This window comes from Platichthys flesus, chromosome 17 (genome assembly GCF_949316205.1).
Source record: "Platichthys flesus chromosome 17, fPlaFle2.1, whole genome shotgun sequence".
Lineage (NCBI taxonomy): Eukaryota > Metazoa > Chordata > Actinopteri > Pleuronectiformes > Pleuronectidae > Platichthys > Platichthys flesus.
In genome coordinates, this window is record NC_084961.1 from 13,905,842 (window position 1) to 13,977,930 (window position 72,089).

Below are 72,089 nucleotides of genomic sequence, written 5' to 3' on the forward strand. Positions count from 1 at the left end.
GAGATCGCTCCCCTCACTTCTGCGTAGAGAGATTACAATGGGAGCATCCTTTTCAGTCTGGGACTACGAACAATTCTTCCAGGCTGAATATCATTATGAAGCTATTGTGATGGCCGTGTAGACCCTCTTGGAAATATATTTATTTAATATAATGGAATAACCTGCATGAGCCAGCAAAGTTGAAGTGCAAGCAGATCTTTTTTTCAATGCCAACCTGGTAATTGGTTTGGCCGTGCATCAAAACTATCTCCAACACTTCATCATTTGACGGGAAGGCTACACTGCATCAAGTGCTATTACAACTCAACAATAATGTAAACTCAACAATAATGTAAAAGCTAGACAATTTCAAGATTTGCCCAGAAGGGAGGTTTGAAGGTTGGTAAGCTGGGAATTTGGTTTAAAAAAATATATATATTTCAACATTACAGTTTTCAGGTCAGATGCATTCAAAAGGAGGCTGCAGCGTAACATCCGTTCTGCTGAGAAGGTGATCGGCTGCAATATGCCATCTCTACAGGACCTTTTCCTAGAGTTTGCCTCTAGGACCCTGAGGCGTGCAGGTAAGATTGTGGCTGATCCCTCCCACCCGGGTCACAGACTCTTTGAGGTTCTTCCCAAGGGCAGAAAAAGTGAGTAAATAAGAAGTAAATAGTGAGTAAATATATATTGTTCCTTTGTATTGCTTTTCTTATGTGTGTTGTATTTATTTTGTTTTTGTGTTTCTATGTTCATTGTATGCACCAATAACCAGAGAAAATTCCTTGTAGGCATAAACCAACTTGGCAATAAATACTTTCTTATTCTGATGATTCTGATGATTCTGATTCTGATTCTGATGAACACAGAATTCCGCTGCGAAAATCACCGTTAGCTCTGGAATGTCGTCTTTCCAAGTCGACATCTTCATTGGTGTCTTCTATGGTACATTTTTCTGTTCAGACGCATTTCACTACAAACCTATACACAGTACATCTTGGTCGGCGTCTTGTACGTGTGCGACGCTGCTTCCTCCTCCTGAGATATTTATGTTCTTTCCGTAGGTTTTGTTTATCTGTCATGTGTTAGAAACGTCATCAACTCCCCCCACACACACAAACAGACAGACACAAACAGGCCTCGTGGAGAAAGTTCAGAGGATCTCCGGAGTTAAGGGCAGTCCCAAAGCAGCTTAGGTGTATTAATTCTTCTCTCCCCTCTTTGACAACCACCTTTCATCTCTTTTCCATTTTTCTCTACTCACCCTGAGAGGTTGAGGCAAATGGCCGCCCACATCGAGTCTAGTTCTGCCTGAGGTTTTTTCTCTCCGCATTTGCCAAGGAGCTTGCTTGTTGTGGGAACTGACCTTATAGTGCATTGAGATAATGTATAATATTCGCTGCTATACAAATACAATTGAATTGAGTATACAGCCCCTCCCTTATCCATTCGGTGCATGCATTCAGCTCAAGTCTCCTGTCTGTACTCTCACATCAGGGTGGAAGAGTTGGAGCCACCAAAAACCTTGACTGTTGTTTTGGGATCCATTCTCTCATTATTGCCGGCAGAAACAACACTCATCCGCGTGATGTATGTGCCCTTTCATTCTCTGGCTTCTGACACAGGAGTTCACAAAAAACAAAAACGCACTTGAAGGCAGCACCACCACAAGGCATTTTGCAGGGTGAAAAATAGCTACACTCAGCCAGCATTATTTGACAATGATGAAATGTGAGTCTTACATTTTCTTCCAGGTGTGTGAGACACTGTGCAAAAACTGTAACAGGGTGACGGAAGCTTAACTCCCCGGCATTAGGGAGTGTGCCCAGCCACTTGGTGTGTTTCTCTGGTAGTGCACACGAGTGGGTCTTTGTGTGCAATGCGTGCGTTTTGTGAACAAAGTGTGCGACCGTGGGTGGGTGTGTGTGTGTTTGTGTGTGTGCGTACAGAAGCCCTTTATCAGATTCTGGCTGAGTGGAGCACAAGGGGATCGATAGAGCTTTGGCTTGAAACAGCGAGACAGTACCTGGATCTCAGCCGACCCCCACCTTTCCTCTCATTGATCTTCATTACCTCCACAGACGGGAGCTGGAGCAAGAAGGGAGCTGGACGCAGTGGCCCATGCACACAGGAACACACACTTCCCCCCACTCATGTTCAAGCATGCACGCACAGAATGTCCAGTCACAGTAATCCCTGTGACTTTGTGGAGCCCTAAGTTAATCGTGGAAAGACGCACAACCACTCACCTTTACAGGCGAAATTAAAAAAGAGAGTGCACATTGGCAGCTTTGGCAACAAAGGAGGACAGCTTTACTTTTTTAGTTGACACCCTGGTTTCAAACATGCATTGAACTCAGGAGAACCTCTGGACGTTCTCCTCACTCCTGCCAGACCCTCAGTAAAACTCAGCAGAATGTGCGAATGAGCGGATGTGAAAAAACAACAGGAGATGATGGTTTGATGAGGAAGGAATGACGTAACAATGACAGAAACAACGATAATACAAATATCTCAGAATGACAAAAGCAGTGCCAAAAGTATAAGATGTCGACGAATATGTTGAGAAAGCTTTCGATGATAAGATCTGCTCGTTGCTCCACCTGTCGCCTGAACACTCCCTGCTGCGTTGTTTGTGTGATATTCGGATTCATAGGAAGTTCAAACAACGGCTTTAGAATGATGGTCCGTTTGATTTATGAGCACTGCAGGACAGTTGAGATAAAAAAGGCTACTTCACTGATTTAGTATTGCACTTCAGTAAAGTTGAGGACAACAAGATATATATTTTATAATAATATATTTTCAAAAAGGGAATGCTCCACATCTGGGTAGCACTTTAGATGTGGTTCCTAAAGAGCACATACCATAATGCAACTCCCCTGATAGAAGACATTAAACACCTGTTTCCACACGATGTTCACTGACATAGAAAAAGTAAAATAAAGAAAACTATAGTAAAAAAAACCAAGGGGAGAAATTGAAACATTTTATTACTTTTTAAATTAGTTTCACTCCGTTCACATTCAACTATTACAACTGATTGTCAGATAATTGGAAGAGAAACAAAAGAGAATGTAAAAACAAATGATATGGAAAGAAAATTAGGAACATACAATTCCTCAACCCACACACTCTAATCCAAAACCTCATGTTACTCAACAAAAAGACATTTAACCGTCTATAAAATAACAATACATTGGAATCATTCAAATGATTTGATGGCATGGATTTACATGTTGGATTGATGCGAATCAGCAGCTGCCTTCACAATGGCACTTACCTCATCATGAGCGTTTATTGATGCCATCGACTTTTCATTTCACACTAAAACACTAAAAGAGGACTCCCAGTGGTGAATACATAAACTATGAGGCGGGCGTTTATCTTACATTAATAGTTTTCTTGGCTGCAGTGAGCCCAGAAAAAAAAGTTATCTTTTCTACACTTAGAGCAAATGATTGTAGCTGGAAGAAATATTGCAACGTTTAAAGTGACACTCTTTTTCAATAAGTCCAGTTAATAGTCTGCCCATATTCGGACAAATCTACTTCCCATAAGTCACCATGCCCATGTACACATGCAATTTCTGTTGCACATTCTAGAGAAGAGATGCGAGGGCAGATTTTCAATTTAAACGAAAGAATCCCAAAGGGCAATTTGCAGAGGCGTATATAGGATATTGAAACACACATACATCTTCAAATTCTCATAATGGCTCAGTTTTCCTGATATTATAAAATGTCACAAATAAAACAATGTGATACCAATCTGATCGAGAAGAAAATTCAGAGGCTGGATCCTTTGGAGGACCTGGAAGGATATGGCCGCCAAATTGAGACCCTTTGATAGTCACATGTGCAGGATAACTCTCACAACGTTATGATTTTATTTAGTGTGTCAGCATCCACACTTTTGTTATCCTGTTGCTTTTTTAAATTGTCTTCTTCTGATCCTTTTCGCCCACAAACATGTTATATAATATTGTATAGGTTTTATTTCCAGTGTGAATGCGGTTTTAATTTGATCAAGTTTTCTTTTACTGGCATTTGTTCAGTCTCTACTGCATAGTTTAACCAATTGTCAACATTCCACTATCAAAACGTTCAGCTCGGACATTATTTTTTTACTCCTCATACTTTTTGAAATATGTGTGAAATAGTGTACTTTGAACTGCTCTGTTCCTTGATGAATCAAAGCATTTGAACACGTTCTACTTCAACTTACAAAAATGGACGGAGCCCTCTGTCCTTATGGTCTGCATTGATTCCATTTGCTTTCGTGATGTCTTCTGATAGCTTAACAGATGTGAATGAAAAAGACCCCATGGCGTACCACTGAATATGGTGTGGGGGGGGGGGATCTCTTATCTCAAAATGTGCATCTCATGGGCATCTCAAAATGCCCATGTTTTTTTGCCTCTTTCTTAAGAGGAACACAATCACAACCCATATTGGCTGACAGCACACAACACTATTGGATGCTGGAAGCAAATATTCGATGCAGTAGCAGATGTACATCAATCTGCTCTCTATTGCCCTTTATTACTCACTGTGGTGTAATCAGTGGATTCTGTGCTGTGTCTCTCAGATCCCATCCATCTTCACGGCCTCGTCCCTTCCTCTGTTGTGCTCCCCTTGCTCCGTGACTCATATTGTAGCACATGAATTAACACTGCCGCTCTTCGTCCCTCTCCTGTATCTACCACAGCAACTGTACTGTCTTGGTGTCCCCCCCCTTGTGTCCGTCCCCAAAAGTCTCAACTCCCCGACCGTAGCTCATCTCCTCTCAGCGCAATATATCCAATCTTCACGACCTCTAAATGTCACCGTGTCAAAGGCTGAACACACATCGTAGATACTCAGTGTGAAGGGGGTGATTACACAGTTTACAGTCAGATAATGGGCTGATTATCCATCCATTATCTATACTGCTGATCCGGTTGAGGGTCACGGAGGTGTGGGACTGTAGCCAATCAGAGCTGACAGAGTGCGAGCGAAGGGAACAAGGTGAACAAGTCGCCGGCGTATCGCAGGGCCGACATACAGAGACACACAATCCATCACGGTCATATTCACACCCACTGGTCTCCTATTAACCTTGTCTTTGGACAGTGTGAGGAAGCTGGAGAAAACAGAGAAAACCAATGCAAGCACATGGAGAACATGCAGATTCTCCACAGAAAGACTCAGGCTGAAACTGGCGTGATCTTCATCACCATCTTCCTCACCTTCTTCATCATAATTTGTGATGGAAATCTGTTTGCGGGCATGTGAAGCATTTTGCTAGCTTGACCTTTCTACTTACTAAACCTACTGAACTGAAACTTACTAGCTTGATCGCTATCTGGCTAGTTGAGTGGAATATATGGTTACTGCAAATCGACCAGTCAGACATTTCCACTGGATTCTATGAAGGCAAAGAAAGGTCAACCCACTTTCTTCCTATTAGTTTCAATGAAAACAGGAGTGATGTAGATATATGACACACTTATCTTACTAATCATAGGACTTTATACATACATATTAAGTTAGAACTATCCTGGGTTGTGCATCCCCTAGATTAATCTACACCCCCACCACCACCTCTTCCTGTTAATGGCTCTTTGAATGTCCCTAATTGGTGGAGAATTAATCGTTACTCAAAATGAGTACACTACTTTTACAAAATGAAATGCAAAATGAATTTGAAGTAATCAGGGAGTTATCGGAGGCTTTTGGTATGTACGGACATATGTTTGTTAAGGACTTCTCTAAATCTTGCCTTTATAATGTCACAACTAAGACGTATTGCCACATGTAAAAATATTATTTACTGAGGATAAACAGAAGCACATTTCCTTCAATTAATCAGGTTATAGAAAATAGAAAATGAAACCAATGGCTCTTAAGGGAACGGCTGGTATAAATAGAATCTTAATTACTAAGCAGGAAGGAATTTCCCGACTGACACTTGCAGCTGCGGCTCTGTTTCAAGAAAACAAACTGCTAACAGAGGCCGACAACATTGTTCAGTTTGTCATGGAAAAGTAGGACACACAATTCGAAGAAAACTGTTCTTATGTGTTCTGATGAAAACGGTGGACTTAATTAGTTGGATATTAAACAATTTAATTTAAGATTAGAAACCTTACATCCATTGGAATACAGTATCTTCATATACTGTCTAACGTGGGTGGTTTATAATTTGTTCCTGTTCATAAGTCTTGATAAAGTCCCAGTTATGATTTCATCACCAGACTTTATTGTCAAGCTTTCTTATCTACGAAACCAATTTTTTCACCTCATAATTATTTCATATAGAATACAATACAGTGTTACTAGATCAGATATTTAATAAGAATGGTGTTCTCCTCACTTATGGAGAGTTTCCATCAGAATATAGTATCCTGGTATCAGCAGGGGATTATGCAGAAGTCTTTGGTGCAGTACCCCCTGGAGTCTGTAAACTGTTAAAATCTCTGCCAAGGATTTATGTCCAACAATTGCCCTTGTAATCTCCCATACACTCTGCCATAAGCAAAACTTATTTTTCCAGTCATTCTCGTGATAACAACAAATCTATAAAGGCTCTGTTCCAAAGAGACATTACCCCGCTAGCCTTGTGATTTATATTGGAAACACTTTGTAGATGAGATGAAAAGAAGGCCTGGGCTTCAACCTAATCACCGATACAAATTAAGGAACGCATTCATAAATTTTAACACAGTTAAAAACAATGTGAAATAAACATTTAAATAAACCCTGATTTGAATGGTTGTTTCTGTTAGGAATGACCTCGGATGGCATCTACTGTAGAAATATTGTTTAGTCTCTTAAAAAATAGTATACAAAGTATATTTTTTACATTTATATACTATTATTATATATTTAATGTACTGATGATGCCCAAGCCCAACAAAACTACTGGGTTATTTGTAAGAAAGTGAGCTATTATAAATAACAAAAGAAAAGGTAGGTCATTTATATGTAAGCTTCAGTTCTTTTATTAACTTCTTAACACTGTGGCAATTTTTTGTTGTTACGAGAAAGGGATGATAGTTGTCAACGCTGTTTATTAGTTAATGTTTGTTTGAACATGCACACTTTTTCATGCCTCCGCGTTGGCGCCACCCAGTGGACTCAAGGATGACCTGATTAGAATTCGGAGGGCAAAGGTCACTGTAACCTCACAAAGCCCTTTTTCTGCCACATGAACACATATTCTTAGGAATCGTTTCAATTAGGCACAAATGTTTTCTCAGACTCATGGACCAATATTAGATGGAGGTGGGCAGAGGCCAATGGTCAAGGTCATGCTGCCCTCACAAAACCAGTTTTGATGCCTCTGGAACTTGATATCTTAGATCTGCCTTTAGGAATTTCCTCACATTTTTAGTTGTCACCAGGACTCAAAGATGAACTGATTTTAGAGGTCAAAGTTCCCAGGGACCTAAAATGTGTCTTTAAAAAGTAGTATGCAGACTGTAAGTGCAGTGGTTGGCAGCGGCATACAACCTGAGGCAGAGTGCTAATTTAAGTTTTTACTTTATTCATTGTAAGACATCATTTCCAGTTTGCAGAATAATCTGTTTGGATGAATATTTGATGATATTTTAATCCACGCCTCTCATAAAGAGACAGACTGATCACACCAGGCCTCGGAAATAAAGGTCAAACAAAAAGAGAATAATTAAAACCTTTAGGAGAAACTCTGTCTAAGGAGTTTTATCTGTTCATATCGAAAGGATGAAATCATTTACAGAACCTTCAGAGTGGGTTCCCTTTTCTAATTTGTTATTTCCACAAACAACAACAGCAGACATTGCATGCTAACACATTCTAGTCAGGCTCTGCTGTTCTATTAAGCTGCTGAAGGTTTTGTCTGTTTAAACAGAGGGGCATAATTACTTTATTCAATTTGATTACTGAACACAATGTCCTTGACAATGGCAAGAACAGAAAAAAGCTAACAAAGGCAATTTTTTTACTTACGGAAATTGCTTGAAATAACCATGTAATCCTTTAAAGATTTGTAAATACTGGGCATCCAAGGCAGTTTAGAGCCGACAAAAGCAAACGCGTCTCTCCTCACTTGTCTCCAAGAAGCCAGGCATTTAATGCACGTCAGAAAAAGTGAGTTAAAAAAGGGATAAAAAAAAAAGCAAGGGAAGAGAAGGAGTGCATGAATGGTGGTATATTGAATAACCAAAGCTCTCAGGTGCCATTCTCCCCCTGTGACTTACGTTAATTCAATTCCCATCCCCTAGTCCGATCAAGCCTCGGCTGGAAGGAGACGCATCAAAGCCCGGCCGGAAAAACACTAAATGATTGTAACTTAATTGTTGCTTGGCCGCCATTGATTGTTTGCCCGGAAAGATGTTGGAAGAGAGACAAGACACTTATTTTCTCCACCTCTCCCAACCCCTGGTAATCACTTTTGGGATGGATGCGTTTTTGTGCATTTTGCACCTATTAGGATGAAGGAGCTTCTGTGCACGGAGCTTTCATCTGTACTGGTAAGGTACGTACATTGAAAGCACTAACGGCACTTGAGGTAATTTCAGATAAGGGGATGAAATTAGATGAAAAACAGAGCTTGGTCACACACATCAGAATTCTAACTACCACTTTATTGACGGCAGGCTGTTGAGCCATGATGCAGACCAAAGTGAAAATCTATTTTACTTTCTGATATTTATATTTTTTTGTGGAGTGTGACAGCTTTCAAACCTCAGCATATTTATCCAGGACTTGTCTTATTGCTGTCTAAAAGCATTTATCAAACTGGAATGTTACTGAACAGAGCACAGACCCTCCAAGAGGGGAAGTTGTCTGATACCTACATTATTTATTTTTCAAAAAATAAATCAGGAATTCCCCCAATCATCTGAATCAGAACCAAAATGATTGGGTTCATTACAGGGCCAGTCCCCTCCATCAATTTTAATTGAAATTGGTTTAGTAGTTTTTTCATAATCCTTCTAGCAAATAGACACAAACATTTTAACAGTTTTAAAGAAAGGAAACAGTTTATGGCTTCCTCCTTAGCTCATACCCCAAAGTTTTTTGCACAACCCTGCTGACAGACAAAAAAAAAGTAATGAAAAACAAACACGGACGTAATAAACATGGCAAGAAGAGGCCAATAAAAGATTCTATTGAGTTGCATTATGGGAAATGTAGGACGTTTATTTTTTTTTACTTTGACAAAGTGCATATTACAGCTAAAAGCATCTTCTCTAAAGCTGTTGTGAGCTAAATATTGATGAAAGCAGACAGACAAGAAACACACCGTGGACAAACTGAATCTCCAACCACAAGCTTGAGCCTCTCTTAAAGGAAGGTCCTCTAAAGCAAAATATTGTACCTGGCACCTTCGGTAAAGAAACACGACAAATGAGACGAAGGACACGAGACAAATGTTGTGCATGGTTTGTCACCTTTAATAAGATGTGTGGCACAGATGGAAAAAAAAAAAAATGGATTGACCCGAGAACGATCGACCAAAAAATGCAGAATTGCAGAAGAGAAGCGAAATGTCAGTGCAACGGGAGGGGAACAGAGCACCACTTCAGTGTCAGCCACAGATGACAAAATAGCACCAATTATTGGTGAGATGTCTCAGAGAGGCATCATGCCTGATGCTGATGACATGAGAGAGCAGCTCCATCAGGCCCAGAGGAGGCAGGGAGGGCCTGATGGAGAGCTCATCAGTCATAGAAATCAGTGAAATTGAAAAATTAGAGTAGGAATTAAGAGGAATTGCATGAGGTGGATTTTAAATTAAAAGAACAATTTTCCACCCTGAAAGATAGTATTAACTGTTAACTGCTGAATAAAGGTGGAGGACTTTTAGACTCTTCATCCAAGAGGAATGGTTTTATTTGAGAATCACTTGGGAAGCTTATCTCAAGTTGTATTACATTTCAGAGGAGGACAGTACCAATTGAAACAATGATAGTTTACAGGACATATTCGTTAAATAACTCCACATGTGATTTGTTAAATCAGTGACTCCCAAGAAGGTGTAAAAATGAAAAAAGTTAAATGTTATCGTCAGGTTCTGTTGACAGCTGTGTGTGTTTTATTGGGAATAAATCGTCCCATCGGTTGTCCATCATAAAGTTCTGTGGCCCGATGATTTCCAATTGGGTTGAAAGCTCCGGTCCTTTGTTTACTTGTTTACGTTCCCTACATGCCTCTTTGTTACACCCATAGCATCTTGCTGATTATCATTTAGAGCCAAACAGAATCACAGCTGAAATCTCATCACAAAACAAAAAATTGAGACGAAACACACGACTGTACTGTATGTGTTCATTAGCAGCAAAGTTTTAGAAGTCGTTGCAAGGTTCCCCCGCGATTTATTGCCAGATTTGTTCGGACGCCTGTGTGAGCAACGTTCACTCAAATTAAAGCTTGAAGATTTCTCATGGTGCCGTATCACATCGAGGGTAATGAGAGCACTGTATGGAGCCAAAACGTTCAGGAGTTATACAGAACACAAAGTGCCAACAAAGAATCTGGCTCCATATGAGCCTCCGACTTTGGTTTTTGAACATCCGCACTGGATTAATAGATATGTCAGGCTGTCTCTTCTCGGCGACATCCATCTTATTCAAAGCAGTAAAAAGGTCAATATCATGACTCAAGTCGCTGACATGTTTAATAGTCCCCCGAACGGGCTGCAGTGAGTCATGAACAATGTGCTCCGTCTGAAACGCGTCGTGAATGGGGATCACGGATGCGCTTTTAACTCCAGAACATGTCGGCTCGATTAGAAAAGCGAGCAGCGCAACTCCTTTCTCTGTGAATTCCTCCTCCGACTTCGCGGCGACTCCTCGTGACCCTCAGCGATCAGATTAAATTTCACACCGCGGCCCACTCTCTCCCGTTCCCACACGCCATTAGTGGTACAGCCTTTGTGGAGCGCTATAATCACCTAACTCCGCAGAGCACGCCGTTACAATCGCCATTGGTAATTAGAAGGCCTGGCTCTGACTGACAGAACCTGATTAACAGCAGTGTGTGTGTGTGTGTGTGTGTGTGTGTGTGTGTGAACATGTCATTTCTGCTGCTGAGAACTGCAGGCAGGGTGAAGAACGGTTGCTTTTCTCCTTCCCGCTCTGATCTTTAAAGATGCAGCAGAACAAAACTCCAGTTATTTAGCACCTCCGCTTCTTTGCTGTGTCATCACCATCAAGTCCTTTGTCAAGCGTTATCCATTTTCCAGACGCTGAGACATAACAAGAGGTTATTTTAGAATTTGAAGAGCTTACAGACGGAAGCAGCATCAGCAAAATCTGCGAGCTGTCTTCACTGTGGCGGTTGGAAAATGGCTCAGGATATTTGGGTCGTTTAACGAGAGTCTGCTGAGGTACAGTCTTGGCTCCGGACTCATTAGAAACCTGTCCAAAAATAATAATACACATGAATTAATACAAAATAAGCATCTTCAGAGATTAAAGCCACAATATAATGATTATTTGAATTAGCCACAAAAGCCACACAAAATGTCACATAACACCTTCTAAAAGGATACTTTTTTTTTTTTACAATTGTTTTAGCTTTAGCGGAGGATTCGAAAACAGGAACTGAGAGATGATGTTAAATGAAGATCAGTGCTGTAGTTAGAAAACGAATTAATTTTAATTTGAAAGGAAAGGGGACTAAGCTAGCTTAACTGCTAGTTTAACTGCACAGCTTGATAAGTAATGCTTGTAATGGATTATCCATGTCGTGTTCTACACTGGTAGCCGAGGTTCATTTCTTTGAGTGTCTACGTCATTATTTCCAAACTACTCCAAACTTACCGTCCAAACATAAAACCGGCCAGAAGCATTTCCAAACTTTTCCGTTTTAGCGACCCAAAACTCCAGAGTAGTGTGGACGCCAGGTTCATCCAAAGTGGTAGAGTTGATGCTTTTGCAAACTAAATCGTGGTATTATGGATGAAGCCTCAGTTGCTATTTAGTAAGTTGTTACTAATTCTTCTCTTCCAACTAAGATTTGTTTTGTCCTGCTCCTCCATTTTAGAGATTGGAAATCATTGGCCAATTCAGCAAGAGGCTTTTGAATGGATTACAAACATTCATGTTCCCCAGAGGCTGGACCCTAATGATTTTGGCGATGCCATTGGGTTCGACACTTTTGTTTGTTTTGTGAAATCTACTAATCCAACAAGGTGATGGCTGAAGCTGATAAGTGGATGTTTGCAGAATGACGATGAGTATGTTGTCTCGTAGACTGGAAGAAGAAACTCCCAAAAGAGTGGCAAGCAATCTGCACAGGATCTACCCATAATCCCACTTGTTGTGCATGCAGTCCCATTACTTGGCATCATCCCACGTTGCATTGTTATGCAGGCGCAGGCTGAAGGCAAGATAATTGAAGATCATTTCTGAATATCATCATGCATTATTTATAATAGGAGGTTACATAACAATAGATGTTCAAATAAGGAGGTGTAATTCATTTTTTCACTGACCTGAAACATAAAATCACAGAGACAATTCAAGTTTGCCGAACATACATTTACAAGGTCAACAATTATTTTGCGAACATCCAATTAATAATCCTCCAATTATTGATAGACAATAGACATCACGGACTGCTTAGTCACAAAACCAAATTTTCTGCTCCAGCAGACAACACAACAACGTAGCATAGTTTTACATGCAGCTCACTGCTCCTCCAAACACCACAATCACTGCCAGGCCCACATACAAAAAAGAACAGATGCTCTCTGGAATAACTAATCCTGAACCTGCTCAAAGAAGCAGAAGCTCTTCGATCACAGCACAGAACTTTTCTCCAAAATGCATCCCACATATCGTTGAACGTGTGTTATTGTACTCGCAGCAGGAGATTGTTTTTGCAATGAGAGAGGGCACCAATCCACATCAACTGAGTCCGCACAGGCGAAAGAAATTAAGAGGAGGAGACTTTATAGGGATTCAGTTGTCTCCTCAATCCATTTCCTCAAACACTTATCTGTTTATTTTATATGTGAGACTTCAAAGGGGCACAGAGGAGCAGAGGCACAGAGCAAAAGAAAATCAAGTTTTAATAAATTATTTAGAAAAAAAAACTAACTTATAAACCTCACAAAACTATGTATGGAGGAAGACTAGAAATTAGCAGCTGAGGATGGAGGAGAACTGAAGGGAAAAGGTGAAAGGTCGGAAAATACGAAAGCACCTCAAGGTAAGAAAACAACAATTTGTACAATTTAGAGCAAACAAACAAGGTAAACATCACAAGGACTATTTTATATTCAACTTTTGTCAATAGATGCCTTTCACCTAAACCTTACACCCTGAGCCTTTAGGTCTGTGAGGGTTCAGGGCTTGAGTCTTTATTGGGGGGGGGGAGACCAGGACTCAGCCACTGTGAATATCCAGAAACATAACAAAATCCGCCTCCATTCGCTGAGGATAGTTTGTGATAATTTTTTTAATGTGTTGCAGAGAAGCAAATAACAGCACAAAAATGTTTTGACTTGTTTGCAACTCTCATTTTATGGGTTTAACAAGTGTCTGCAGGCCACAGTCATGATGCAATGCTAAAAAGTATAAGAGAATTGTCCCAAGAAAAAGACTTCAATGGTAAAGAGCAGCACTGGTTGTGTCTGAGCTCAACTTCTTAAATTACACTTGGACAGTTTGGATGATGCAGAAAAACTTTGCTTTGCTTTTCGTAGTTTCAAACTGTTTGCTTTAACTTTACTTTGAGAGAAAAGCGGCTGATGCAACTTTAGAGACTGGCGTGGTTGCATTTAGGCTCCTGGAGCAACATCCTCCATAAAATACACCAGAATGCATGTACACAGTATGTTTACAGTAACGTACTGTGCTGATATCTGGTGGTTCAAACATTTAGAGGCTTTTGTTTTAACCAGAAACACAATCAATTCATCCTGGTGGTAGGCCAGGTAAATATAGTCAGGTAGAACACATTACGTGTAACTAAAGGTGATGTGATGACTATAATCAGTCAGTATTGTGTTATTCTCCCCAAAATGCTCAAATCCCACCTGACAGTTCGATGAACCTTTGTTTTTAAAGACCCAGAGAGACGAGAAAGAAAACTTTGTTTTCTTCAATTTGATTCACCATGAATTGTTTCCCCGTGCAGATACTAAACCAATCACTTGGTTTTATTTCACACATCACTAATGGGGTTTTGCCACTCATTTAGTAGCCTCAGCGTTATGGAGATATGTCTGCACACGCTCAGCCAATCAGGCGCTCGACATAAATCAGCACAGAGGCAGTTTTGTGTTCTCCCCATCTCTGGCGACAGTTTGACAAACCCATCCTTCCTGTCTGCAGACCAGCATCCTGTGAAGTCTGTGTAATGGACAGAGAAAGACACGGGGGAGAGAGAGAGCGAAAGGAGGCGGTGACCTCCTCCAGGGGACATCCTGACATCATTCACGGTGGCGGCGGAGACATGATGCTGTCACAACACGCAGCAAGGGAGGAGGTGCTGGCTCGGTGTCACCCGCCCTGACACGCCATTGGGAGTGACCCGCGCCGGAGCAATGGCTGTGACAGTAACAGGATGGGTGGTGGGGGGGCCGGGCCGGAGATGGAAAGGGGAGAAGGTGGAGCGGCGAATGGTGGGGGGGGGGGGGGGGGGGGGGTTGTTGAGGAGTATCAGAGAGACAAGACACAGGACTACAGCCAGGAAGACTGTGTCAGCAGTGTGTGGATGTTCGGTGTCAAACTCAGCTCTGATCTGACATGTGAAACGCTCTGCATGACACCATATTTTCTACAAATGCTTTTGTGCTGTTTGTTGTGTTAGAGAAAGAAGCCTGAGAGGTTTAGTGGCATTTACGATTTTCAGATTTTCTTATAGGCTCATTCTCTTTGATTCCCCACTTGTTTTTTTATTGCACACAAAAATGGGCCTTTGCAACTCACTTAGTATCTTCAGCATCAAGAGGATAGTTTTAAGCTCAACCAATCAGTCCGCGCCAGGTTAATCTTTTGGGGTCTCTGCCCTGTAAAGATAGGAGTAACAAGAATCTAGAATTGCCGGCAGGTTACTGGAGAAACTATCTGGGGCCCCGAGATGTAATCCACCATTTGAAGAGATCCGGTTAGATTGTGCTCTCCAGAGTCAGAGTGGGGGACAGCGGTGTCGATCTGGCCTCCTGCTTGTTTTGTTTCTTGTTTCTGTGACATCTATACTTTCACAAGGGTTTTTTGCAGGAAGGTCGCTTCACCTGAAATGGTTTCTGCTGCTCAGGAAGAAAACATCCGGTGATAAATCCCTCTTCACCATCCAAGCACGGTAAGAACCCTCGTGAACCCTCATTATTCTGCAGCCCTCTCTCGCCCCGAGTCTGCCCCTGTGACTCACAAGAGTGTGCGGCCTCCTGTACCCTTCAGCTTTCTTCGGATACCTGCTGGTGAAACGGTGTCTGAATCCCATTCTCCTTTCAGGGTAGAGAAAAACCACCTAGTCTCCAAAAGTTTCAGAATTCATTTAAAAAAACGGATCCTTTCTGTATTCATACAGGTGAGTCAGAGAATGAGCAGTGTAGCCATTCAGGAAATTTAAAGTCTTGGCAATGTGTGGGAGCTGATTTCGTTACTTCGGGTTCATCTCAGGTCAAGAATGAATCAGCTCTCTTTTTCCTCTGCCACCACATTATAGGGAGTTTGAGCAGTGGTGGTGTTAAGCTCTGCTGCAGCGACTGGAAATACTTCTCTGTACTGTTGTTCGTCAGCTTGACCTCGCTGGGTAAAGCTCTCATCTCCACGGTGGCACACAGGTTTTATGTTTGCCGCTAATCTGAAGTAATGCGTAATTTAGTGTATTATTTTGTGTGAAATATGTTTTACGCTGGACAGGGGAACATTATACGTTATCAGTAGCTTCACAGTTTATCACCAAACTTAAATAGTTTTGCTAGCAAGAACTTAATCTGGAATTTAAGTATACTTATTTTGTAAGAAATGATATTAGCTTGCATTGTTAAGCATGTCACCATAACTCCTTACCTACACCGCCACAGTAGAAATGTAGATCCATTTCAGGTTGGCACAGCGGACCTTTAAAACATTCATGTGATAAGTCGGATCCACACACGCGCGGAGGTGCAATGACCTAACGACTCCATATGCAGAACTCCAGGCACTGCACAATTTGAGTTTAACAAAATAATAATTAAAAAGTATATGTAAGACCCATATGTTTCCAGACAGTGTCCAGGGAGGAGATTGGTTGGGGAGCAGGCTGTGCACGACTTTTAATGGACGAGTGCAGACGATTCCGAGCAGACGTAGTTAGAGTGCAGACGGACAGGTCTTCCAAGAGCAAACGAGATGTGAAGTAAGTTTAGTCAAAGAGTGAATACTACGAGACCAAATGATGTTCTGGCAGAGAAAGTGGTTATCGAGCAGCCCTGAAATGCGCGAGACAGTTGTGGAGGAGATCGCACGATGTGGAACAGGTGTGTGGGAGAACTTGAGACATTAGCATGAAGCTGAGGTCATGCTCAGCCAGCACATACACACTATTGTTGTACAAGGCAAATACAAGCCATGCTACCCCCATGAGCTTACCACAGAACCACAGAGTATTTGCATTATCATTATGCTCTGACATTCCCCTTTCACCTAGTTGGGAAGCCGTCGATGAGACAGGAACTTGGGAACTCATTCACCAAAATGTTCATAATCTTTTTCTAACTCGTGGTAGTGCTCACGTGAATGTTTCCCAATAGGGACGTACTTTTACTCACAATGGCAGCAGCACATGATTGCACCGGGTGTCCATATTCCAAACAGGTATAGTCATCTGTCATCTGTTGATCATCTGTTGGTATGTGAAATGTCCAGATGTAGTCTTTATGGCTGTACTGGAAGAACCTCTACTGTTGTTCCATCATTGGAGAGATAGTATAACTAAGAGACGTTTGAGGGGACAATATCATTCAAGTCCAACCATCGTCTTCTGCTAATGTGGCTCCACCAGTTCATTTTACCTCTGTCAGAGCGACCAACCAACATTTCCCTGGTGCTAAACATCTGCACAATGATGATGACAAATGAGTGCAGACATACAACACATTGCAAAAACAGTAGGGAAAACCAGTTAGCTAGATTAGAGGGAGATCTCAAAAATAAAACCATTCATTTCATGTGGCACAGTTGTGCTAAAAAAACAAACATGTTCACGTGTTATGTTTCGCTCAGAGCTTCTTAACACTTGGTGGGTATGGATGGCCTCACTCGGATAGGCTGAGCACGTTCAGCAGTGTGGAAGGGAGTATTAAGACAAATCTACAAGTGGTCATGCAGCTATAGCTTTGATATGCAAACACAATTTCTTAAATCCCACCAAATATATAAATAATAAATGTGTCGGTCGATGCAATTGAATAACGCAGAAAAGCTTTGTGTCCACTCAATTAAAACCAGTGATGACGCCCAATTCTGCTGCTCTGTCTTGGATTCTGCCTTTCCTTTCTTTCACAGAGGATGCTGCGGCTGCTTTTTTAACAGGCGTGATGAGATCCTCCGTTTTTCTGTCTACTAAACATTTCTCCTCTTGGCCTCTCTGCTCCACAGAAATAAACTGCAGCGACATGATGGAGCATTAGCATTCCCTAGAGGCCAATGGAGGTCATTACATACCCTTTATAGAGGGGCATTCATCTGTCTGCCTGTGTGACCCCCCCTGCATGTCTGCTTTGTCTCAATGCAACACAGTATGATATTGAGCCAGGTGCAGTCTTTTTGAGAGACTCGCTGGTGTCATGTTAAAGCTGGAACCTAATGAGGAAACCTGCTTTGTGGCTTGTTGGGAAGTCAGGTTTTGACTTTGTCACACCCTCACTGAAGTTACTGTTTGGCTCATTTAATCTGTTTCACATGGTAACAGCAATGCATCAAGAACATTCATCTATGTGTTCTTAATGTACCCAGGTATATATCTTTTTTATGGTATATATTTAGAAAGAGTCTCTGTCAGCACATCACTTGGAAACTAAAGAAATGAAATCCAACAACCAAACAATGAAAAACAATCCAGGAGGTCTGGGGCTTTTTCTGAGAAATCCCTCCCTCCAGTGGTATGTCATTGTTTGCCATGATCTATTTCTCTGAACAGTTGTCATGTGAATTTTAGTTTTGATTTCGTTGTGAGTGTGCAGGGGTGTGGGTGTTTGGCTCAGGCAGGAGATGGCAGATTTTGGAATTTAATTTTGTGCTACTAGGGGAACTTTTGATGTTTATCCAATAGGGAAATTTGGACTGCATTTTCTTTTACTTTTGATTCAAAACTATTCAGATTCTTATCACACTTTCATTTTGAATGGCTAAGAAGGGGCACCCAAAATCCCCAGTTTTAATTTTTTGGGGATGTAAAGTCAAAGGTGCTTAGGGCCAGTAAAAGCAAGCTAATGAAGCAGATACTGGGATAAGTGGGATCCAAATGTTAAATGCCTGAAACCAGCAGGTTCATGCGCTCAGACTCACAAACTAGACTTTGCTGATTGGCATCAGTTACACATCATAAACAACACCAAGCAAATCTCTTATCTCTCATATTACAGATCCTATCTGCCTTTTCCCCGAAATGCCTCCAGTCTAACTATCATTTTTCCATCGCCGTGTCCAGTTTCTCTGTAAAGATGTTTCTTCTTTTTCACGCTATGCAGGATCTCTGCAACATGTCACATGTCTTCCCTTGAAACACCCTGCAGCAATGTTTGCCAATGCTACACAAGTGGGAATTACCCGTGTGTGAGAGCATGTGTGTGTGTATGTAAGTGTAAGCTCCACCCTCCCCCCCGGTCGGTTCACGCCTCAGCCTTGAAATACTCAGGTAACTCTCGCAAGTCACTTAGCATCGCCTGGACAGGGCCTGCCACGACACAACTCAGGTGGCCGTCCGGAAGCATCTTTTTACAAGGCTTCCTTCTGACACAGGTAGGATGATTCATCTTTGTCTATAATTGTACATGCATTTAGGCATTATTAGATGATATAACTTAAATTTTGTGTAAGTGAATTTCAGCTTGATTTCACACGAGAAGCATCCCAAATATACTGTGAGAAAAATGAGGGGGGGGGGCCTGAGCGCTGGCTGACACACAAAGGAAAGAGACTTGCTAAAACAGATAACTTGGAGGGATGCGAACAAAGCCAAACACGGATTGCCTGCGCTTTACTCCTCTGGTAGCAGTGTGCAACCTTGAAAATGGGGGGAGGGGAAGTCTGGGTCGAAGGAAAAAAGGCAACGTGAGCGAGAGACAGAAGAAGAATGAAAAGCAGTGCTGGGAAAAGGCAGAAAGAAAAAAAGAGACCCCACTCAAGACAAATCCAACCTCACCTTGTTAGCGAGGAGCATTGACTCATACAGACGCTGATGACTTGGTCAATAGAGAAGCGTTGCAACTCACTCAACCTGTTGAGTGAGTCAGTGTCAAGCATCACTCGGTCAGATGAGCTGGCTCTATATGGGTGCAAATAAAGCTGTGGACATATTGATGATATTCACTCAAGATCAAACAATTCATTCGAGGATGCCTCACACCTCACCTGTTTGCATGATCTTGAGAAACTTGAGGATTGTTGACTTGCCAACAACTCTGTCAGACTCCAGCTGCAAGAGGATGCACTGTAGAGCTGTATTTGCATGGAATTGAATATGTAAATTGTCATCAGAGACCTTACATAACCTGAAGAGAAATCGGGATACTACCCCTGCGTCACGACAAGAGGAAAGACAAACACTCCGCTAAAGAGGAGGCAGACGAGCGCGGCTGTTGTTGCTGCAGACGGCAACATGGCAATCTAGATCAAATGCGAAAAAACAAATAGTGGTCCACCTGTGCCATATCCCCAATACAGGATATATTGTTGTCTCTGAGGTAATCTCCCCCATCTGAGATTGTGTATGTGTAGGCACGATCAGATGCTTGCATGTTTGTGCAAAAGCAAAAATAAACATGCCATGAGCATTATGTAAGACTATGTGTGTTTGTTTCTTGACATGCAATTTGCAAATGTAACTATCGTAGGCTCCTATTTTTTCTTAAAGAAATGACAAACCGGAGGATTGAAGCTGAGAATGGCAGCAACAGCCTCGTCTAATGGTAAAACTGCAGAGCCTGGCAGCCTCAGATGCTCAGGCTGACTCACATTTAAAGATTAATATCACCGGCTGTATTATCCACATAAAAGTGGAGGCAACATTGGCCGTGATTAAAAGTCTGTCATTGGCTTTCGGTTGCCTCTGTCGTGATTGGGGGGGCACTTATTGAGCCAACTCTTCTTATGCTGTGTAATTTAATAGTAAGGGATGCTGGATGAGAGAGAAAATAGCAGCTGATTTGACAGCTCAGCGTGTCTACAGTGATGCCGCAACGCTCAAGGAAAGAGTTTCTGAATTCAAATGCTCGGGATTAGACGAGGCGGAATAGAAATGGAACAGTGGACAGCGAGGCTGTTATACAACTAGTTCCCTGTCAGGCCGTGAGCATTCATTAGAATGAGATGTAAATTCAGAAGAGAAGGAGGTTTAAAGTCAATAGTTTAAGTGAGATGGCCGTAAGATATGAGGAAGAAATCTGTCACAAGAGTTTCATTTTTACAACCTCCTTCATTGTCAGAAACTCTTTACCCATCAATCCCCGACACTGGATATGCTGCTTAAAAACCGCCAACATAAAGGATGCATGGAAGTACGTAGGCTGTGACGGTTGTGCTGAATCTCTTTTCATATGTAAAAGCAGCATAAATGAGGTGGTTTCTGACCACGGTGTCATTTTGTCTACAGTTGAAATGGGTATGAACAAAGTTTCAATGCTGTGGATCAGCTGTTCTCTGGGTTTTCTCTCAGCTGGGGGCCCTAGGCGATTGTTTACTTTGCTTACGCTGTTGCCAGGCCCCTGCCCTTATGCAGCATGTCCGATCCTCCATTACAGCTCTTACTTAAAATGATTTAATCCACATGATGGTATTTTGACCTAACATCCTCTTCCCAATTGCAATGTCCTCCCTTAACAGTGCTCTGTGGGCGGTTGAAGGGCGTGTGGGATTACAAAATGAAACAATGTGGTCGCCTGATCATCGGCCACGCCGCTCAATTAGCTGACTGATCGAGTTGACAGTATTTGTTTGTCTTTTTAGCGAACGGGAGGCTCCGAAGATGACTCACTCATCAATGTATAATCAGTCCATTTTGAAAAGGTGGCTCCGTGTAAACAGAAACCAGTTTTGTCTGGGAATGAGTTTGTGTGTACGGTGTCCTGTTTCCTCGCTGGTGATAACATATTAACATTGCTTTTGTTTGTGATATTTATTTGGCTTCTTAGGGAGGAGCATTAACACAATAGGGACCAGGATGCAATGCATGCAATATGACTATTATGGCAGCATTGATTTAAATGAAAAAAATGTTAAGCAACAGAAATACATCAAGCTATGAATGTATATAAATGTATCTACTTTGTCACTCTCACATTATTCAAGATCATCTCATCAAGGACCTCATCCCACCATTTCTAGCTGAAGAGCGTCGTGCTCCGCCCCGACAGCAGCCTCAGCCATGAACTGGTCTGGTCTGGAGGCCCTCCTCAGCGGGGTCAACAAATACTCCACCGTGTTCGGCCGCGTCTGGCTGTCCATGGTCTTCGTTTTCAGGGTGATGGTGTTTGTGGTGGCCGCGCAGCGCGTGTGGGGTGATGATAACAAGGACTTTGTATGTAACACGGCCCAGCCGGGCTGCACCAATGTGTGCTACGACTCCATCTTCCCCATCTCCCACATCCGCCTGTGGGCCCTGCAGCTTATTTTTGTCACCTGCCCATCGCTGATGGTGGTCGGCCACGTGAAGTATCGGGAGAAGAAGGACACGCAGTTCACCAACACGCACAAGGGCACCCATCTCTATGCCAACCCTGGGAAGAAACGTGGAGGGCTGTGGTGGACCTACATGGTAAGAACAAAACCAGTGAACGTTGTTTTCTTTGGTCTTAAGTTGGTTAATGTTTGATGATGTGACTCTCAGTTTTACCTTAATTCATCTTCCTCATAGGTGAGTCTGATTTTCAAAGCAGGCTTCGACGCCGGCTTCCTCTACATCCTGTACTATGTCTACGATGGTTACGACATGCCCCGCCTGTCCAAGTGCTCCCTGGAGCCGTGTCCCAACACGGTGGACTGCTACATATCCCGCCCCACCGAGAAGAAGATCTTCACCATCTTCATGGTGGTCTCCTCTGCCATCTGCATCTTAATGTGCATCTGCGAGATGATTTACCTCATTTGCAAACGCTTTCAGAAGCTCCTCAGGAGGAAGGCGGAGTCTGACAGGAGGATGTTCGTCCAGAATAACGAGATGGTGCCGCTGGCAGCACCCAGGTCAGTGTTCATGTCCGGATCATCAATCAGAGTGGATCCTACGGTATCTATCCAGAACCTTAGTAACGTCAAGGCTGAGGAGTCAATTGAGAAAAAATGATGCCAGGCTGCTAACTTGGTAGCGACCAGGTTGGAGAACTGACTAAAGTTATCAAAAAGCTAGAACACTTAAAGAACCGAAGCTCAACACCAAAAAGATTCTGCCCCAATTCAGGCAGCGCCTTGTAAATATGATCACGTCTAATGACTTTGTTCAAGAGCACAGACCTGGTGCATACAAATGAAGTCCTCAAAAACAGAGGATTACAAGGAAGTTAGAGGGTTTAAGAGAATTCCTTTCTGTTTTTTTTATTAGTTTGTGTGTCTGTGATTGAGTGTGCGGATGTGTGTATACGTCTTTTTGTGTATTACTATTAGCCAGTGGCAAACTTAAAATAAAATGTAATTTCTAATGTGGGGCAGTTACACACTGCGCCCTAATGAATAAATCAACATAAAGCACACAAAGCTCTGTTGTAGGGGTAACATAGTAATCTGAAGAGATAACTTTAGAAGTTTTTGTCCTATGATATGTACTATACAGAAAATGCTCTTTATTATGCTCTTCACGACTCCACGGCTCTTCACGACTTCAAAAAGTGAAGTAAGATTAAAGATAATGTGTTCCTTTAACATTTTTGTATTTATTGTTGTTATCTATAAAGTTATTTAAAAAAATGTAAAAGAGTGTATCATTTGAAAAATATACATGAATCAATAAGTAGCTGCATGTGTGTGACCTCACTGATATAGGCCTGCCTACGCTGTTCATATATTTATACAGTTTGTATGTATTTATCTATACATTACATACCTTTGAAATATCATCTATTCTGTGAAGATTACATCATGAGAAAAGAAAAGAGCCATTAAATAAGAAGAGGCTGGCATATAGAAAAAAACAACTGGTTACATATTTGAACAATACATACATATACAACACCTTTAAATTATTTATGTGTATATTTTAGGATTATCTTAATATGCATCAATCCAAATGGGATTAAAATAAATCCCTAAAATATTCATTATCAAGTCCAAACTCAAGCAGACGACTCCTGGCAAACCCTGTAATAACTATAGGGTCAAACAGTGAGTTAACTTGTCGGTATCTAAAAAAAAACATGTTATTACTCACAACAGAGAATAGCACAGTTTGAGTACAAAATAAATGTGTACAAAAATAAAAATGAAATGATGAAAGAATGTTCAGTGTCTCTCTCTCTCTCGATATATATGTATATATAGATATATAACTATATATACACACATATTTACATATACACGCACACACACATACATAAACACATATTAATTATATATATATCCATATATTTACACACACACATATATCTAAACACAAACATATTGAATATAATATTGAATTTGTAACAAGCTGTATATTTTTTGTAAATGGGTGAAAACATTGAAATGTAAAATAATACACTTATAATAACTGATAATTAAGACTAAATTAAAATATTAAAAAAATAAAATAATACAAGCTGAAATAGTTCCCCCGGCTTTTTGTTCCGGAGACGGTAGAATTAAATCAGGTATCGGGTACACTCATGTATTGTCGTCATCGTTTTTCCGTCTCCACCATCCAATCAGGAACATGGGACGCGGGTGCGGTTTTGACAGACGCCTAAATGGACCAATGGTGAGGCTGAGCCGGGCGGTTCAGTTTCCGGCTTCAGTGTGCTGCCGCTGAGGAAGTGAAGTCAGATCAACATGAGTTTCCACTACGGACAGGTACAGAAATACTGCCTTTGTGTTTGATATGTGTTTATTACAACAACGTCCAAACATTGTTGAACAACTTTACTCTCTGTTTTATTGTTTTACATCTCGTTTATGTGAGTTAGAAACACGAGTGAAGCGTTAGCTCCCGTGTTGTCTTTGCTAGCAGCGGCATTGGTTTGTCATTACTCTTTCACTTTGGAACAGTAAAGTCAGACGCTTGAGCTAAGTTAAGCTAACAAATGCTCCATGTAAAGAGTAACCACCACTAGTTTAACTATGTTACTGTCGCTAGTGCGGAAGTTAAGTCAGCAAGGTGAAAGTCAAAGTAGCCACAGTGCTATGTTGTTATCCTGTATGTAACCCACAGCTGGATTAGTGGCACTGACACATCTGTCAGCGGCATCGAAGTGTAAATGTTCCACATTTGCCCAAAACCTCTACTTTGAATTGATATCAAGTAATTCAATGTCTAAAGCCAGATGAGAAAACTTCAACAGGAGTTGAATGTGTGTACATAGACAACAGTAGACATGTCCAGCTCCTGAACATACATGACATGAACGACAGAGAATCTTGCCAGTTAACATTCCCAGAGATCTCCGTGGTGTATTGATGTGTTGTCTGAGCCACAGTCCAAAGAACAAATATAGGATATGTTAAAGGTTTACTGGAAAGAAAAGTAGTAAATCCACAGATGTTTGAATTTTTTTGCCACAATATTTGCTTTAAAATGAAAAATGAAGTGGTTCATCAATGTTTTAAACAGCAGGCGATTATCTCTCTAGCAATTAACCAATTCATGAATCTAGTAATTTCAAGCCAGCTTCTGTATATACTGGGTAGAGTCATCATGTTTTTACATACATGTATAAATTAAATCTAAACCTTCACATTAACTGTAGCTGATAAATCCACACATTTATTTCCCTGGGTAATGTGAGGCTGAATGAGTAATACACTGCAGACAATGGAACATACTCATGTAAAGTGCGCGTTTCTTCAAAACTCTTAAAGTTCAGCTTGAGTGAATGTTCTTGAATTAGTCTTTTTATTGTTTCCTTAAAAAAAAATACAGCAACCTCAATTTTAGCAGGTATGGTGTACATATAATGGATGTCAAAGTATTCCAAAAACGGAAGATACAAGCTAAAGAATACATGTAAACATAGTGTACAGACACGTTGTTATGAGTAAGTAAATGTACACAACAAATCTGCGTGAAGTTGCTCTTGAATGAGGTATGTAAAGGTTACAACCATAATATTTAGGAAACAGTATTTTGCCACTACTCCCAGTACTTTAACCAGAGCACATACCAACTGTCTGCACAGCTGGGCTTTGACTGTGTTTTTGGCTTCAAGATCATCAAGCTTAACACAAATTTAATTAGTTAGAACATTTTCCAAATTTCAAAGAAGACTTCCACTTTATTATTAATCTTATGATTTAGGTGTTCATTAGAGACTGTTTCTGTGACTTTGTAAAGCCATTATCAATAATTTGGAGGTTCTTGCTTCTTCCAGTGATCTAGAATGACCCACTCATCAGTGGTTATGGAAACTTTTACCCTCTTCAGATATTTAGCCCTCACACCTTTTGATATCTTTTGGAATATACCATTGGGTACGTCTATACACCTGAAAACATCTCTATATCTGTGATACACTGGTAATATATTGCTTCTACCTGCTAATGCTACTGCACTCATATATAGTTTTGGTGACCTTTCTCTGTCATTTAAGGGCTATCCAGGAGGGGGCAACCCACCCCCAAGTGCTCCATACGGTGGGGGTAGCGGTCCCTATGGGTCTCCCCACTCATCTCCATACGGCGGTGCTCCAAGTGCACCAGGAGGTCATTACGGTGGCGCTGGAGTCCCAGGTCATGGAGGGCAATATGGGCATGGACAAGGCGGTGCCCCCACTGGGCATTATGGGGGTTACGGGGGACAGCATCAGCCCCAGCAGCATCATGGAGCACCTTACGGCCACCATGCTCCTGCAGGTAACTATCGCCTGACACTGGGGTTTTGTAAGCATCCTCTGCTTCCTCCGCCTGTGGGAGTTGAACAAGCATATTCTAAACGTGAGGAGGCTGCAGATAGCCGCTCATTCCCCCTCCTCTTCGATGCTTCTTCTCTTGTTTTGGTCCTCCCTCGCTCTCTGGTGAGATGATGGGTAGAAAATGACTTGCGTTCCCAGAGAGTCGTGTAGAGACAGGGCTCAGTTTGTGCCCCTCAGCAGGATTACACAGCTGGAGTGATGACTCCAGTAATACTCAGTGAGGGCTAAACAGAGTAAGAGACAGGTGTGTGTGTGTGTGTGTGTGTGTGTGTGTGTGTGTGTGTGTGTGTGTGTGTGTGTGTGTGTGTGTGTGTGTGTGTGTGTGTGTGTGTGTGTGTGTGTGTGTGTGTGTGTGTGTGTGTGTGTGTGTGTGTGTGTGTGTGTGTGTGTGTGTGTGTGTGTGTGTGTGTGTGTGTGTGTGTGTGTGTGTGTGTGTGTGTGTGTGTGTGTGTGTGTGTGTGTGTGTGTGTGTGTGTGTGTGTGTGCGCGCGTACACACTGTTTCCTGTAGCAGGTAAGTGGTAGTCAGAACCTGAACGCTGCTGTTGCCATCACTCCCCACTGTGACAGAATCTATCAGGGTCTGGCCTGAAGTGTCACCTGCCCCTCTCTAACAATTCATTTTTCTGACAACAAGCCCTCTCTCCACTCTGCCCCTCGTCTTGCACCATATTTTCTTACACTCCCTTTTCTCCATGTACTCAGGTAATGGCCTCTTGCTCCCACACTCCCCCTCCCTCTCAGATGACTTGTTCACAACCTTTCAGACCACCTCTACACTGAACATGTTTAACTAAGGTTGGGGGAGGTATTCTTCAACAGAATGTCAACAGGTTAGATGACTATAAGGATTCATTATCCCAGAGTTCAGCACAGTAAAAGATCACAAACTTGTCAACCCCTGACCCCCACAGTAAAGATGCAAGAGACTTGGGACCCCTCATTACTCCTCGAAGGGGTTGAAACATACAAAGATATTATTCTAGCTCAGTGGTTCTCAACCTTTTTTCAGTGACGTACCCCCTTCGAAGAAAAAATTCTGCCGAGTACCCCCTAACCAGCGCAAAGCATTTATGGTTGATGGAAAGATGTAATGTGATTTATTAAGCCTTGTAACTAGACACATTCAAATTTAAAACTCCATCAATGTCCATAACATTGCTCATTTGTAGTGGTCTCTCTTGAACTATTACGAAATAAAAAGATAAAAAATAACTAAAGACTTTTATTATTATCTCAATATAAATAAAGATTTGTGCACCTCAAAATAATTATCAACTTAAAGTGACCTCTTTTGGGATCATAATAAAGATATGTTCTCAAACTGAACTCATGAACTTAATTATAGCTAAACACTTCTTTCCAAAAAATAAATCATTAACTTAGTTTTAAATAAAAGATTAGCTCAAAACATATTTTTTTATTATTCATCATCTTAAAATATCTTCTTTAAGGATCGAAAAGAATACTGACAGGTAGCTTGTTTCCGTTTGCTTTTGGGAGGCTTTTCGCATCGTGTCTTGAGATGACCTGAATTCCGAAAGTTTCCTCTTAAAAAACTCAGGTGGCTTACCGACATGACTTTCATGTTTTGTCTGGAGATACCGCTGAAGATGTGGTGGCTTAATGCCACTGCTGGCTAATCTCTCCCCACAGAAAAAACATTAAGTATAAATAACCCAATCTATGTTATTGTTAATATTATTGAAGTGTCTTTCTGTTATTTTATTGTGACATATTTGCTCGCTTTAGGGTCATACAATTTCATTTCCGCTTTTGTATTACATGCTTTTATTTTGAAAGGGTACCAGTAGAGACGCGGACTTATTGTTATGAATCATTAACTTCACAACGTAAAACTTTTCCATTTTAGCGCCCCTCCGAAGAGGCACTAGCTCTCACGGTGTTGTTTAGGGAAGGCTCTCTGCTCTGGTTTCGCCATCTTTGGTACTTGTCCCTCCGTGTTTCAGCAGCATTGCTGCTGCACTTCAACTCGACTCCATTGTTGAAGTTTTCAAGGCAGGTGATGACAGGTGATGACAGGTGGCGTGTGCCAGGTTGGGTCAAACCATCGGTATGGGGGAGACTCTGTTTTTTTAGGATAATTAAATTGAAAAGCCTACTGAATATAAAATATAGTTCATGAACTTACACTTATATTTTATTGAATATTTGTTAAATAACAATTTTTCAAGGATTTTTGAATGGATGCTAATTTTAAATATATTAAAAAAAAATCTCAAGTACCCCCTGGAGTACCTTCAAGTACCCCCAGGGGTACGCGTACCCCCATTTGAGAATCACTGTTCTAGCTTATTCGGCTGATTACATATTTTTTATTAACATTCTTTTTAGATCTATAGTTACAATGATGGCTAAAATAGGACATTTCTGGAGATCTCCTCGTAATCCCCCCTTGCCAGTACCTCATGACTCATCAGTGAGTCCCGACCCCGTATCTATAGATTCTTCCAGTATATTGTTAATACCTTCTTACTTTTGATAACTCAGGACTCTTGTGTAGTATATTCTATGTAAGATTCATTCTAGGTAAACTACTTCATACTATAAGCAAAGTCAAGCACAGATGTATAATTTGTCATGATCAGGTTTCTGCTTATTTGAGTCAGTACAGCTTCAACTGTCAGACAGCAGAAGTGCTTCTTCATTCTTGATAAATAAACAATTTTTCTTTTTCATTGAAAAGAGGCAGATGCTTAATTTCTAAGGATGTTCACTGTCTTTTGTTCTTCCTTGACTAATTCTTCTTTTCTGCCACATATCCGCTTCTCCTCAAAGCCAAAGAGAGAGAGAGAGAGAGAGTATGATTGTAGAAAATAAAAGGATGGAAAACAGGAAAGAAAATAAATAGATATATTTGAAAGTGATGGAAACAAGATGCAAAAAAAAAAAAAACAATCTTCAAACAGCGGGCATATTCATTCTTCTTCCTCTTATTGTTCCTCTATGTAGGTAACATGCCTCCTGGCATTAACCCAGAGGCATACCAGTGGTTCCAGACGGTTGACACGGACCGCAGCGGCTTCATCAACCCAAAGGAGCTGAAGCAGGCGCTGGTCAACTCCAACTGGTCTGCTTTTAATGACGAGACCTGCCTCATGATGATCAGTAAGTTGAGCAGCTGCAGTGAAAGGAAATGCTCAGTGGCGTGTGGGGCAGAACTTTGTTGATGAAATTGTTTTGACAAGGATTCTTCAGTGACACACTATCACTGTAAAATACAATAGAGAAATCAAAACAAACACAGCAATGGGGAAGATGCGGAATCTGCCGATAAAGGGGATAAAAATATTGGGCTGGTTTGAAATATGAGCAGCCACCGAAATTTCCCAAGCTTATCGACAGGAATCTCCTCATGAGTCAGACTTAAAAAAATGCGTGAGTCATGTTTGTCTTGTTGAATGTTTTGTTTTGCAACTAACCTGCATTCCAATTGCATTTCAAAAGGCAGTGACTGAGGTGTACGATTACTGCAATATGAGAGGTGTGACTTCTGTGTATTCCATCTAAATAGCACAGGAAAAAGATCCAAGGTGATCTCTGATGGGCTTGCTGGAAACATGTTGGAAATTGGTTCACGTTTGTGTTTTTAAAATAATGTACAACATTTACTGAAGGAACCAATGTTTGATTGAACTTGCTGTGATTTTTTTATTTCCTCTCAGACATGTTTGACAAGACCCGGTCAGGTCGAATTGACCTGTTTGGCTTCTCAGCGCTGTGGGAATTCATGCAGCGGTGGAGGGTGTTGTTTCAGCAGTATGACAGAGACCGCTCAGGCAGCATCAGTGGCACGGAGCTACACCAAGGTATCCCAGCTACTGTGTGTTAAAAGTCTGTTGTCTGTATAATTATCCAAACAAAAAACGTCAAATCTGTGGTTTTAATCTCATACAAAAAAACTCGGCTGGCATGTACTAGCCACACATAATTTCACACACTCATAGATTTCAGTCCCCTAAGTATGCTAAAAATCGTTTTCATCAAGACCCATGAATTATTCTGTTGGAAATCTGGAAAAAAAAAAGAAGTGACAACGAAGTCCCCGCACTGCCTCTTTTTCCGGGGCTGCACCAATATATAGTGGGTTCTTTCTTGACCCATTATCCATCCTTCCCAAAATCCGTTCATTAGTTCTTTTGTAATGTTGCTTACTTACCAACAAACAAACAAAATAAATTGGTCAGAGGTGAATTAGGACCCCCTCCCCCCCAAAGCCCAAAAAACTAAAATTCCACTTGTTCTCTCCTCAGCCCTCGCTCAGATGGGCTACAACCTCAGTCCCCAGTTTTCCGAGACGCTGGTGCAGCGCTTCACCCTGCGGGGCACGCGACCTGGCATCCAGCTGGACCGCTTCATCCAGGTGTGCACCCAGCTGCAGAGCATGACGCAGGTCTTCAGGGAGAGGGACACGACCATGACGGGCAACGTCCGACTCAACTACGAGGATTTCCTCTCCGGGGCCATCACCAGGCTCATGTGAGCCATCGTCAGTCCCACTGCTCTGTGGAGTTCACATCATCATTCCATGTTCAAGTCCCATTCTGCTCAGTGTTCTCACATAAGTGCCCTCACACTTCTATATATCTGCAGTCGAAACAGCCTGTGCACATCTTTCAATGGCTTGTTGCTGTAAACGGATAAAGCTTATAAAGAAATTATTACATATCTTAACTTTGACTAGGGGTCCGACTGAAGGTCCTCTGAACGTGTCCATCTCACCATAGAGGACTTGGGTGACAGTGGCAGTCTCTTGTTTACTAGAACCAACATTTGGTCAAAAGTATGAATAGTTTGAAATCAGAGAGAGCACTTGTATAAAAATGTTTAATTTACTGAATGTTTACCCAACATATCTCTTCAGGACTGAATCAATGTATCAGATGTTATTTCTTTTATTGCTACAGTAGAATACATGCATTTAGGTGTATGACAGTGACTATGCTAGACTACAGGTTGATATTCTATGAAATTGCCTTCATGCAGCATTAACAGGTTCTTTGCCGTAGAAAAAAAAACTTGTGTTTTAAAAATCCTATTCACTATACCCCGGAGTCCAGAGGGTACAAATATTACTTAGAAGCACCACATTTCTATAAATTAACTTTACAAATTATTCCAACCTCCTTTAGTGGACTTTCAGAAAGTGGACTGTCAGAAAATAACCTATTACAATTTTTGCTAAATTGCTCTTCTGTAAGCCAGTATCAACGATATATATTTAATTTATATATATCTTTGACCAAAGTTTCAAAGATTAAAATCTCTGGAAAAAAAAAAGGGTTTGCCAACTTCACTAAAATGATTGCGGGTCCAGTAACTCTTTATACACTCCACTGTGTTATATGCAGCATTCAAATCATTGAACGATGAAAATGCCATAGTGAAAATGCCAAAATTGTTCTAAATGCCAGAAACAAATAAATTCCTTTGTATCTATCTGATGTATTTTTGTTTTCTTACTTAAACACAGGTCCTTGCCAGGGCTGTCACTTTTTCTAAAAATCAAGTTCGAATGAATTTGACATGACTTACAATTTTTTTGATATATATACACACACACACACAGTATAAATGATGTTGCTCTACTTGTCTGTGATGAAAATCCAATAATTGAGACCACTGATTTGCGTGACACAAAGTTGACAAACAGCCTTACATAACATTGTTACATTGCCGTCTACTGTGTGGAACCCAAACCTTTCCCCCACGCTGCTTCTCAGTTGCTCTCCTGCCTTGACTGTCGCCTCAGGACAACTTTGCCTGCCACCTTCCTCCATATTCTGAGCAAAACAACGTAACATTTCTGACTCATTATACATGATAGCTCAAGAGGGCATGCAATAGGTCACTCTGATATTGATCGCCCTCTGCTGGATCAAGAGGCAAACTACTTCAGACGCTCTGATTCCCTAAACTATTTAATTCTTTAATTCCCCCCTTAATGTAATAGTCCCCCCACGAATGTTCAACTTGGAATACCAAGTGACAGCCCTACTCCCTACATTTGAAGAGTTTTCCTCTTGTTCTATATAGAGCTAATGCTTGTGGTTGTAAATCTGTATCTAAAGGTTTGATGGTATAAATGCAGCTGTACCGTTCTAATACGGACACCACCACCCTGAATATTAGCAATTTTAAGTTACTGAGAGCTTTACTGATTTAGTTATGCTCCACAAAGTGACGGAACAATATCGGAGTGGTTGATGAGAAAATGACCTTGAGAGTTGTTTGTTTTTAATCCCAGCAAACGTGTTTTCTTTGTGATTTTGAACAGCAGTCATTGGCTGATCTTCAACCTTAAAAAGCCCAGAATTGGCTGCTTGTTTCTCTCCTTGTTGGGCAGATTGGCTCCACAAAAGAGCAAACAATTAAAAAGAAAGAAAGAATAGGCCTCTGTCTTCTCCTCCCACATCTGGCGCTTCTCTTCCTCACCATCTGTTACACCGCTTGATCACAGTCTGTGTCAAAAGTCCTCCTGCTTCTCCTTGCCTCTCTCTAAATCACAGGCAATCAATCAAATCCTCCCGCGCATCCTTTTCGGTCACATCGCGCATCCATCTCCTCCTTTACTGCTCGCCTTCCATCTTAATCTGGAGCTAAACTTAGCTGTCCCTGGTCCTTAAGCACTCCTTGAGTCATATTCTCCCTGCCAGGCACCAGCGTCACCTGAAGGTGGATGTGTTAAGGCGTCGGGACCGCCTGCAGTGAGACAGAGTTTGGGGACTGTAAAGTGTGGCGGAGAGTGCACCATGCTTGACGCTTGGAGCCCACACAGAGCCGTGCCGCAGCCTCTTTTGGCTTACATGATTCAGCGGTGATTTAACTTAAGTCCTGACTGTCATTTCCTGTGTAATGAGGAATTTTTCCACCACTGGCCATGCCTGACATCTGTAATTAACTTGGGCAAATAGAGCAGGTCTACGGGGCCTCAGTTTGCGAGGATGTGACACTCCACTCTGTCAGTTTGTCATTCGGATTGATAAGGCGGCGGTATTTTTTTTTTTGCATGGGAATCTTATTTCATGGCTCCGCTCTAAATCGTATGTACTAATAAAAAGCAGCTGATGAAATAATCCTGGCACTGCGGAAGGTTGGTAGTAAAGCAGAACTGGCACTACTGATGTTGTTTTCCTCCGGGGGATGAGACCATTTCACTTTATCTGACAGGACTGATCAAATGCCAGTTCTGGCAACTACAAGATGGACAAGCACAGGGGGGGGGAATCATTTCTGGAGCATGAGGCATAATCACCCACACAGATTCCTGTTAATCCAAACCATTTCAGCAGTCACTTTAAGTAGCAGCAACAGGAGAATTTTGGAAATAAGACTATTTTTCACTCTCCTGCTTGTGCACAAATGACCAATGAGTCAGAACTGTTCATCGCTCCGTGACGGGCTGCGTTCAGCTCACTGAAGATCCGCCTTCTAGTAGCCTTCATGCAAAATTGTCAGCACCATCAATCCTGCCGAGCTTTGCCGAATCATTACCTAGAAACTACTGTGGAATATTTTTTTCCACAGTGAAACGGACACAGTCGCTCTGCCTCCCTCATAAAACAGTTAAACAAAAGCAAAGCCTTCTTGAAAAAAAAAAATGTCTTCCTACAGAATACCAAGCTTCTCAATGTGACTCTGCCTTTATGTGCCGAAATAAATAGATAAAATAAAAATCCGATCCTGACAGTTGAGGGGTTTGTCATCCATGCGGGGGGGGGCTCACGCCTTGTCAACATGTTACACAATGGTGGCGACAGATCCGTCAGCCTTTCATGAGTGCTCCTCGAGAGGAAGATACCATACCAGCCGAGTGTTTGAAAGCAGTGAGAGATGAGATTGTTATGACTCTGTCAGTGATTATATGTACGTGTTATGTAAGAACGCAACGGTTCTGGACCAGAGGTTCTCAAAATGTTGCCGCCTAGGACCCCCGACAAGATGTATGTCCCTTAGAATAATATGGTGTCTTTTACCTTGTTAGTGGAAGACCGAGGTTTAACTTTAGTCACATTTTCTCTTACACTGAGTCTAAATGTCATGTTTATTTATAAAAATTTTTTTCAAAATGCGATTTATTTGCCGCATTAACCATCAATACCCACAATAACACTTGTACAGAACTAATAGAATGTGTGAGTAGTAGATGGCATTTGTCACGTTAAAGCACTTCTGTGTTTTGACCACTAGATGGCGATGAAGCACCGGGACAAATTCAACTGAAACCCTCTTGGTTGCAGCCTATCGACGCTCCTAAGCCAATGAGGTGGAAGCAGGAAGTGGTCAGGCGGAAGTTGCGTTGGTCTTCTGCAGCATCACCAACGTGCTAAAGGTGAGTGGAGACTAATGAATTAACAAGAAGTCATTTAACTTTAGATAAACTCCGTGTGTCATCGGGGAAACGCAGCCACTGGAGGTATTGGTGTCACTACTCAGATCAAAACGTCAACGTAACACACGTATTGTAGCACATTCAAGTTAGCTTATCTAAAGGTAGCACTGTAAAGGTCGCCGGTTCCAAGCTGTTTAGATGAAATACTTTGTATTCCCTCGGAATCGAACACAGGGAGACAGGCCTTTGTGAAGTGTGTCAGCTTCGATCTTTTCACAGGATGTGTCACTTGTGTTCCCTGACGTTTTATCTGGTTAATTCATCCAGTTTGACCGACGCTAAACCAAACCACCTTGGGAAAACTCACCATTTATTTTTCTCTGCGTGTGCACAAAGTCAGGAATAGGTGATCGAACATGAATTCATACCTTTCTATGAATCGTGAAGAAGTGGGTTGTAATTCGGCATGCATGTTACACAAGAGAACACAGATCATCATTAAGTTTTAACCTTTGATTGATTCATGTCATTGCCAGTGCCACAACATGACCTAACATTAAATGTTTATACAACTACAATGACATTCAGTATAGGTGCTCACCTCTAAGATTCCTTAAGACCCAACCTTCCATCTATTAAACCACATTTAGATTCACTAGATCCAGATTTGTTTTTTGGATCTGCACCACATTGCACACACTCATACTGGTTCTAAACATTCCTGATTCTTTAAACAAGATCCATGGAGGATTCTGTGCGAAATCACCCAACATGTTATAAAACACCCTTTGACACATTGTTGAAATAAGTGAAGAAACATGACCGGATCCGCCACCTGATCTGCATCCACACCAAAATTTTGTGGTGGGTTTTACCCTGGAATATGTTCCACTTTTATATAAAGTTTCATTGAAACTTGTTGACAAATAGATCCACAAACTCAGACTAAAAAAATCTCCTTGGCAGAGGTAATAACATGAGGTTATGTTGACATTAGATGAAGTGTACATCTGCCTTCATTTGAGAAACTCGCTGGATTTAGCATCTGTTTCTCTGTTTTGCCCTTTATTTGACCACGTATCATTTCATAAACATTAATATTGATTATCAAACACTTTGAGATTGCTTTTTAGAAAACACCGCTATTCTCTTGTCAGAAAGATCATAAATACCACAACTAGTTTTTATTTATGATTTATTAGGTTAAAAAACACATTTATTTCTCAGCTGGGTCAATGTGATATTAAATAATACAAGTATGTTGTAAAAGTCAGCTCCATTTGCATTACTACATGATTTGGTTTAACTGTCTGGATCAGTTTTGAACCACAAGGGGGAACCAGGAGAGAAGAAACTATTTATATAAGAATTTTTGTATGGCCTACTCCTCTTATGAGTAAATGGCCTCCATTTCCCTCCAGTTATATTCATGTAATTAATAAAACTCCACCCTTTATTCTCTTTCCCCCATGGAGCACCTGGGAGCCAAAGCTGTGAGCAGTCATGTGGCCTCTCGTGTGGACTGCGATGCGGACCTACGCTCCCTACGTCACCTTTCCTGTCGCCCTTGTGGTCGGAGCCGTGGGCTACCACCTGGAGTGGTTCATCAGGGGGACCCCCAAAACTCGGGTCGATGAGAAGGGCATCCAGGAGCTGAGGGACGAGAGGAAGCTGCAGGAGCAAGTGGGTATGGACAGCACGCAGGTGCTTAGCCTGAAAGACAAACTGGAGTTCACGCCCAAAGCTGCTCTGAACAGGAACCGATCAGAGAGCTAGCTGTTTGTCGCTGGCGTTAGAGACTCGTGTTTGTCCCTTCTCACAGCGGGAGGATGGTTCTGGAGGTGAAGCAGAGGGAGAAAACACCTTTTCTTCCAAGTCAACTCAGACATTCTTCATCACTCACAGACAGCAAGACTCTTCAGGTTGCCTTTGGTCCATTTCAGAGACTTTCTAGAAGCGGAAGGGTTAAAAATGGAGTCAAATACACCATATATGTGCTGTATGTGATTTTCTGACCTTCCACTTAATGTTGCACATACGTGTTTGTGCATTAATCAGCAGCTCTAGCCAGTCTCTGTAATTAAAACATCTTAAATGCTGGAACCTTTGGGTGTTCAGGCATTGAACTGAATTAGGTTCGTCTGCTGGCCTGAAGAAAATGCTATACATTGTTTTATTTAAATCTACCTGTGCCACTCACATACGTGTTATTGTGGCTTGATACGGAATCACACTCTTGTAATTTCTCTATTTTCATGTTCCAAAGCCGCCACACACAGATATTTCTCCTTGTAATCTTTCTTTAGGTTAACGAATGACATGTGATGCTGAACATACATGTGGAGGGAGAAAGAAGGGTCTTTGTCTGCAGTTCTTTTATCTCATGTGTAACCTTTGATGGTATGTGACTAAATAAGCCAGCGGTGTGGGAGGTCTCTCAGGAAGTTTAAGCTGCTTAGTCCTATTGTCTGAAACATCCACATAATGCTTTCATTTTAGAAAGTCTGGATTTTGTTGGCACACCCAAAGATTTAACTGTGTGTGTGTTCACTGGAAAAATGCAATGAATAAAATAAATTTTAATGCTGAAGTGTGTCCGATTGAATTTTCCACTTGAGATTTTATTCAAACAGAGTAATAAAACTTTGTGTCACATGCTATTCACTGCAGCATTTTTTCCGCATTAGAGGTTGAAGAAGTATCTGATCCACCCTCATTATGAAGATGCTGCTGCCAAGGACAAAAAGTAACATCACATTCAAAGGAAGGAAGTAATGACTGATCAAGGAAAGACTTGGCAGTAATAAATGGAGGAATCACCAAGCTATTCACCTGAAAAAAAGAAAACCAGTCCATTCAGAAAGCCCAGCATTTCATTCCTGTTTATTTTTATGTGAGAAACTTGATTTCTTGATTTTTCCGCACTTCAAAGCTGGCTTAAAAATAGCTGTGGTCTGACCAGTAAGTCCCCAGGCTCATCTAAAAAGTTAAGGCTTATTCTCAGTAAGCCGATTCATGACCGAAAGTTTTACAGTGAAACCCCCAATACATCAAAGTCTGTTTCAGGGTGACGAATGACTCTCATTCAGAGGAATGAACATGGTACAAGAGAATGTATCAGTTACAAATAAACATCAGTCAGTTAAAATGTTATAATAAAGCACTACTTGCATGTAAATCATAGAATATACAATAAAACAAACCAGATACTTTAAAACGTGTGGTCAGAAGACAGATGGAAATAGAAACCACACATTCAAACAAGACATTATGGGGATTCATCACCTGAACACTTTCATTGATGACTTGAACTAGAATCAAATGCACAGAGTTGCTAAGTTTTGGTTTCGAATATATGTAGAAACTTCAGTTAAATTATTTAATCAAGATTGTCAAATTGTCAAACAAATTGCTGACACTTGAACTTGCCACTAAATTGTCTTCATTACAAACTAACTGCATTAACCCTCGTCCACTTGTATAGACCACGTCAGTGTGGAATGTGGAGCTGGTGAAATGCAGTGAAGAAAGGCAACCAATAAGAATACAAGAGCAAGAAGGAAAATAACATGCAATGTCCATAAAAGTATGGTCTCCACAGCTCATTTTCCCTTAGAGTGTTAAAACCTACTTTTATTGATCAAGAGATGGTTTAACACATAAACGTACAGTCGCTACCATTTATCTACAGAAAGATGTTAGAGGTAAAAACTGCAGCTAATGGAAGCGATAAAACATTGGGTTTTTAAGGCAAAAATAGCCCCCCCATAATAACAAAAAGCAAAACTGAATTCTATGTCCGAGCACACAACAGGAGAGAAATATTAGAGCAACATAAATGGCTGTGAACCCCATCTAGGCTCCATTAAAGCTACAACATAGAGAAATGTATCAAAGTGCAAAGAAAGACACAAAACTAACAACCCCAGTAACAACAACAGTCCGTGAACCTGCTTTATCAGGGACGGAAATAGGGGACCCGTACCGGCTGTGGGAGCTTTAAAGGCTGCTCCACTGACGACCTAATGGGAATCAGGCGGAGGGGGATCCTGGTACCTAGAAGGTACCTGAAATAGAGAGAGAGAGAAAGCCATAAAACCACAGGACCCAACAATGAGAACATGTGTTTATCCAAAGAATCCAATTAGCCGAGAAGAGAATCCAAGCGATCCCTTTGCACTGATAACAACACGTTAGTCTGGATAAGTTGATCCACATTTAAAGAACAGATAGATCGTTAAGGTTCTCATTGCTGCAGTGGGATTGCACACAGATCACCATTGGTCTTAACTGGCTCAAGTTTGATATGCATCGAACCACTATAACCAAACATACAACAACCACATGTGAAAACATTCCTTTTGATAAAGACATCAGTGGAACAACATGCGGCTAAAATTGACTTTCTCCTTTTATGGGCGGCTCTCTACTCTGTCTCACAGCCCATCAGTCATTTCCCAGTCCAACAGAACCAATGATTCACCATTGTGGCCCAACGACCTGTGCTGGGTGAACGGAAATCATAATTATGATATAATGGTTTAGGTGGAAAACAATATGGAGGAGGTCTATGGTGATGTTGCCTGCACCCAACATGACCTCCCTGTGACGGCAGGAAGAGGGAACGGTTTCCACATATTCTATCAAGACTGTTATTGTTCTCATTATTAAAGCAAATCCACTGAGGTGGTAACAGAAGCTTTAAGAAGAATTTAAGAAGAATCGGTCTTTGAAGGTGAATAAGTTGTTGGTGTCGTATAGAATCAGACAAGGGTGTTGAAGGTAGAGGTGCCATGGAGACTACAGCCCCCCCGATAATTGGTGTAGCTGCAGGGTTCAATTTAAAAGTTAAATTGTTATTGTCGCATAGGGGCATTTTTCTGCCTCTTTGCCACAACAGCCACTGGTTGAAAGCATTAGGTTTTCTGGTCCGTCCCACTCTCATGAACACAACATCTCAACACAACACGCCTTGGGGGAATTTCCTCAAATCGGTTCAGACATTAAGTTTGACTCCAGAATTAGAATTTGGAGGTCAAAGGTCAAGGTGACTGAGATCTCAGCCTTTTGGCCTCTTGAACATGATATCATTTAGTGAATTTCTTCCATTTTTGACCAGATGTCCATTGGACTTAAAGATGAACTTAACGGTCAAAGATCATAGTGACATCATATGAATCTGGACAAAATATATATTGACGGAATCTGTACTTGTTGGTGGAGGCATACAACCACAGGGCTTACTAACGTTATGCTTTTCTATAGACTTTCTTTTTCCAGAAGCCACATTTCTGACTGACTTTCACTCTCCCCGGAATCGGAAGATGTGACGACTCTTACAAAGGACTCAGAATAACAATTCTGTTGACACTTTCACTCCAGTCCCTGAGCCTTTCCTGTGTTTGGTAATGAAGCAGGAAGGTCCATCTCTCTGAGTGGATGGTAACCTTTCCTCTGTGCCAGGATAAGTTCTGCTACGTTAGGCTGCCAGGTAGTGAAACAGGGGAAAAGATTATGAGGCCCAGACTAACACTGGCTCTGGACCGGTAAAAGCTGCCCTGCTATCGGCAGCCATCAGCTTGTACTAGTTTGCTATCAGTGGAATGACCTGCTCCGGTCCAGTGACCCCGGTTGTGCGTGTGCAGAGCGGCAATTGCTTCAAGCTGGTGGAAGTTTCCAGTCGAAACTGGAGGGGATGGAGAGGTAAGGTGGGGGTGAGTCTGTAGCTAAATTACAACGAGAGGGAGTTAACAAGGAGTGTGATGTGTTTAGGTGTGTGCATGTGTGTGTGTGTGTGTCCTTCTGGGAACAATCAACAGGACAGGTTGGGCGTCTTAACAATGGCCCCGGATCCTCGCAACTGGACAGTGCTGTGGGAACCAAACTCCGAGGCTCATGGGAAGAGTGGGGACGTCTGGAGGTGTTCTATTGTTCTCGCTGGATGATGGGGGATAATAGGTGAGGGTGATGCTGGCTGTTCCTTTTTTTTTCTTTTTCTAAGGAGGTCCAATCGAACATCCTGAGCGGACAGGCTGGAGACGGTGCTGCAGGAACAATAGAGCTGTCTGCCTGTTGGAAGGGCACCGCTTCCCCCTATTAAACACACACACACAAACACAAACACACACATACACACACACACACACACACACACACGCACACACAGAATCCTGGAGTTCAAGTAATAGCCGTTTATCAAACTAATATACAGACCAAACATTTTCTAATAACATTTACAGCTATATTTTTTAGAATACACCAGAATAGAAAACTGGCTGACATCGGCAAAAAAACAACTTATCTAGTACTTATTACTTATTTGAATATTTCTGTCTAATTATTGACTGCCACACTCCTTCCTGCAGACTCAATAACCTCTCCCCCTGTCTCCATCGTTTAGGGCCATGTTCACACCATGTTCCTTTGACGTCACACAGGGTGGGAGGCTTATGCTGAATGAACAGAATAATGAACTGCTGTGATCCAGGTTATTAGGTCATATAAACACAGGGAATGTGACTAACTGTCCAGTCAGGAGTCACAGTGAACAACAAGCAACATAAATATCTAGATCACAAACACATCACCATACTTAATAACAAATATGAAGGTTAATACAACCTCCTGACTTTGGAATGGACACTGTCATTGTTTTCTACACTTCTATAAGTTTTTTTCATTGTAGCCTTATGCTGAATGCTCTATCCAATGCTAAAGTGATACGGAACTAACTATTGTGTTGAAGCAAACTGTGTGAACACAGGAATATGTTCCAATGAGCAGAATTTTGATATGTTGCTGCCCTAACCAGAATATCTCTTATAACATTAATAGCTTGATATATAGCTGTATGGTATTGATATCTCAATATAATACGTCCCTCATGGCCAAAAATATCTGGGTAACCTTGACACATGGCCCAATGTCCCTCCAGATTTTCCTATCCATTGTCTTTTAAGTTGCAGATCAGTTAGCTACCTGTGTTTATATGACAAACAAACCTGGATCACAGCAGCACAACATTATTGTCTGTAACAGCCTTTGAGGCTCCCATCCTTAACACTAAAGTAGTTGAAGTGTTTCACAGGAAAATGGCCACTGAGGGGAAATGTTCTATGCCTGGACGTGAAGTGACAGGGCCTCTTGTAAGGCTCTTTCTGGAACTCTTCCCCCAAACACATCTTTAGTAGCACCAGGCTCATTTTGTTCAAGAAGTTATTCAAAGCTCTCCTTAAAAAGAAGCTCGTCCCTGGGCTTCTTCATGCTTTTAATGTCTCAAGTGTCTTTGAGTATCTTAAAAGTGCCCCAGTGCTCAAAACATGTTCTACAAGGACCCCACTCCCCCCTTACTATCATCGCAGTCGTAGTACTCTACACAGACACAATTTTCCGGGAGCCATCAGTGGTAACGGGACTGTTATTGACTCCGGTCGTTCAGCAGTTACTTTTTGCACATTTACCCATCAGTCACTGGGCTTTTTGATGGTGTTGCCATGACATTAGGGCTTTACAACACAGGGGAGCCAGGACCAAACAATGCAACAATGCCTACCGCAGCCCCATTGTCAGGGTGAACAATCGCCAACGAGCTATCCCTGGGGAGAAACAATACTGGAACAGGAAACAGATATGGACCCACTTCCTGTCCAGGGTTTAAATTTAGGGACTGCTCAAAGCATTTCGTTGTTGATGTTTTTTTGAGTAGCACAAATGGCCAAATTAAGGAGTGGGTGCTAGGACGTGACATTGTTATGGTTAAAGAGGCGGTTGTGTGTCAGTACTGTCTGTGCTTGAAACAAAAGCAGTTGGCGCATGCAACACTGTATTCCTGTCACACAAACACACGCGCTACAACGTACACCCTAAGGTTCTACAAAGCGGCCTTTGCTACACCAGATAAATTAGTTCCCATTACATCCAAATATTGCATAACTTTGAAAACGTCCTTCATCCAACTGCGTCATATTTAAGGGGCTTGACCATACTTTGTTTACAGTCGGTGTGAAGGGAGGTCAGGCTGGTCACTCCTGACTTCTCAAGGGTATTTTTTGTGAATGGGCATTTTCTGCCTGTTCAGGGGGCTTTCTGGAGATACACAGGTCCATCAGCAGTGCAGCTGGCAGGAAGCCCGACCACAGAGCTGCCCATTTCCAATCTCGTATCCCAATAGAGGTAATTTCATATCCAGACTTGAATGGCAGCAGTTCCCTGAAATTGGATCAAGCTGCACCAAAATTGAACACACTCGGATATCAGTCCCTTGAATATGCCTGATTCTTTTTTTTCATCAAGATCCATGAATTATTGCCTGTGAAATTTATGAAAATGTCAAAAAATTCCTTGATCTAGTTCCACACTCCAAGCTTCAGGAGGTTTTGCAAAGTCCTGCTGACAAACAAGCAAACCCCTAAAACAGCAAACGAATGGACAGGGGGCGAAAACACAACCTCCTTGGCGGAGGCAATAAAGATGCTTATCATTACTTGTAAGTCATAACTCCTTCCATTTCCTTAGCGTGTAAATTGGGGCCGTAGATGTGCCAGCTGTTATCTCTCTCTGTTTTTGTGTGTTTTTGCGATCCTTAGTGTGTGTCACAGCCAAAAGCCTCTGGAGAACTCCACTATACTTTATTCGTTGTCATACATAGGCTGTGACTGTACTCTTTGATCTGATTCTAAAAGAGGTTGATTTTGTTTACTTCTGCTGTGGGGACCGGTCGGTGGCATAATTAGCTAAGTATGGTTTTCTGGTCAGTGTTAACGTCATGCATATTTCCTGCTTGTTGTGCGGGTGAACATTGTTCAAACGTTGCCCTGAGGAGCCATGTGATAAACAGCACAACGAAGTAAACAAAATAGTACCATTTGGAAGAAAAGACATATTTCTATTATCACATGATATTTTGTTTTATCACAGGTCGTAGGGATTTGAGTTGAGATTTGCTTATTAACCCATGGGTTGTCCTTATGTAAGACCAGCTGGAGCCTGTTTGATGGCCCTAGGAACGACTTCACAATCTTAAAAGCTTGTGCGTGAATGTTTGTGTGTGTCCACTCATTTACGAGTCTGCAGGTTTGCCGCTTCTTTGTCTGTTATCAACAGCACCAACACAGTGAGGAAATGCATCAGCAGTGGCTTCAACAATGTCGGGAAACGTGGTCACGATGGCATCAGATCCCACAGTTTGGATGTGTGACTGTTAAGGATGACCTGTCCCACAGATTTTGGTCTTTGCAGCCAATGTCCTCCTTAAGCACAGCTTGCCTCAAACAAATATCTCTGCTGTCGGTTTATTAAAATATCAAAATCCTCAAAAAACTCTGTGACTGATTGTATTACCTTGGATTTAATGAAATGGTCTGGACATGAATAAAAGTCATGATAGAGAGACATGCAGTTAAAACATCTCTATCATTTACTATAGTTAGTGATCTTTAAAAAAGGTCTGCAATTTCAATGGAGGGCAAACATGAGAGTTGGAGCAGCACTCGCTGGTGTTTTCATCCTGGAGGTTTATATTTGCTTCCGTGAACAGGAGGGGAGAGTTCCCTCACAAAAAGAACAGAGCAGGGCTTCTTCGGCTCCATCGCCCATAGGAAGATGGGTACAGTAAAGGGAACTCCGCCGTACCGCTGCTTTGGTTGGCAGCGCGAGGGCTCGTACGGGGTCACAGTGTGCAATCTGTTCCGTGACCCCCCTGGCTTTTTTGTGAGCAAACACACATGACCGGTCACATGGACGCAATCCGCGCAAGCGCACAAGCATCCCTCCCACCCACTTGGACTGAGATAACGAGGCTGCAGGAGAATGCCAGCCAAGTTCTCGTGAACAGGCATTGAACCGGGCAGCTCCAGCAGGCTTTGCTTGGATTGTTCCCTCTGCCAATTTATCCTTGACACACTGAGAGGCTGCCGACAACAAATAACACATTCCTCTCTGAGCACTCAGATAGTCTTTCTATTGTTGAATCACAATACATTCAGATAAAAAACTGCTGCAAAAGAAAAAACAATCAGAATCTTTTTTTAATTTCTGCTTTTCAGCCGGTTTTAGTTGGCTCCACATAGTTCCTCTATGAGAGCCTGCCTCACCTCAATTTCCCACAAACCCTCTTTCCTGCCATAGATAACTGCTTATCGTCATGGAGACAGTTCTGTAAATTGCTGGAAATGAGAGCCGTGTTGCAGAGGGCTGCAGCCACATCTCTGGAAAGACATATGGCTACATTCATTCAGAGCCCGGGCGAGCACCTTTGTCGAAGGTGTTGGATTCTATCAGCTCCTCTCCACAGAGAGCGGTGTTAGCAGGGTCAGCTCTGGCCAGGGGATATCAAATAGAGGCAGAACAAAGTGCTGCTCCACCTTGAATGAACTTTTACTGGCATATAATTGATGCCTTTCTTCTCTACCGCCAAGAGCTGTGGGTTTGAAAACAGCCATTAAATCAAAGATATTTTTTCCCTCCTCAGGAGGTTATACTTATGATACTCTGCGAGGCTCATCCACTTCTCCACACATTGGCCTTTCTATTATTCCCATAGCGCCTTCTCCTGAGTGATTTATTGCTTCCGTATTGTGACAGTGTTTGGATTGTGGAAATTGTACGGCTTGGACAAAGAAGCAACACACACTTGGTGGACATTTTCCTCCTCATGGAAATCTCATAGCTGCATTCAGAGAGAAAGGGGAATAAAGCCATCACAACAAAGAGGCCCTGTATAGATTGCAAATATTGCAGTAGGCTATTGTTTAGGGGGACTATTTTTTTCCTGGATATATGATTCTTAATTGATTAATTGACAGTGTCATCATTCATGTGTAGAAGTTTACAATTTATTTTATTCAAAATAATAAATATTGACAATTTGTCACAATAGCTTAAACATTAAATACAGTTTTCACATAATTATTCATTTTCCTGTTGTTGAACTTGCCCATTTCTGTACCTCTTTCAGTCCATTCACCGTGCAATCACAAATGCACTCATTTACTTTCTCAACTCTCTCAAGCTCACTAAAAGGTTCGCTTTAAAACTCCAATATTCAGCGGCTGCGATGATGTATGCTGTGGTCCTCTCGCTCCCGCTTCCTCCATAAATAAAATACCACTGATACTGGAAATGATAAGTCTCACACTACGCCAGAATTCCCATGACTTCCCACTCCACATCCCCAACTCAAGTGGCCAAAACGCACTGGGTGAAAGGGGAAAAGTACATTGTATGTCCATGTGCATGTGCATGTGCATGTGTTTGCCTGCGTGCGTGCCTGTGTCCATGCAGCCATTATCCTCTTGGGAGCTGGAGCGAGGACCCAGCGACCAGTACATTCCACAGTGTGGACACAGCCTTGGGGAGAACAGAGAGGGGGGGGCTTCAAACAGCTCCATGGGTTACAGTGTAAATCTCAGAGGAATATGCTTAAATCTGCCTCGGCTGCAGTCCCTCCGATACACACTCACACGGTTTCCCTCGGACCCCCCACTGCAGTGTTTTTTTCCACTGTTGGATCAAGCACCAAAAGCCATTAAATGCAATTTGAAGGCATCTTATGACTGTAATCTTCTCATGGCCTAGTGTTCGCTGTCTTTGCCTTTGGGAGTGTTCTTAGAATGTTGCGTCTTGAATAGCATCATTTATCTGGTAAATCTCTGGCTATATGTCTACCTGCCTCTGAGGCATGGTGGTTCACAGTGCAATAGTTGTTCTTCTTCATGTCTCCCTTATTTGAGCTGTCGGCCCGAACTCCTGACACCCGAGGGTCATGTGCCACTAATAAGTGAAAGAAAAGAGCAAGAAACCAAACAAGGCTTTCATAGTCATAAACAACATCTGACTGCATCAAACATAATGTTTCAGCTTTGACTGGACCTTATGGGCTCCCCTAGTGTTTTTAGCTGTGTGATGCGCTTGTTTTTTATAATGGACTCTTGGCGAATGTGACCTCATTGCGCCCATGCAGTTCACATAACTAGGAAGCAGGTCACTCCCCGCTTCCCCAGGGCCCCAGGTCACCTCACTGGCCTGATCCCCGTAGCTCTCACGGGGATTGGAGTGGCATGTAGCCTCACTCGGCATGGGGAGGCTGGTGTGACCCCCTGCTGTGTAAGACTGTGACACCGCCGCCTGAAGTTCTGGAGTCTTCTGTCCGGCCGGTACTTGCTCAGGTTGAGGAAGGTATTCTCGCCTCTGGGCACTGTAGCGCTTCTCCAGCTGGTGGGAGATGGCGAGCTGAAGGAGGTGGAGGAGCTCCATGAGGTTGAGGATCAGGGACACGGTAGCGATCACCTGCGTGTAGATGGTGAAGATGGTCTTCTCCGTGGGCCGAGAGACGAAGCAGTCCACCGTGTAAGGACAGGGGAACCCTGTGCACTCAAACTTTGCTTGTATGATGAAGCCGTTGTAGAGGATCCACAGCCCCACGATGAAGCCAGCCTCCAGGAGGACTTTTACGAGGATGCTTAATGCGTACGCGCACAGCAGCCTGCCTTTCAGTTTAGGGGCCTCAGGAGTAGCCTTTTCAGCTTTTTTACCTTTCCCCCCCTCCTCTTGTTTCTCCTTCTCCTCTGCACTGCTTTTAGTCACTTTCTTATTGCTCCCATCTCCTCTCTTACTTCCACCTTCCTCCTCTTCCTCTTTTTCCTTGTCCTTCCCGGCCCTTATAGCCACATATCCGAAATAGAAGATGGTCGGCGTGGACACGAAGATGACTTGGAGGACAAAGTAGCGAAAGTGGGAAATGGGGAAGGCTTTGTCGTAGCACACGGGGGTGCAGCCAGGTTGGCGCGTGTTGCAGACGAAGTCGGCCTGCTCGTCATCCCAGGCAGATTCGGCAGCAGCTCCCAATACCAACATACGAAACAGGAAGAGCACGGTGAGCCAGATACGGCCGAGGCCAGTCGAGTACTCTTGGCCCTCCTCCAGCAGATGCTCCAGGAAGGACCAGTCAGCTCTGGACATCCTCTGCTTCTATGGGACAGTTCAGAGAGAATGACAAAACAGTTTATCCAACTTTTGACAGATTGAATGCTGACACAAAAATGTTTGTAGAATATAACTAAGGATACAAAATATTGACATTTTTCGAATGGAGAACAAGTAGAAATCAGTACAACATTTTATGGAATTAAGCCATGGGGTGTTTTTCCACTTCAGTTCTTCTCCTTTCGCTCATGTTGCTGCTGTGCACGTGTGAAATGCCTGATCTAGGATTTTTTCCTTTTGGGCTTAGACGTTTTTGTGCAATAAGTTTGCTAAAATTCCCCAACATTTAAGAGAATAGCTGAAGCTAAACACGGGAAATCGAAACAACTTTTTTAGCACAAGCGGAGCAAATCCAACCACAAGCATGTGTTAGTTGAGTACAAGCGCATTGCGAAATCTGAATGTGGAATCAATAGGTCCCGCTCTCAGACTAAAAGACAACACTTTTGAATAAAGATAAGAAAAAAATAGCCCGAGGCTCAATTCTGAAATTTGCAGCAAAGATATAAAATGTGTGAACTACGATAAGAAAAACTCTTTCGTCAATAGCTCATCAAAACATTCTTACAAACATTGTGGGTTGCTTTCGTGACTGAGTGTCCGACCTGTCCTCATGGAACCAAACTGTTACAAAACAAAACTCAAAGTACCCTCTCTTCTGCTTGCTCAAATTGGGAGCTGTTGTGTCAGGTGACTGGACCCAGCTCCATCCGCATAGTTGTACTTGTTATGTGCGTTTTTTAGATTCTCAACTCTTCCATTCACATCACTAAACACACCGGCTTGGATGCAATACTGAACACCTAACCTGTATATTTGATAGTTTTTCATTATTTCTACAAGCAACAAATGAGCTAAGCTTCTCCAACCTATTCAACATAATGCCGTCTTTTATACTCTTTTTACTACGAGTGTATCTGACTGTAGGCTTCTATTAGTTCTTCCATGAGCTCACTGCAGTGTTGATGTCCGGGTGGGCTCCAGCTCCCCATCATCAAAATGGGAAAAAACAAAGCCCCTACACATTAAAATGAACTAAAACAAAACCACATGGCACTAAAGTTATTTAACATGAATGGAAACACTCTACAATCTCACTGTTCACACTCAAACTGGATTAAGTGAGTCCTAGAGAGGCCCCCTAAAACTTTTACATCTTCTACATTCTATTTTTAAAGGTGGGTTTATGAGTGACTTGAAGCAGTTTCAAATCATAAACTCTTTTTATGACATATTGAGGCAGCGGTTGTGGGAAACTTTTAGTGACAAATGGCAACATCAGTGGCTTGTCTGGAAGCTTGATGTGGACGCGCACGCGCGCACGCACGCACACACGCATTTGAACAAACATCCTGTCTGGGGGAGTCAAGGCACCACTCTGACATTTGTGTGTTTGTTTAGACTATTTATGTTTTTCTGTTATTTCTCCCCCTGTGAGAAAAAAAAGCTTTCCCTGACAAATAAAACACTAACTTTTCGGAAAGGATTAAAGGGGACAATGGACTTGACAGGGATCATAAAATCGCAAAAGCACACTGATCCACTTCTCCCTAAGCCTTGAGGATTATTCTTATCACCTCAAAATACACCAAAGATTTGAATACCAGTTCACATGGAAAATTGATTGAATTAAACCATTAGGTGCTTAATATAATGTATAAACACTTAAGATACAATGGAGTCCTATCACCAAGAAACAATTACTGTCACAGACACTAAATCACAGTAGGCTTTTCATTATGACTTTTAAATAACATTAATCTCATTAGGTGTATTATTGCCATATTCTCTAAGTTATTATATGGGATGAAATAAATAGAATGATATTGTAAAGAACAGCCAGAATAAATAATTATTAGTTGTAAAAATACACTGCAATTTGTAAAACGATTTGCTGTATGCGTTGTTGTTTTCCCAATCTTAAATGATTTATTTGAAGCATTTAAATAATATAACTTAGATTATAACAAAGCTTATAGTAGCAGCAATACATGCATGTCACTACCGTACATAATGAGATAATTTCTATTTGAAAAGTGATCATGAAGCATTGAAAGACAGATTCAATACAAGAGAAGTTTTACTGGAACTTTAAAAGTTGCGAAAGTTTAAATAGACACTCTGCAATTCACCACACGAATAAGGGGCACAAATTATGAATGAAATGTCTGATAGAATTTATATATAGACACCTGAATCCCACTTTGGGGGATTGAACCTGCGTTCACTCACAGAGAAGTTACAGGGATAAAGGTTATAGTCACGTTAATCAACAGTTTTCTCATTACTCTAGAAACTCCTCACCTTTTTCTCTCGTGAAGCCTTGTTCGTCTCCTCACTTCTTCACCAGGCTCTTTACGCACTGCGGTGGTCCACACGGCTCAGCACGGCTCGGCTCGTATCGGCCTTCTTTTAAAAACGGAATCGATGTAATCGGAAAAAAAGAGAGAGTGGGGCGACCTTTCCCATGCCTGCTCCTTTAGCCCTGCCTCCCTCAGGAAGCTGGTCCAGGAAATGGGATGGATGAAGTCAGAAGTGCTGGTGCTGGGTTCAGTGCGCTCGGACGCACGGGACCAACTTCGCTTTGGGATTTTTTTTAAAGACAAAAACCAGTAATTAGCATTAGTTGCAATGGACCATCGCCTGACTTGTGTTATTTAAAGGTTAGAGGCTTGGAAGGAAATCGAGTGGAGTGCAGTGGAAAACGAGGAGGGGGCCTTAAATGTCATGTTTATTTTATGACATTTAAAGCATTTAATATGTCAGTGAGGCACCATTATAATTTGCTAAATTAAAAACCAAACCTTGCTCTCTCCTCACAGTGCCCTCGCCCTCAGCCCCTTTTACTAACAGATCAGGATCAGACGATTATTACAAAACTGGCATTCACACTCATGCAATGTTCCATCGTGCCACACTATGGCGCCAGTCACCTTATTTCAACCGAACACGGATCAATGAAGGCAGCAGCTGGGATTGAAACGTGAAGCTCGTTGGATTTGTTTCTCGAATCGATTTATAGATCAGCAGATGTTTATGCCAGCAGCTTGTTGCTGTGATAATGCCTCCTCTATTAATCATTATACCTGCATCCATCTATTCAGATCTGCTGACGTCTTATATTACACATTGCTGCAAACTGTATTCAACCTTTAAACAAGTAAGTCCGATGAAGATTAAGATATTATTTTTAAAGGGACCTGCATATATAAGTGCATTAATAGCACAAGGAACAAACAATTTTAATGTAAATAAACATCCTTACAAAACAATACAAATAGAAATACTAGTTATACATATAAAAAATAAATGAAAAAAATGCAATACTATTGCAGTTAGATTGAACAAGTTACAAACAATCACTCTTAACGTCATCTGTGGTTTTTACATGATCATTTTAAAATGACCCATTGGGAACAGGATATCAAACTATATTGCAATGCGTGGTGCAAAGAATCTAAAAGCAATCTTTCCCAGGTCAGTGTTAATTGTAGGAACTTGCAGCAGTAGCCATTAAGTGTAATATTTATACTGAGGAGGAATTACATTTAAAACCTTTGTGTCAGATTAAGTGCATGTCAAAATCCGGATGTAGGGGATACATTCACTCATAAGTACCCTTCTATGTGCTCTGTTCCTTTAGGAGGGAATTGTATTTTTACAGCTGTAGTTAATAGTACAGATAATTCATTTCCTTTCATATTGGGATGGTAGATACACAGCATATGATCGGTGTATAGAATATGCTGTACTCTACCCACACGTATATAACAAAAGTAGCTCTGTGCTTAGGGAAATGAAAAATCATTAGTACCGATTCAATAACATAACACTGCAAGGGCCATTATGCATGATGATAACTTTTATTGTTGCTTATACTTCTGAAGTTTAGCTTAAGTGTTTTTATTAAGGGAATTGATACTTTTAACTAAAGAAAGGATGTATTTTCTCCTCCAGTGAGAAGATATAAGTGCTTTATGTTGTTAATGTTGGTTAATGTCTCTTTCCCTCTCTCTCTCTAAATATATATATCAAATGGCTGGTGTGTGTTTTGAGATGTAAATGTCAATGTTGTGGTATTTCTGAAGTATAGTGCCTTTATGTAAAATTGCACAATAATGTGTCCACTTATGCAAACTGTGTAGCAAATCTCACCTTGTTTTTGTGTTTATTGGAAAGGTCTGCAGTCTTTTTAGTCAAGGACTGGAGCCAGCCACCACCCAGCCAGCCAGCCAGCCAGCCAGCCAGCCATGCACAGGTTTGTTTTGTTTGCATATGTGTGTCTTAAGAACCAAAACAAGCCCGAAATGTTGCTATGATTCAGATTTTCTCATGGTTTGATGGCATGATTTGGCAATATATCAGGCAATGCATCTTTTCTAAACAAGCCTCTTGTCTATGGAATATGCAAACTGTGCTGTTAGTAAAAGCTTGTTGGAAGCCTAGATTCCATATCTTAAATCAAATCTGGCACAAGCACAATGCTGTGACCATTAAACCCAATGGTATCCTTGTGTCACAGAGAAATTGAAATTGTGATTGATTGTAAACAAGCATTTTATTCGTGTGCGTTTTATGCATGATAACACAAATTCAAGCAGCAAGGCATAATGCCGCTCAGTACCGTACCACATGCTATAACAGTCTGCACCAATCCAGCTGCTCCTGGCCACCCCAGTTATCACTTACTGACACCGCCATCAGTCAAATTTAAGTGTCTGCTGAGAAGTCATCTCCACACAGTCGTTCCCAATCAGCTCAGCGCCATTATAAGTGTCAATATGTAGATTATAAGAAGAGTAAGGAGGCCGGGTCTATTTCCCCGGCCGCGGCACAGAGCAGAGTTTTATATAAAGCCTGGGAAATTGACAGTGAATCATCCTGACAGATCAGCTTCTTTCTCTTTTCTTTGGTCATTACATTGGTAGATGAATGGCGAGGAGGGAAGTGAGGGCTGCCGACAGAGAGTAATGGAACTGTTTCCATTCAGGAGATGTGTTACGCCTTCCTGTGTTCACTGTGTTCTCCCAGTTATCAATGAAACTAATTGCCAGGCTCCACTTCAATCAGCTCCTCACCGCAGGACACATTTCAACATGCGCCGTTGTATTTTATGACAGAATCAGCCCCGTGCGAACGTCAGTGAGCTCTATAATGCAGATTTGAAAGAGGAGCTGGAACACTTATTCAAAACTGAGCTGGAAAAACTAAATTAGAAGTTTGGGGAGGAAAGAACTTTGGTAGTTTTTTCATTTGACAAAAGCTGCAAGAGAGGTCATACAGTCCAGAGTGTCGCCATGGGTTAAAATGAAAGAGAAGTTTAACGAACAAGATGACCTGATCCATTTACCAGACAGCCTAGGTACCTGCAGGAAAAAAGCAATCGTGACAGCCAACAAATTATGTTCATGTTTGTGATTTTGTCTTACATGAATAAGTAATGGAGGCACTGTTAAATCAACCTGAGCTTGCTTTGCTCGATGATTAACGGCATCTTCTGTAGAAAAACAGCCTGGAACACTCTCTACCCAATCTCTCTATACCCTCTGACAGAAGATGCCTATTTTGGAGGGGAAAATGAATTGTTAGAAAATGAGAAAACCTCGTGTCAAACCGAGAGAGTGGCTGGTAATTCATTCATCACATGTGTGCCGACTAAAAAAGTCTTGTTAATCACATCCGTGGTTCCCAGAGTATTAATCCATACTGCTTTTGGTCATCTCCGGACTACCAGCTCCGCCATGAGTTTGACATTTGTGCTTTTTAGTTTAGCATATTGTGAAATTCTATACAGATACAGGATGATTCCGACATTAGTGAACAACAACATCCACCTTCAGGCTGATTCATGCTTCTGGTGGTTCTAGTGGCGGTAGAGTTTCTATGCTGGTGTCGACTGTTCCTGGTCCATTTATTTACAAATTCTCTGGCGTCTCTGTTTACTTCAGACAAATGGCGACTGTGACTCAGCGGATCGTGTTGGAGTTAGATAGATGTTGAAGAGCAATTACCTTGCCGTGTTCGTTCCTTCAACTCAATTAAAAAATGGCGGCGAATCTGCCGGAGATGTGATGCTACGGAGCGGACCAATCACAGCCCTTGTGATGGGGGACGCTTCGACACATAATTACATTTTTGTGAAGGTGCACGTCAAGGTACGGCGTAGGGCTCTGCGTATGGTACACGTCTACGCATAGGCTACGGCGTACAGCTTTGACACAGAAGGATGAATTGGGCTTTAGGGATTGCCCCAGTATTTTGCACAGACATCCATAATCTCCACAAAATGAGTGCTAAATATTAAGATATGAAGCAGGAATTGGACCCAAACGCAAAACTCAGAAAAGAGCTCAATGACAAATAACAGTCTTTAATGAGAGGAGTAGTATTTCACAGGTCACAGAATGCCGCTGGTGTGGATGTCGTGTGCAGCGTGGCGTGGCAGGACACGAAGGCGTAGCTGTGTGTGAAGCCCCATGGGCTCTCACAGAGTGATCGACCGGTGCTGGAGAACAGGACGGGGTTAGATGACAGGCAGGTGACTTCCAGGAAGGAAACAGGCAGAGCCTAGAGGCAGGTAGGAAACCTGAAGGAGGCAGCGAAACGGAGAGTCAGGTGACTGGATTGCAGGGAACACAACTGAGAGAATATTGAAGGTACTACTGCCTATTCGGACCGTATAGCCTGGTGATGAGTGGAGAGATGACCAGGGTTCTCATACTGCTGGAGATGATTAGTGGAAATGAGCTGCACTAAAGACCATGAAACAAAATACTTATTTTATGACCTGAAGCCTTCAAAATTTTTGTTGGACCATAGCAACTATACTACAAGATAGATTGGCTCATGGCTTTGTGCAGACATCCATGGTTCTCAGAGGACGAATCAGAATGACTTTGATGATCTACTGAATTTTTAGTGCCACCATGAGATTTGTGGTTTCGAGTTTCATAGACATTGATATTCTCCTCAGGATGAATTATAATATCTTTGGTGATGGGTTTTCAACGAGAACCATCATCAGATGTAATTGGTTCACTACTTTGGTTTACACTTACATACCTGCATCTCTAATGGCCCATAAATGAGTGCTAATCAGCAAGTGTAAGCATGCACACATTTAACTAAACTAACGTAATGAACATGCTTAATATTATGGGTTTACATTATCATTTTTAGCATGCTAATATTTACATCTGGTAATGTGTTAACATTTTAAATAGTGCCATCATCAGTTTTCAGTACTTTTATTGACAATGAAATTCCTAATGGTATACTCATTGCACACCATAAGCCTTAGCCATTTGTGTTTAGCCCTAATTAGCATGTTAGCATGCTAATATTCAACTAAACTAAGATTTTGAACATGCTCAACACTTTATGTAAACATTTTCATTGCTCACTGACCTGAGCCTGTAGCCCCAAGCACATTTCTGCATAAGTAGCCTACATGGTTGGAATTAATCTTCTTTACAGTTGAATAAACCGTTTTCTCTGCTCTCTTCTTCCCTAGATGATCAGCTGCCTTTGTCTTATTTATGAGGAATGAGGTCATTTTAGGCTGCAAACATGAGGGCTCTGCATTTTATTATCTTATTTGAGATGAATTCTGCTTTGTAGCTCTAAACATCACTAAGTTGTAGAGCGTCCCTGAGGAACAGCGGAGCTCTTGTCACATCATGTAAAATTAATGAATAAGACCAGGGGAAAATATGCACCATCTTCTTCTGGGGTAACGTTATGTGATGTAGGGCTGCGCGTCTTTATTGTGTTGGCCGCATGTTTGCATTGGGCATTAAGAGTCCCTGTCTCTCGATCCGTCTGTCACGTCAACAGTAAATGTCCAGCTCAGACAGTACTAGCTGTGTGTCTATCAGTGCTGCTTGGTTAGTACAGATGTCAAAGCTCCGTGAGCTACGGGCTCCACAGCCTTGCATGTTGTTTGATGAAATATGCATGATACTGGCAGAGCTGTAGATCTTCTGAAGGGATGACCATATACAGTATATCTATATTCATATATATGTAGGGGGGATATGACACACCATTGACATGGTTTTCTGCACCACTGCAGTGTCTACACAAGCTAAAATACAGCCACTTTACATCTCATACGTTCCACATTAGGTTTCGATGGACAGTTCAGTGGCACTTGTTAATACATTTCCTGTCGGCGTGTATCTAAGTTCCCAATTCTCTTATTTTCTCTTCTCTTTTACCGCCCCATGTGTGAACACAGTGTCATGTCTCCCTGTTGAATCTAGTGTCCGTATCCAATCACAATCTTCCCGAAATCCCCCCCAGTGGTCTACTTACCATGTGTCTCCCAGCCTTATTACGCCCAGGGAACACTCCCTGACAGGCGCTATTGATCTCAGCCAGCTTGGAGCGATGCCACGAAAGTGTTCATTGGCAGCTGATGACAGCTTTATTAGAAAAGGAGGACATGGCAGATCAGCAAGTTTCCCCCGCATCGAAGGCCCAAAAGGCGGGTGAACTATGGATAGAGCTAGTCGCATTTGTTTGGGGATCATTTGAGTGGCCAGTTTTTTGAAGGTGATCGATTTGTTGAGTCCAGTGGGGGTAATGCACTGCGGCCACAGGTAAGCATAAACTGTAGCTGAAGAAAGCCCTCCAGTCTGTTTACCTTGTGATACTGTATCTGGCAGGAATTGTTCAATTTTGAACGTCCTCAATTACTTGTTCATAAACTGTTTCGATTCAATATTGTTTCAACTTGGCTACTTACACAGAAAAAATTATTTATATATATATGGTTTTGTATAACTTTTCTAGGTCTCTCTCAAAACACCTCTTATATTTCATTATGCCTGGTCTTGTATTCAATGTGATGCATGGGCAGGTATGGGCTGATGTGCTGTGAATGCACATGCAGATGTCTGAGAGCTTGGGAGAGTTGGTAAGATTTGTGTTTGTTTTTCCTGCTGACTTTTATTTTCACTGTTTTCATTGGATTGATTATTATGGGAAATACGTGTAACTGTGAAACTGCATAAGAGGGGTTATGGGGTTTCAAAATAACAATCCACTTTCTTGAGCAGAGAATAGCCTTCCAATTTGCTTTCTGACCACGGCTATTCTAGACCTCAATCACAACATTCGCAGAAAGGTAGCAGGCTTGCTGGGGGAATGGAAATCGAAATTCGTCTACGTCACAAAATTACCATCAGGGGGTTGCTGACTTGATTCGAAGTGAGCTGGGGTCAGAGCCTCCTGACATCTGGCTTTAGAGTAGTTTGGGCGAGTGCTAATGAAGATACAAACAGATCTACTGGCAGGCTGTGAAGCAGGTGGCGCAAGGCCAGGCTGTGAACGATTCCACCCCGGTGATGGATGCCCTGCCACATACATGAGGGGTGAGGGCGCCTGCTGTGTCATGTCGAAAATGCGGATATTACACCTTGACCCAGTGAACCGATAAATATTCATTAGGCAGCCTTCCATACTGAGAGAGGAGCGAGTGTATGGACATCTCAGTGGTGTTGTTATGTAGGAAAATGGTATGTCACAGCTGAGCCAGAGTGCAGCGGCCTCCGAGAGAGGAGGACGCCTCTAACATTATTAGGCTAATACACAAAGGCCTCATGGTTTCCTCCTTTACTTTGCATAAGCACGAACTAGCTCAGTGAGAGAAATGCACTCGCCTACAGCAAAGCTTGAGGCTCAGTATTATATGTTGATGATAGTTAACGTCAGTGTCAGGGGTTGGCATGTTCAATCAGCATAACCTCATCCTTCAAACCCCACTCTGTGACAACTGGATCCACTGTTGTGGCTGATGCGTGGGGGGATGTTTGTGTGTGTGTTGTAATGGCTCCCAGATCCACACATTTCCCATGAGACATCACCTCACAGGGCAAACTGACTATAATGTGGGGACAATACGTTCAAACACTTTCATCGTGAGCTGGTGTGAACAGTTGACAACTCAAACTGACCGTTTCCCACAATGTGGCCTCTGTCAGTGTCACTGGCCATGGTGCTGAAACCACATCCTGGTGATGTAACCAAGCTGTTCCCGTTCCCTAGCTGTCCCTGCTATTAATAAATGAACGCAAACTTTTATTTTTACAGCTGTAATCTTACATTCACACTGGGGATAACTAGAATCCATTTGCATATTACTTCACACAATAAAGTTTTAAAGTTTAAGTAGGTTTTCTAAACATCTGCAAGAGGATTTGTCATCAAAGTTGCTTCAGCAATAAATAAAAAATGTGGGCGATACGCTGTTTGATTGCCAGTAGGTAAAAAAAACATCACAAGAAAAACAACTAACAGTTTTTTTTTTCTATTTTCTGAAAAAATAGCCCAAAGTCACATTCAGTTTGAAAGTACTTTAATATATCATGAATATTTATCCGTCATGAACATTCCTGAAAGGGGGTAAACTGGATTTTCAAACGAAAGAGTAGGAGCTGAGTTTGGCTGCTTTTAAGCATAAACTCTGCAGCTGAAATCCCAACTGGCTACTGGTTGTATCTGTCCATATTAACAAAGAATGAATGATCCTTGTTGTTGGTAAAAGATCTTTCCCCTTTCTTTCTCTCTTTTTTATAAAATGAAACATTCGAAAGGTGTACACGCTCTAATGTTCAGAAAACATGTCTCTTTTCTCTCTACCCTCTGTCGGAAACACTTGATTTTAGGTCCCATCTTTAAGGCCCCCCTCTCATTGAAGCCCAGTCTTCTCTGATTGGCCCAATGGCCCACTCTTTTCTGTCCATGATTGGTCAACCTCTTCCCACGCATAAGGGAAATGTAGACCTTCTGCCCTGCTTTACCTGGCTTTGATATGGGCGTGCCCGACTAGCCGCTGGTCATGTGACATTGAAACTACTGATGAAGTGTTTGAGGAGCTTCAGGATTAGTCTTTTCCCTTTAGTTCTTGGTTTGGGCTTTTTAACTTTGCAGATCTTTTGCGTTTTCTTTACACATTAGAGAAAAGACAAACTGACCAATCATTATATGTCTCCTTCAAATTCTATTAATTACGGGGAACTTATACTCACATAGTTCTGCACATTAATTCCTGGAACCTGCCTAGTACAACCACAGTCACCACTGCAGGTGTAGATTTCGGTCAAAACCTCACTCCTCGTACCTTAAGGCCACCTGCGGATTCAGCTTCTTTGAAGGGTTCAAAGAGTGAGTAATCATGTGCCATGTTGTATTTGACTAATGCTTTTAACATCACTGTGCAATGTGCTGACCTCTCTAACAAGGAAATTAGAAAAATAAATCAAGGTCATATATTGCAAGCATAGGCCAATCTTGTTTTCAATCGTGCAATAAAACGCTCAATCATGAAATGGCCCGGAGGCCTATTGAAAAAAAAATCTCTCTCTCTCTCTCTCTCTCTCTCTCTCTCTCTCTCTCTCTCTCTCTCTCTCTCTCTCTCTCTCTCTCTCTCTCTCTCTCTCTCTCTCTCTCTCTCTCTCTCTCTCTCTCTCTCTCTCTCTCTCTCTCTCTCTCTCTCTCTCTCTCTCTCTCTCTCTCTCTCTCTCTCTCTCTCTCTCTCTCTCTCTCTCTCTCTCTCTCTCTCTCTCTCTCTCTCTCTCTCTGACCCATTTACAGTCGCTACCATCTAAGTTAAGTGCTTGATGTGATGGCGGATGCACCGCTAAAGTCATCATGGCTGAAGTCATTGCCTCACAATAATCTACAGCTTTACTCCAGACATGCTTTGCCCCTGTGTGAATGGATTTACATTTCTTCTGAAATACTTTTAATCTTATTTGCTAAAATCCGAAAATGCATGTTGTGATGCCCATCAATCATCAGTGTAGCTAACTTTTCCAGGATTACCAACCCTAACTTTAAGATCTAGCCATTATTCTGTCGCTTCTGGAAGGATGAAGCTTCACCAAGTTGTCACCAAGCGCCCATTTCTTTATTCCAGTCTTTTGAAGTTTTGATTATTTTTGGGAAGAGTACGTAATGCACTTCTAAATCATTGCACTCTTCTGCATATTGTAAACATACTACTACTAGTGCGACAACTACTACTTCTTTATTCTAATAATAACAAAGACGTTCCTCCACTGCCCTCCATTGCCACTTAGGTTGGTGGTTATGCATTTCGAACTGCCATTGGGCAGGAGGTATTGTCCCTCTCGCGACTGGCAGTGGGTGATTGATATATTTTAGAGAAAGTGCTGCAACAACAACAGCAACAACAATATATTTTAGAGAAAGTGCTGCAACAACAACAGCAACAACAACAATAATAATAATAATAATAGTTTGAATGTACGATTAAGTAATTCGTTGGCCCTCTCGGTCCCCGCGGTTTTGTTTGGCCCCTCCTTGAGCATCCGTGGATCCCGTGGACCAATCGGTTGCGGGTAATGTTTCAGTGGGGAGACCTGCCTGTGATTCAGAGAGAGAGAGAGTGAGATAGCGAGAGAGAGAGATAGGGACTAAGTGAGAGAGAGAGAGAGAGGCACCGCTGCTGTTCGCTGCTGTGTCTCCATCCTCGGTTCTCCTCCACACAGCGGACCCGGGAGCTGCGGAATAGGCGTGTGTCTCAGTTACTCCTGCGGACATCCACGGCAAGTGAACGCGACGCGGAGAGAAGCGCAACCCACACTAAGGTAAGCAGAGACTGGTGAGGAGGCGTCCGCTGCTATTGGGCGCACTGGGAGGAGAGGAGCGGGGCTGCGGGCTGCAGGTGCCCCCTAGCCCGTACGCCGAGCGCACACGGTACATCCGTGCGTGTCGCGCAAGTACAGGCTGTCATGTGGTGCTCGTGCCTTGTGTCTGTGTGAGGTGAACGCGGCAGATACTGGTCCATAGTGGCGCAGTCGACATCCGGGCTGGGGGGGGCTGGTGGCCGTCAGCGGGGGCTTCCAGCTGTGTCAACTTGAGAGTGGGGGAGAAAAAAATAATTAGGAGAAGTTGCGCCAATCGTGAACGCAGGACCCCCCACCCTTCTCCCTCCTCCTCCTCCTCCCCTCCCTCCTCATCCTCACACGCGCACGCACCAAATAATCTGTGGCAGGCAATTCAAACAAACCCACATGGAAACGACCCGGAGAGGTTGGTGATCGTCGAGATGCATTCGAGCGTAAATGTTCGTTGACCGTGAAAGCGCGCCTGTCCATTTGTGTGCGTGCTTGCGTGTGTTAAATGTGAAAGTGTGTGTCCCGCAGAGGAATGCGCGGCACATCCAGGAGTAACGCGTTAACACTGCGAAAGCAGAGGTGCACAGCGGTTGAATTAATCACAACAGGACCGCGCACAGCGAGTGTGGCCCCTGGGACCGAGGTGCAGATGATTCCCGAGGACCACCCGAGTCCCGGCCCCAGGATTGTTGGGATGCTGCACAACCTTTAATCCCATACCGGTGAACACTCGACTCTGTAGCGCACATCTGAAAGATGGTGACCATTCTCCTTCTTAATATCTGTTTTTTTAGTTGATGGGTTGCCTGTGACTGCCCCTGCTCTTGTGTCCAATCAGCTGCAGTACAGCCCCTCTATCATCTTATGGCATCAGTTCAGGTCCGGCCCAAGCTTGTATGGGGTCCATTGATTTTGGAGCCCCCCGCCCCCCCCTCCTACTGTATATCTAAAGCCCCTTTTCCAGTGTTCAAAAAACCCACAAACATCTGGCTTCTGCCTGCAACTCAATTCGGATTCGATCGAAAGGTCAAATGACTGCAGTAGACGTGTTTGCAGTAATTGGCTCAGGCTCCTATGGAAGGGATGGCAATGAGACACGGCTGAACTTCCTAATTTTGCAGCAAGGTGAGAGAGCTCCTTAGTTATCGGTGCGCTCGTGACGCATGACGCACCACAGGAACACGTTTTTTCTAGTGGCTTTACATCTTAAAAGCCCACATACACCTGCTGATTTGAGAGTCAGAGTTATACCACATCCGTTACCGACTGTAGTCACTGGCTGTGTTGCTATGGTAGAGGCAGCAGGAAATTAAGCTCGAGGGCTCTCTGATGGTCACATGGGCCCTTAGCAGGTGCTTAGTTCGCTAAAGCTGTTTTCTGACGTGAAAAAATGTGACTTTCACATATGAAGAATGCAGAAGTCCGCGTCAGACGGGTTCACAAAAACTGGAAAGTTTCTAGGAACAATCAGGTGAGGAGTGGCTCCTGGGAAGAGCGGGACGTATAAACTCCAGTGAGTCTCCTGCTGTTCCTGCACCTTGTTTTCAGAATTTTGTGATTGGCCCTCATTGTCAAAAACTATTGGATCTCATCTTTCCACGGGAACATTTGTGTCAGTGTCGTCTGTGTGCATCTCTTTTTCATCCGCTGATTTTTGTCAGCTTCCGGGTTCACGTCCGTCATGTTCTATAGACGTCATCGTCAGCAGACCCAATCGGTTCGCTATGAATTTAGAATCCAGACATTTTCTTGCCGGAGTCTCACATGGGCTCACTTGGACATTTTATGGAGATATTACAAGTGGCCGGCAGGAGGAGTTCAGGGAAATATCTGGACCTTAGTGCATATCTGACACCAGCTTTAGTTCATATCCACCTTCAGAAGGTTTAAATTGATACTCCTATGATGTGTGATTTGAATTTACATTGGTTAGTTTGGAGTATAGAACTAATGCATTTCTTGGCTGTAATGTGCATGTAGCTGAACACTCTTGCAACCAACACCAAATTCCTCTAAAACCTGACAACAGGAAACCAACTATAAAGTTACAGTAGTGCCGCAGCTTTGTAAATAGAAAGTTGTCTCTGAACACCCAAACCGCTCTCCCCCGGAAATTATGATTCAAACAACAAGATTATATTTGTATTGTATCTTGAATAAATATTCCACATTCTTCCTCCGCGCTGTTGTTTTCGTGTCAAGTGTGTCCTGCTTGTATATAAATTGACCTTTTGTGACTAGAATCTTTCAAATATGAAAAATGTATTGATAAAACAACAACTTCCGTCATGCAGCCGGACACGCTGCACAAATATGTTCCCTTACTTAGGGAACTTAAGTACTGTTACAGTGGAATTATAGTTTTTTCAAGATAATTACAATGCCCTATTACAACGTGATATATTATATGTCATAAAGGTTGCAGAAATTACAGCATTTATATCATGTCCTTCATAGTATAACAGAAATAAAGTTCAGAAATCATCTATGAATTCCTTCTCCTTTTCATTCACCAGCTCATACGCCACATTAAGAATTCAAGACGCCTAGCCTTTTAGTAGCGAGGATAAGTCTACACATGGTGTGTCTTTGATCACATTACACCCTCATTTTAGTTTAAACCACATCGCAAGGACACAAAAGGTGAAAATGGAAGTGTTGGATGCTGTTTTCCAAGCATGATACTATTTTTAGACACAGCATGAAATAGGTGATAATTAATTACTCATGGAACCATCCACTTCGCCCGTCAGTCTTTCACAGCTGAAGCAGGTGTCCACACTTTCCAACGCTGGCCACTTCTATTGCTTTTCATTGTAGACATGAATATAACATTCATATCATATTTTACACAAAAACAAGTGATGTGGGATGGACATTTCTTGCAGCGTGCAGGGTTGAATTTCCCAAGACTCGTTCTGGTGACTCATCACCTCAACATCTTGTTCACGTCACATAAGAGGCTTGGTAATGATGGCTCCGTTAGGATGGTGCATGAAGATGAAGCCATCATCTCAGCGTCTATTTGAGGTCCCTGCACACTGTGTCCTGTCAGGGGAATGAGCTATACGAGGACGTGGGAAAAGCGACACCTTTACGACTCACTACAGCACACCGGAAGGCAACAGACACATTCATATGACATTGATCGGTCTGTGGACGGGTGGTCGTCTGACATCGGCGTGTTGAGGCTTAACTTGAAAAATAAAATGCGTAGGAAAACATTTGTGATAAATGTGAAAAATGTATGAACCGGTTCACTCCGTTAATATTGTTGCCAATGTTCTATCATGACGGTATAACTCGTTGAAGTGAGAACCACAAGATTCTGCGAGCTGCTTTCGCATCTTTTTCATCGTATATTGTTCGTGCTTTTTGAAACTATCGAAAAGCACGGTTCATTTTGATCTGGACTGAGACCACTTCTTTTGGTCGGACTAACCTTTGGTCCCTTGGTTTTGACAGTGGTCAGCTGCACCTTTTAAACATTTTACACCTTTTTTTTAAACTGTCATGTCAGAGGGTCTGTACCAAACAAGGTAGGTGCTCAGGAGAACAGTTTGAGGAAGTGAGCACGAGCACACGCACCCTGGTTCAGGTTGAGAGACGGCACCATCTCCGCCTTTTCCTCTCCCTCGCTGTCCCTTTCAGCCACGACTTACAGAAACCCTGCTGAGTGTTGAGCCATAAAAAGGCCATTTTGCCTATTGCATATCAATAAAGAGCATTCAGTTTCGACACGGGGGGGGTGGGGGTTATTGGGCTCCCGCAGACACAAGCAGCTGGTCGCCGGCGGCGCAGGCACAATGCAAGCACGCCACGTTCCGTCATCTGCGTGTTTGACTGCGGTGCAGATTAAAGGGGAGGTCTGACCGATCGGGACATCAACCAGTCAACTTTTATGTGTGTGGAAAGAGTTCCGCCTGCAGCCGTATCATCAAATCTCCAATTGTAACGCAGAGGGTTCAACAAATCAAAGCGCAATAAGAAAAGAAACGACAGAGAGAAAGTCGGCTGGGAGGATCAGATGTGGAGTGGAGCCGATGAAAGGCATGTTTCTCCGGCTGAATAATCAGGATGCAGGATTCGCTGTAGTGTAGCGCCAGGGTAATATTCCGCTCAGGCTCTGGGGGGGTTACCATGACTGATTCATGCTCTGATTCAACTCAGTTGCTAATATCCCTGTGCTAATTAACAATCACAATATACCTTTGACTTAATCAGTCGTTCTGACATTAGTCATTTAAAGTGTTTCCTGTCCTCCGACAGGAAGGACTCCTAATGGAGCCAAACAGAAGGAGGCAGAGGGATTTACCGTCATTATGAAACAATGGCCGGCAGAGATGAGATGATTAGACGCTGCAAGAGTTTGCTTTTTCTCCTAACATTGGAGGGGATTCAGTATTGCCTAGCTGTTGCTGTAATTGACAAATCCACCATCCTGGAGCTCCCTGTAGGCAAATGCTGCTCGTGCACACAATGCATGTGCAGGGGCAGAAGGAAGCAGTCGCATTACTTCTCTCAGTTATAAAAGCGGATGAGTCACATCATTATGTCAAACTACAGGAAATTACAATTTTGTGAGTTAAACATTTTCACCCTCTGCGTCAGTTTGTAATATTTATAATAAATAACTTTTCAAGAAATTATTTTATTATTTATTATTATTTATCTGTTACTATAGCTATCTGTATATGAATAAAGATTGATTAAAAAGCCTGATGCATAGTCAATGTCTTCCGCCTGATTGGCTCTCCACGTGGACTGGTTACCTGCTGACAGACGCGTTCTCAAAAAAGCCATACTGTTTGGCATTCACTGTGCTTCACTGCATTTTGCCACATTTAATTCCAAGTCCAAAAAGACCATGTGATGGTCAAACTCGAATCAGGAACCAGAAGTCCTCCCCTTTGCCCACAGATCCCGTACAATCACATGCAGAATCAGGTTTTAGAGATATGTTAGGGTGAAACATAAGGATGCCTTTGGGAGAAATGAAGAATCAAGCATTTCTGCAACTTGACTCTTAATTAGGGACAAAAAGTTTAGATTTTTCTTCTTCGTCTGCTTTGGTTCTATTTCATTAAACTCAGACCCTTAGTAAGAAAATTGGCTTCTGAAGATATTATGCCACCTTCAGTATAATTAAAGTCAGTTTGGTCGATATAATATTTAAGGTGAAAGCTCGGGGTTGAAACAGTCTCTAAGTGTGTTTGTACTAATATCAATGCTAATCTTTACTCCCGAGTCTGAAGGGCCCACTCGTCCCCACTGTCTTTTGGCAAGCGCGGCGTGTTGGCAACCAGACAAACTCCAATAAAAAAGTGAGGCCTGTATTGTTAATCTGGGTTTGAGGGAGCAAAGGGACCACACACACACACACACACACACACACACACAAACATGGATGTTCTCTCATATCCTTCACACTCTAATCATCATCACAGCCCCTCATTTATATTCATGCGCATGCATCCCCAGTGTTGCCATCATGGAGCCATGATGTTACTGGAGAGCTGGACCCGTGTTTTGACACATTTCTCTCAAAACGTGATTTGTATTTAATCACCCCCGCTTTTGCTATTACAGGATAACTGGTCAACGCAGTGTCATGCATTTAGTGTGCGCACACAGTAGATCCAGAGACGGCCCGTCATGCTCACAATGATGTAATAGAGAGAAAGATAACCATCTGACACCCCCGCAGCCCTCCAATACAAACGTTGCGTTGCGTCTCGTGGATGTGACCTGAAACAGAGCTCGTAGGCGAGCGGCGGGGTTAAAGAGGCGGGGGTAATTGCTGTAACCTATCTGGGTGGAAAAAATGTTTGCTCGTGTTCCCAGTGTACTCTTCTCTGATGCACTTGTGCATGAAATTGTTCCCCTTTCCACCCTAGCAAGCCCCGAGCCCAAGTCCATTGCCCAGCCATAGCGGGGCGAGTTGGCCTTTCTGCGTGCGTGTCTTTGTACGCCAGGGTTTTCTATTTGCCTTTGGCCGCCTGCGTGTGAGTGTTTATTTGTCTGTTTGTTGAAGTGTGTGCGTGTGTGTGTGTGTGTTTGTGAGGGGATGCGGGGGGGGGTGCAGGGTGTCAGCTGGCCCTCTACACTCCTCTCTGACTGACAGAGTAAGTGAGCGAGCGCTGCCATGATTATGGGCTGCATGGAGAACTGCGGCAGAATGATCACAGAGCAATTCATGAAAAAATCAGAGAGGCAGAAAAAAAGAACACAGACCACGAGAGAATCTAGTTTGAGGACTGTGCCTCAAGTGCTTCCGGATAGGAAACAGATTAGCATATGTTCATTCAGATATCAAAGACGATTTGATAGATTTCTTGATTGAAGACCATGACTCACAGCCATTCATTACATGAGGAGCATTAGAGAGTCCTACAGATATGACAAATATGTCTGACTCCATTTGTGTGTGTGTTTGCGTATATATGTGTACCACAATAGTATAGATCCAACACCCAACATTCCTGCTGTGTTATGTGCTTGGAAAATGCTGCCCAGGAGATGTGTGTTTGCACTGCTCATCATAACTATACAGTGTATTTCTTTATCCAGGCGATGGGAATTGTCCAGAGGGATACACGCATTCTGTGCAGTTCCCATGACGATTGTGTGCACCAGAAATAATATAAGCAGTTGGAACCCAATTGTGAAATACACATCCTTTCTGCATGACTGTGTTGACGGAAGCCAATGAAGGAAACGCTGTAAAACCACTCGTATTTATCAAGACAGAGATCAGAGGTCTTCATTGAGTTATGGCTCTTAGTGAGCTCAAAAGTCAGTGTGTTATGGTAACAGGATTACAGAGCGTCGGTCCCTAGAGGTCGTGTGAATGCACTAACTCCAGATGTGCTCCTTCAACGATAACGGCAAAGTTAATTAATTCTTCGAACAGTGTTTTTTCGATATCACGCAGCATTTATTTTCCTCTTGCCTGTCTGTCATTTTTGCTGTGATAAGTGTATTTATTTGTGATCGTGATATATGTGCTGGGACCTGCTCAGAAAAGGAGACCTCAAGGGTTAAGCTCCGTTAAGTAAGCAGTTCCCTGAAAACTCAGTTTGCATAGAGTCTCAGCTCCACGAGTTCCTTTACTTCAGTGTTTACTGACTCATTGGTCTTACTGGAAATAATAAAATCATTTCCGTGTATTAAGATTGTTCACACTGTCCCATCTGATTTGCTTGACAAAGTCGGTATGATTGCAAGCTACCGATTATGATGATACTATTAAAGCGTAATCAGTCAAATCTAGATTCTAGCACCCAGGGCAGTTCCCACAGCCTCGATGTTCCCCACTTAGACCAGGAGAACCTGCAGTAGCACAAAGTAATGCTCCTTGGCTTTGAAAGCATGGTTACTGCGATAGGCTGTAAACCAATTAGCAGGGTGTGCTAAGATAACGTATATACACACGTTTTAATCCATCCCTCTCACTTTCAGTGCTATATTTTTTTTGCTTTGGATGAAACCAAATGCTGAAGAGAAAAAGCAGGGCTGTCAAAAAACAAGGCCAAATAAGACATATCGCTCACTTGAGAACATGTTGCTTGATTCATAGAAAATCCTTGAAACCAGTTGATTGATTGGATATGAGATGATCTCTCCCTAATGGCAAGCAAATGGGACTGACATTAGCAGACTTGATGTAAGATTAAATGACTTGTTAGGCCTGGTATTTTTTTCTTTTTTATGATTTAAGTGCGGCTTGCAGGCCGGCACGGTAAGAAGGATGTGTTCCAGTGTACCTGAGGATGATGAGGGGATTGAGAGGTGGAGGAGAAACTGGGTGGGGGGGGGGGGATAAAGGACATGATGGCCTATTGGAGCAGATGAGCAATCATATCGATGACTCAGGATGAAGGAATGGCAGTCGTTCGATGAATGAATGGGTAATAGAGGAGCGTAAGGTGGGATGGAGAGAGCGATGTGAAACGATAGAGAGGGAGAAGTCTTTAAATGCTACGTCATGTGGCGGCATTTTCATTTCATCTGCCACCCGCTCTCTCGTCAAGGTGCACCATTTTTATGCGATCATTCCTTTTCCTTCCTTTTCCCCTTTACTTTATTTACTTACTCCTTCCCTCGTCGTCTTTTCTGCTCCCCTTCCTGCCTTCTATTCCGTCTTGCCTCTCTTTGGACTTTTATTCCTTGCACCACTTTGCACTCCTCCCTTTTCATGCTTCCTCCTTGCTTCCTCTCCACTCATCACCTCAACCCCCCCCCCCCCCCCCGATCTATTTCCCTAATGCCCTCTTATTATATGCCTCCATTGCTTCTCCTCCATGCCTCCATTTTGTGGACCTTGTCTCCCGTTTTTATTTCACCACATTTATCTAACCACCGTGCCTTACTCTAATAGCTGTCACGCCAAATTCCACCCCTCCTCCTTCCTCATCTCTCTGCGACCTCTAGCTCACTGCCCCCCCCCCCCCTCCAAGCGATAACATCTCCCCCTCCCCATCACTCTGCATGTTTCCCTTCCTCTTTTACATCGTGCGGTCCCCCAGCCTCTCCATCTCATGTAAGCGGGGCAGGTGGTGGTGCGAGTGCCCACTTTCAGTGGGACATGCCTTTGCTCAGATTTAAATAGATAATGGCAGAGCCCCAGTGTTTGTTGGGCCCTCTGAATAATGCAGGAGCTCCTGAAGGCATTGTTGCCAGGCATCACTGATGGTGACATGCATGCGCCCGCTTGCGAGCCTGCAATATTGATTCCAAGAGAGAGGAAGAGACTCAGAGGCACATTATATATATATATATATATTCTTCTTTTTTTTTCCCGTCTTCACCCCATGAGCCAGCTTTGTTCATAATACGAAAAGTGGACTCTTACAGGTCAGCCTCCAGAAACCATTTCCTATTATGGATTAATTTCCCAATTTTAAAATTCTGAGTAGAAATATAAAAAAGTTTTTTGATAAATTGTGTTAAAATTAATTGCCATTACTAATCTGTATAGGTAATAATACATTCATACCCTCATTTAATTTATTCAGCCTGAAGATGCTGCACGAGCAGGCCATGCACAAGTCTGAAGGACTGGTGCTAAGTCACTGTTTCCACATGAGCAGTAGACTGAGGTTCCAGAGCAACAGGGGGAAACAGAAATGTTTTGTCATGAATCATTCAAAACATGAATCAGCATAATGTATGCTTACAGGAAGACTATTTCCTAAGTCTGTAGTGGATACAGTAAATGGATATGTATAATAATGCTTCTCTATGCTTCTCAAAGTGGGGTCAATTTCTGCATTTAAATTAATGGCATGTGATCTGTGACAAGTAGAGTTGACTTTAGCTGCTTTCAGAGCTCCGGAGATCCTCCGCACGTTCTCCGGAGGACGTGCATGTGTGAGCACGTATGTCCAAATGAGAGGCTCCGCAGTTTCTGCAGACCTACTCCACCTGGCCCCCGCTTCAAGAAAGCGAATGAAACACGTATATCTCCTGGGGAAAAAGCGGTGTCACACAGGGAGAAGACACCGATGCAGATGTCAAGAGAGTTTGTGGCGCTAACAGCTGAAATCAGTGTCTGTGTGTTGCAAAAAACAATCGCGTGATCTCTGCAGCGGAATTGATACGTTACTTCCTGCCTGCTGCACCCGGCTGCTCCCGCTGTAGCTGTTGGGAACGCGTCTTCGCAGAGAACATCCCGCTACGTTGTGCATGTATTAAACAAATAACCTGGGTAAAGTAGGGACCCAATTTCCGACTCGTAGGTTTACTGTTTTTTCTGTGATGCTGTAGCTCAAATTATGAACTGCATTAAAATCGGTTGGTAGCTTTCAAATACACAAAAACTGCCTTGACTGCAAATAGATTAAATTCACACTCACACTGCAGAGGGGATGCAAGTTGCATAACTCACACCTGTGGGTGACCTGCACTGTAAAGATGCTGTGGTGTGTGCAGCAGAGAATTTACTCATTAACAAGTGAGAAACCATGATCACCCAGACACAACCCTCTTTATCTTCTCCTCCCGCTGTTTACCCTGATGACGGCAGCAGCGCTGGCATATCGACACTGGATCTCATCTCATGCTCCCATGAAACATAATCATATTAGTTATTGTTTAGCTGCGTCTGCGTCTCACAGGCGGCCGAGGTAATGAGAATGAGTTTCAGCCCTTATCAGTAATCTGTACGGCTGTCTGTGTACCAGAGTATTCGGTCGAGATTTTTAACACCTCCAGTCGGCAAGGAAAACAGGGAAGCTAAACTTTGGAGAAAAATACCCCTTTTTAAATTTTGGTGGAGTTACGGTCAGTTGTGAGCAAAACTGCGACTTTTTGTGCTTCTCCAGCTTCTCGAGGATTTAGGAACAGTCGAGTCAGCAGAAAAAAGTGAGGAGGGAAAAAAAGAAGAGCTATCATAAAGGGAGAAATAAGTGGAGCTGTAAAAGGGAAAATATATGCCCTCATGTCTCCTGGTGTCCTCGCTGCGAGCAATGCGCTGCTGCTTGAGGAAAGAAGTGGGGAAGATAGAGAGAGATTGTGTTTGTGATCTCATCTTGTTATTTTCTTTCTTGCTTGTTATTCTCTACACTCCTTTATAAGGCTTCTCCTGGAGGGAGCTTCTCACTTTTCAAGAATACAGGGTTGGTTCCTCAGGGGAATGTTTTTTTAGGGGGACGTGTTTGTGTGTGGCTGCCTCCGACTGTCTGTCAGAGAGAGAGGCAGATGGAAGTGGAGAAGAGGAAAGGAATGTAGACGGTGTTTGATCAGCGGGGTGCTGACTCACACTGGGACGTGATGGAGGGATCGGTGCGTTGCCACCGATGGGAGGGAGAGACTAGAGGTGCGTTTGGAAAAGTAATGTCCTCTGTGGACCCCGTCCTCCATCAGGGTGTCTCTTACAGAGCAAACATGTGCAGGCACATATGCACAGAACATTCTTTTCTCCCGTCTTCTCTCTCCCCACAGGGGGCCTGTGTTTCACTCAGGGCGTAATCTGTGAGGGAGATGAAGCACAAACCCTTTCATACATTGTACCCTCCATCCATCAGAGGTGTGGTGCAGTGTTTGCAGACCCCTAAAAGCTCCACTTTTAAACCAACTGACAATTCCGGGCCTACTCCAGGACAAACTCAATGATGATGTGCAGTGGCATTGAGAAAAATATGTAGATCACGGATGACCAGGTAAAGATAAGATTCTAGGGACTTTCTGAGGTGTTATGATATGATTATGTGGCCCTTAGATGAAAATTTGTAATAATGACAAATCAATTCATACTTGAGGTGGAAAGAAATATGGCTTTAGCTAATACCCCATTAAAGTAACAGTTCGCGTGTCACTTTTTGATTTGCATAAATGCTAATGTTTATTTGTGTTCCCGCTGAGGGAATCTATTCAATTTGTTTCTTGATTAAAACATTTTAATAATTTGACAGTTGAATGAAAGGAGCTTTGAGCACACCGCAGACACAAAGGCAAGTTTGCCGTTTATATATTTTTTTCTCACAGTTAAATACTTTTGCAACTCTGCCATCATTACGGCTCTGCTAATTTCCAGTTTGGGGCGTGTGTTGGGTTAAATGTGGCACGTCTGGAGGAGGGCCAGGGGCAGCATGAGGTGCCCACAGGCTGACACACAGCTCCGACCTCACTGCATACAGGGGAGCAGAGGTCCAGCGGCCCGACATCATACTGCAGGGACTCTGACCTCTGTCTGAGATGTGACATCCACAGCTAATGAGCAAAAACACTCAATAAGAATAATAATTTAGAACAATGTAGCACCCAGAGATGATTTCTTTTTTGTTTTGACAGAGATCAGTGATAATGGCAGCAGAAACAGCTGTGGTATTGGTGATCATTTTGACAGAACAGGATGTGGTTGTCGAACATACAGCTGAAGTTGTTGGTTATAATACTGCATTTGACCACCCA

General features: G+C 42.5%; 4 protein-coding genes across 6 annotated transcripts; 3 read left to right on the forward strand and 1 right to left on the reverse strand.

The window, feature by feature from the left end:
* The first annotated feature begins 18,848 nt into the window (after positions 1-18,848).
* On the forward strand, positions 18,849-23,580 carry gjb9b (gap junction protein beta 9b). Its single transcript, XM_062409181.1, has 3 exons — positions 18,849-18,910; positions 21,458-21,923; positions 22,023-23,580. The coding sequence occupies exons 2-3, from the start codon at positions 21,534-21,536 to the stop codon at positions 22,446-22,448; spliced, it is 816 nt and encodes a 271-aa protein (XP_062265165.1). The 5' UTR covers positions 18,849-18,910; positions 21,458-21,533; the 3' UTR covers positions 22,449-23,580.
* A 483-nt stretch (positions 23,581-24,063) lies between these two features.
* On the forward strand, positions 24,064-31,655 carry pef1 (penta-EF-hand domain containing 1). Its single transcript, XM_062409543.1, has 5 exons — positions 24,064-24,142; positions 25,876-26,137; positions 29,169-29,324; positions 29,882-30,025; positions 30,470-31,655. Exons 1-5 carry the CDS (start codon positions 24,122-24,124, stop codon positions 30,697-30,699), a joined length of 813 nt encoding a protein of 270 aa, XP_062265527.1. The 5' UTR covers positions 24,064-24,121; the 3' UTR covers positions 30,700-31,655.
* A 2,788-nt stretch (positions 31,656-34,443) lies between these two features.
* On the forward strand, positions 34,444-37,138 carry smim12 (small integral membrane protein 12). Of its 2 annotated transcripts, none has more exons than XM_062409547.1 (2): positions 34,444-34,548; positions 36,024-37,138. In XM_062409547.1, exon 2 carries the CDS (start codon positions 36,052-36,054, stop codon positions 36,322-36,324), a length of 273 nt encoding a protein of 90 aa, XP_062265531.1. In that variant the 5' UTR covers positions 34,444-34,548; positions 36,024-36,051; the 3' UTR covers positions 36,325-37,138. The 2 variants fall into 2 exon arrangements, with proteins under 2 accessions (XP_062265531.1, XP_062265532.1); XM_062409548.1 differs by lacking the exon at positions 34,444-34,548 and adding an exon at positions 34,569-34,632.
* A 61-nt stretch (positions 37,139-37,199) lies between these two features.
* gja4 (gap junction protein alpha 4) lies at positions 37,200-49,996 on the reverse strand. 2 transcript variants are annotated; one of them, XM_062409546.1, is made up of 4 exons: positions 49,834-49,996; positions 46,417-47,514; positions 44,450-44,456; positions 37,200-40,234 (listed from the first exon to the last, which is right to left on the reverse strand). In XM_062409546.1, the coding sequence occupies exons 2-4, from the start codon at positions 47,503-47,505 to the stop codon at positions 40,110-40,112; spliced, it is 1,221 nt and encodes a 406-aa protein (XP_062265530.1). In that variant the 5' UTR covers positions 47,506-47,514; positions 49,834-49,996; the 3' UTR covers positions 37,200-40,109. The 2 variants fall into 2 exon arrangements, with proteins under 2 accessions (XP_062265530.1, XP_062265528.1); XM_062409544.1 differs by lacking the exons at positions 37,200-40,234; positions 44,450-44,456 and having other exon boundaries at positions 45,367-47,511; positions 49,834-49,992.
* Between the last annotated feature and the right edge of the window lie 22,093 nt (positions 49,997-72,089).

Bases quoted from the DNA above. Each gene is read 5' to 3' on its own strand.
- gjb9b (XM_062409181.1), top strand. From the start codon at position 21,534: ATGAACTGGTCTGGTCTGGAGGCCCTCCTCAGCGGGGTCAACAAATAC. The intron at 21,924-22,022 runs GTAAGAACAAAA...TCTTCCTCATAG, and splicing joins GGCTGTGGTGGACCTACATG to GTGAGTCTGATTTTCAAAGC.
- pef1 (XM_062409543.1), top strand. From the start codon at position 24,122: ATGAGTTTCCACTACGGACAG. The intron at 24,143-25,875 runs GTACAGAAATAC...CTGTCATTTAAG, and splicing joins TGAGTTTCCACTACGGACAG to GGCTATCCAGGAGGGGGCAA. The intron at 29,325-29,881 runs GTAAGTTGAGCA...ATTTCCTCTCAG, and splicing joins GACCTGCCTCATGATGATCA to ACATGTTTGACAAGACCCGG.
- smim12 (XM_062409547.1), top strand. From the start codon at position 36,052: ATGTGGCCTCTCGTGTGGACTGCGATGCGGACCTACGCTCCCTACGTC.
- gja4 (XM_062409546.1), bottom strand. From the start codon at position 47,505: ATGTCCAGAGCTGACTGGTCCTTCCTGGAGCATCTGCTGGAGGAGGGC.